The 66,198-nt window shown below is 42.9% G+C and overlaps 1 protein-coding gene and 45 non-coding genes across 46 annotated transcripts; 1 reads left to right on the top strand and 45 right to left on the bottom strand.

The window, feature by feature from the left end:
- Window positions 1-17,742: 17,742 nt before the first annotated feature.
- Window positions 17,743-17,816, bottom strand: trnai-aau (transfer RNA isoleucine (anticodon AAU)). The gene has a single exon. It is a non-coding gene; the product is annotated as a tRNA-Ile (tRNA).
- A 495-nt stretch (window positions 17,817-18,311) lies between these two features.
- trnai-aau (transfer RNA isoleucine (anticodon AAU)) lies at window positions 18,312-18,385 on the bottom strand. Its single transcript has one exon. It is a non-coding gene; the product is annotated as a tRNA-Ile (tRNA).
- Window positions 18,386-18,849: 464 nt separating this feature from the next.
- trnar-ucg (transfer RNA arginine (anticodon UCG)) lies at window positions 18,850-18,922 on the bottom strand. The gene has a single exon. It is a non-coding gene; the product is annotated as a tRNA-Arg (tRNA).
- A 359-nt stretch (window positions 18,923-19,281) lies between these two features.
- Window positions 19,282-19,355, bottom strand: trnai-aau (transfer RNA isoleucine (anticodon AAU)). The gene has a single exon. It is a non-coding gene; the product is annotated as a tRNA-Ile (tRNA).
- Window positions 19,356-19,849: 494 nt separating this feature from the next.
- On the bottom strand, window positions 19,850-19,923 carry trnai-aau (transfer RNA isoleucine (anticodon AAU)). The gene has a single exon. It is a non-coding gene; the product is annotated as a tRNA-Ile (tRNA).
- Window positions 19,924-20,387: 464 nt separating this feature from the next.
- trnar-ucg (transfer RNA arginine (anticodon UCG)) lies at window positions 20,388-20,460 on the bottom strand. Its single transcript has one exon. It is a non-coding gene; the product is annotated as a tRNA-Arg (tRNA).
- Window positions 20,461-20,819: 359 nt separating this feature from the next.
- Window positions 20,820-20,893, bottom strand: trnai-aau (transfer RNA isoleucine (anticodon AAU)). The gene has a single exon. It is a non-coding gene; the product is annotated as a tRNA-Ile (tRNA).
- A 496-nt stretch (window positions 20,894-21,389) lies between these two features.
- Window positions 21,390-21,463, bottom strand: trnai-aau (transfer RNA isoleucine (anticodon AAU)). The gene has a single exon. It is a non-coding gene; the product is annotated as a tRNA-Ile (tRNA).
- A 464-nt stretch (window positions 21,464-21,927) lies between these two features.
- On the bottom strand, window positions 21,928-22,000 carry trnar-ucg (transfer RNA arginine (anticodon UCG)). Its single transcript has one exon. It is a non-coding gene; the product is annotated as a tRNA-Arg (tRNA).
- A 359-nt stretch (window positions 22,001-22,359) lies between these two features.
- On the bottom strand, window positions 22,360-22,433 carry trnai-aau (transfer RNA isoleucine (anticodon AAU)). The gene has a single exon. It is a non-coding gene; the product is annotated as a tRNA-Ile (tRNA).
- A 496-nt stretch (window positions 22,434-22,929) lies between these two features.
- trnai-aau (transfer RNA isoleucine (anticodon AAU)) lies at window positions 22,930-23,003 on the bottom strand. Its single transcript has one exon. It is a non-coding gene; the product is annotated as a tRNA-Ile (tRNA).
- Window positions 23,004-23,467: 464 nt separating this feature from the next.
- Window positions 23,468-23,540, bottom strand: trnar-ucg (transfer RNA arginine (anticodon UCG)). Its single transcript has one exon. It is a non-coding gene; the product is annotated as a tRNA-Arg (tRNA).
- A 359-nt stretch (window positions 23,541-23,899) lies between these two features.
- Window positions 23,900-23,973, bottom strand: trnai-aau (transfer RNA isoleucine (anticodon AAU)). The gene has a single exon. It is a non-coding gene; the product is annotated as a tRNA-Ile (tRNA).
- Window positions 23,974-24,468: 495 nt separating this feature from the next.
- On the bottom strand, window positions 24,469-24,542 carry trnai-aau (transfer RNA isoleucine (anticodon AAU)). Its single transcript has one exon. It is a non-coding gene; the product is annotated as a tRNA-Ile (tRNA).
- A 464-nt stretch (window positions 24,543-25,006) lies between these two features.
- On the bottom strand, window positions 25,007-25,079 carry trnaq-uug (transfer RNA glutamine (anticodon UUG)). Its single transcript has one exon. It is a non-coding gene; the product is annotated as a tRNA-Gln (tRNA).
- A 359-nt stretch (window positions 25,080-25,438) lies between these two features.
- On the bottom strand, window positions 25,439-25,512 carry trnai-aau (transfer RNA isoleucine (anticodon AAU)). The gene has a single exon. It is a non-coding gene; the product is annotated as a tRNA-Ile (tRNA).
- Window positions 25,513-26,008: 496 nt separating this feature from the next.
- trnai-aau (transfer RNA isoleucine (anticodon AAU)) lies at window positions 26,009-26,082 on the bottom strand. Its single transcript has one exon. It is a non-coding gene; the product is annotated as a tRNA-Ile (tRNA).
- Window positions 26,083-26,546: 464 nt separating this feature from the next.
- trnar-ucg (transfer RNA arginine (anticodon UCG)) lies at window positions 26,547-26,619 on the bottom strand. Its single transcript has one exon. It is a non-coding gene; the product is annotated as a tRNA-Arg (tRNA).
- A 359-nt stretch (window positions 26,620-26,978) lies between these two features.
- trnai-aau (transfer RNA isoleucine (anticodon AAU)) lies at window positions 26,979-27,052 on the bottom strand. Its single transcript has one exon. It is a non-coding gene; the product is annotated as a tRNA-Ile (tRNA).
- A 496-nt stretch (window positions 27,053-27,548) lies between these two features.
- On the bottom strand, window positions 27,549-27,622 carry trnai-aau (transfer RNA isoleucine (anticodon AAU)). The gene has a single exon. It is a non-coding gene; the product is annotated as a tRNA-Ile (tRNA).
- Window positions 27,623-28,086: 464 nt separating this feature from the next.
- On the bottom strand, window positions 28,087-28,159 carry trnar-ucg (transfer RNA arginine (anticodon UCG)). The gene has a single exon. It is a non-coding gene; the product is annotated as a tRNA-Arg (tRNA).
- A 359-nt stretch (window positions 28,160-28,518) lies between these two features.
- Window positions 28,519-28,592, bottom strand: trnai-aau (transfer RNA isoleucine (anticodon AAU)). The gene has a single exon. It is a non-coding gene; the product is annotated as a tRNA-Ile (tRNA).
- Window positions 28,593-29,087: 495 nt separating this feature from the next.
- trnai-aau (transfer RNA isoleucine (anticodon AAU)) lies at window positions 29,088-29,161 on the bottom strand. The gene has a single exon. It is a non-coding gene; the product is annotated as a tRNA-Ile (tRNA).
- Window positions 29,162-29,625: 464 nt separating this feature from the next.
- trnar-ucg (transfer RNA arginine (anticodon UCG)) lies at window positions 29,626-29,698 on the bottom strand. Its single transcript has one exon. It is a non-coding gene; the product is annotated as a tRNA-Arg (tRNA).
- Window positions 29,699-30,057: 359 nt separating this feature from the next.
- Window positions 30,058-30,131, bottom strand: trnai-aau (transfer RNA isoleucine (anticodon AAU)). The gene has a single exon. It is a non-coding gene; the product is annotated as a tRNA-Ile (tRNA).
- Window positions 30,132-30,627: 496 nt separating this feature from the next.
- On the bottom strand, window positions 30,628-30,701 carry trnai-aau (transfer RNA isoleucine (anticodon AAU)). The gene has a single exon. It is a non-coding gene; the product is annotated as a tRNA-Ile (tRNA).
- Window positions 30,702-31,165: 464 nt separating this feature from the next.
- On the bottom strand, window positions 31,166-31,238 carry trnar-ucg (transfer RNA arginine (anticodon UCG)). Its single transcript has one exon. It is a non-coding gene; the product is annotated as a tRNA-Arg (tRNA).
- A 359-nt stretch (window positions 31,239-31,597) lies between these two features.
- Window positions 31,598-31,671, bottom strand: trnai-aau (transfer RNA isoleucine (anticodon AAU)). The gene has a single exon. It is a non-coding gene; the product is annotated as a tRNA-Ile (tRNA).
- A 495-nt stretch (window positions 31,672-32,166) lies between these two features.
- Window positions 32,167-32,240, bottom strand: trnai-aau (transfer RNA isoleucine (anticodon AAU)). Its single transcript has one exon. It is a non-coding gene; the product is annotated as a tRNA-Ile (tRNA).
- Window positions 32,241-32,704: 464 nt separating this feature from the next.
- Window positions 32,705-32,777, bottom strand: trnar-ucg (transfer RNA arginine (anticodon UCG)). Its single transcript has one exon. It is a non-coding gene; the product is annotated as a tRNA-Arg (tRNA).
- A 359-nt stretch (window positions 32,778-33,136) lies between these two features.
- On the bottom strand, window positions 33,137-33,210 carry trnai-aau (transfer RNA isoleucine (anticodon AAU)). Its single transcript has one exon. It is a non-coding gene; the product is annotated as a tRNA-Ile (tRNA).
- A 497-nt stretch (window positions 33,211-33,707) lies between these two features.
- trnai-aau (transfer RNA isoleucine (anticodon AAU)) lies at window positions 33,708-33,781 on the bottom strand. Its single transcript has one exon. It is a non-coding gene; the product is annotated as a tRNA-Ile (tRNA).
- A 464-nt stretch (window positions 33,782-34,245) lies between these two features.
- Window positions 34,246-34,318, bottom strand: trnar-ucg (transfer RNA arginine (anticodon UCG)). The gene has a single exon. It is a non-coding gene; the product is annotated as a tRNA-Arg (tRNA).
- Window positions 34,319-34,677: 359 nt separating this feature from the next.
- trnai-aau (transfer RNA isoleucine (anticodon AAU)) lies at window positions 34,678-34,751 on the bottom strand. The gene has a single exon. It is a non-coding gene; the product is annotated as a tRNA-Ile (tRNA).
- A 496-nt stretch (window positions 34,752-35,247) lies between these two features.
- trnai-aau (transfer RNA isoleucine (anticodon AAU)) lies at window positions 35,248-35,321 on the bottom strand. Its single transcript has one exon. It is a non-coding gene; the product is annotated as a tRNA-Ile (tRNA).
- Window positions 35,322-35,785: 464 nt separating this feature from the next.
- trnar-ucg (transfer RNA arginine (anticodon UCG)) lies at window positions 35,786-35,858 on the bottom strand. Its single transcript has one exon. It is a non-coding gene; the product is annotated as a tRNA-Arg (tRNA).
- A 359-nt stretch (window positions 35,859-36,217) lies between these two features.
- On the bottom strand, window positions 36,218-36,291 carry trnai-aau (transfer RNA isoleucine (anticodon AAU)). Its single transcript has one exon. It is a non-coding gene; the product is annotated as a tRNA-Ile (tRNA).
- A 495-nt stretch (window positions 36,292-36,786) lies between these two features.
- On the bottom strand, window positions 36,787-36,860 carry trnai-aau (transfer RNA isoleucine (anticodon AAU)). Its single transcript has one exon. It is a non-coding gene; the product is annotated as a tRNA-Ile (tRNA).
- Window positions 36,861-37,324: 464 nt separating this feature from the next.
- Window positions 37,325-37,397, bottom strand: trnar-ucg (transfer RNA arginine (anticodon UCG)). Its single transcript has one exon. It is a non-coding gene; the product is annotated as a tRNA-Arg (tRNA).
- A 359-nt stretch (window positions 37,398-37,756) lies between these two features.
- trnai-aau (transfer RNA isoleucine (anticodon AAU)) lies at window positions 37,757-37,830 on the bottom strand. The gene has a single exon. It is a non-coding gene; the product is annotated as a tRNA-Ile (tRNA).
- Window positions 37,831-38,326: 496 nt separating this feature from the next.
- Window positions 38,327-38,400, bottom strand: trnai-aau (transfer RNA isoleucine (anticodon AAU)). The gene has a single exon. It is a non-coding gene; the product is annotated as a tRNA-Ile (tRNA).
- A 464-nt stretch (window positions 38,401-38,864) lies between these two features.
- trnar-ucg (transfer RNA arginine (anticodon UCG)) lies at window positions 38,865-38,937 on the bottom strand. Its single transcript has one exon. It is a non-coding gene; the product is annotated as a tRNA-Arg (tRNA).
- A 359-nt stretch (window positions 38,938-39,296) lies between these two features.
- On the bottom strand, window positions 39,297-39,370 carry trnai-aau (transfer RNA isoleucine (anticodon AAU)). Its single transcript has one exon. It is a non-coding gene; the product is annotated as a tRNA-Ile (tRNA).
- A 496-nt stretch (window positions 39,371-39,866) lies between these two features.
- On the bottom strand, window positions 39,867-39,940 carry trnai-aau (transfer RNA isoleucine (anticodon AAU)). Its single transcript has one exon. It is a non-coding gene; the product is annotated as a tRNA-Ile (tRNA).
- Window positions 39,941-40,404: 464 nt separating this feature from the next.
- On the bottom strand, window positions 40,405-40,477 carry trnar-ucg (transfer RNA arginine (anticodon UCG)). Its single transcript has one exon. It is a non-coding gene; the product is annotated as a tRNA-Arg (tRNA).
- A 13,112-nt stretch (window positions 40,478-53,589) lies between these two features.
- On the top strand, window positions 53,590-63,666 carry rpgrb (retinitis pigmentosa GTPase regulator b). Its single transcript, XM_085347635.1, has 14 exons — window positions 53,590-53,667; window positions 55,646-55,771; window positions 56,407-56,499; window positions 57,200-57,262; window positions 57,343-57,501; window positions 58,312-58,461; window positions 58,911-59,069; window positions 59,261-59,416; window positions 59,531-59,655; window positions 60,255-60,446; window positions 60,561-60,747; window positions 61,254-61,348; window positions 61,443-61,502; window positions 61,618-63,666. The coding sequence occupies exons 1-14, from the start codon at window positions 53,637-53,639 to the stop codon at window positions 63,664-63,666; spliced, it is 3,645 nt and encodes a 1,214-aa protein (XP_085203761.1). The 5' UTR covers window positions 53,590-53,636.
- The last annotated feature ends 2,532 nt before the right edge of the window (window positions 63,667-66,198 follow it).

Below are 66,198 nucleotides of genomic sequence, written 5' to 3'. Positions count from 1 at the left end.
TATTGGGCATACTTATCAGGGCTTCCTGGAGTTCACCTGATGTCAGTGGCGAATCCAGTGCCATTACTTGAGTGTCTAATGATTTTGGAAGAGTTATGTTGTCTAAAAACTGATCAATTTCCTTTTTAGACGGGTTTATTTGTGGTGAATACAACCTTTTATAGAAATCCCTGAAAATGTTGTTTATTTGTTTTGGGTCATATACTGTGGTCCTAGATGAATCTTGAACAGCACATATAGTTGTTTTTTCTTTATTTATTTTTAGCTGGTTTGTTAGAAATTGACCGGATTTATTACCATGTTCATAATTTTGTAAGCGTAGTCTTTGTACTAAGAATTTCTTTCTTTCTTTTTTAAAAAAATATCAATTATCTCATTTAATTCTAGTTTTGTTTTGCGTATTTTGTTCAATGTTTCCTGATCTTGGTGGGATGCATAGGCTTCTTCTAGGGATTTGATGATTTTTTCTAATTCCTGAATATTTTTGTTTTCTTCTTTCTTTTTATGTGATGAGAAAGAAATGATTTTACCTCTCATCACAGCTTTCCCTGCTTCCCATAGAACAGAAGCTGATGTTCCGGCAGTGTCATTGAAGTCTAAATATGAAGTCTACTCTTTTTTAAAATATTTAATAAGTAAAGTCGCGAGGTAAAGTCCTCATCTTTAAGAAGTGATGTATTAAATCTCCAGTTTTTACTTGGCGTAGTCTTATTCTTGTGCATTAGTGTTAAAGGTACAGGAGCATGATTGCTGACAGCTATAGGGTGAATCTTAGTGTCTGAAATGTCGCTCAGCAGTGAGCTGCTGACCAAAAAATAATCTAGACAAGACTTACTGTTGGGGTGTAGGGAGTGCCATGCATCGCAAAGACCAAAGTCGCTCATATACTGTTTGATTATATTTGTGGATTGCCAATTACGCTGAGTTCCTGCTGTATTGAGCCTATCCATTTCTTCATTTAGTCCAAGGTTGAGGTCGCCTCCAAGAATAAGTGTGCCATCTAAGTGCTCAGAGAGTGCACTGAAACAAGCGTGAAAGAATGAGGGATCATCAACATTTGGACCATATACACTTGCAATACATAGCTTTTTATCAAGTATAGATAGTTTAATGATTAAGAATCTGCCCTCTGGATCTATAACTGTATGGAGTGCTGTGAAATTAATATTTTTATGTATTAAAATTGCTACTCGCCTTTGTCTAGAATTATAACAAGCTGAGAACACATTAGGAAACTCAGGTGTTTCAAGTTCATTCAAACCTCTAAGAGGTCTGTGGGTCTCTTGTAAAAGGACAACATCTGCCTGTAGTTTTTTGAGTTGGTTACATATTTTTAACCTCTTTTCTCTGGAGCCAGCTCCATTTACATTCCATGTAACAAACCTTAGTGTCTGTGTATAACTAGGGGTGTGCGCTGTGTGTGTCGCTTAGACAGGTGGAGAGAATACATCACTTGTTCGTAAATAAAGAGAAGGAGAGAGAGAAAAAAATGAGATGCTCCCTGAGTTTGACTATGTGTGTGCATATTTACTAATATGAGTACGCTTGGCTTAAGTGTGTGTATCCTATTCGTCTGTGTGCGCTGTCTGACTGATGTAAATGTGCCATTGAGCGCATGATTGTGCACAGTATGTCGAAATAAAGGATGTTGTTTGTGGATGAATGTGGAAGCAGGTGATCGAAGCAGTGAAAGAAAAACAAAAAAGAAAGAAACCAAGGACAAGGGTGAGCAGCATAAAAACAAGAGGGGGAAAAAAATGAGAAGGAAAAAAACCGGAAACATTCCAATCAAACCGTTGACGGAGAGTGACGGTGTTAATTCTGCTATGATGTCACACTTAAGATGCGATTTGATACCGGTAAGTTAAACAGATGTTAATGCAAGTTAGTGTGAGTGGATATGAAAAGGGTGTAGCGGATTCTTATCTGGTGTGAAGTTAATACAGCCACGGAGTGATGTCGGGGTCGCGGTGGAGCTGTCCATCCACGTACAGCCGGTCCACAGCGATGACAGCGCGGGAGCCCTTCTGGATGAAGCCGCATCGGATTGGGAAGAGGACCCTGCGTTGTTCCAGGATCTCTTTGGGGAACTGGTCGTTCGCGGCTTTTCACCTGTTCCTTTTGTTTGAAGTGACCGAATCTGGCCACAATAGGACATGGTCTCCCGGTTGCAGCCCGCATGTGGCCGATGCGATGCACTCTATCAAAGGCGATGTTCTTCACCGTGTCCTCTGGCAGCTTCAGGTGGGTTTTGATGAAGCTTTTCACTGTAGTCTCCGCATCTTCTGGAATACCAGAAAATACAAGATTATCACGCATGCCACGAGCTTGTAGATAAATAACTGTTTCTTTTATTTTTTTATTTTCTCTATTTAGCTGGGTAACATTGTCTGTGAGACATTTCACAGACTCCCTTAGCGTGGCATTTTCAGCAGCGAGTGTTTCCACCTGCTGCTGGCTGAACTCCAGGGATTCTCGCAAGGATTTAAATTCTCGGTGAAGAATCTCCACCAAGGACAGCCTTGCATCAAAACTGGACAATCATTGGTTGATTGACTCCAGTATGTCAACAATATCTTTGCCGGCTGGCGATGTTGTGCCGGGGGAATCTGCCAGGCGAAGTCTTTTCGATGACGGCGTGTCAGATTTGGCCGGGGAAGCTGCATTCTGGGCCTTCTTCATCACAAGATTCTGGAAGCACCGATCAATGTAATCTTGGAGAGCCTCTAAACTCTCCCAGTTGTTCTCCAGGGTGTTGGAGATGACTTAATTCAATTCAATTCAATTTTATTTATATAGCGCCAAATCACAACAAAAGTCGCCTCAAGGCGCTTCATAGATACAGAGAAAAACCCAACAATCATATGACCCCCTATGAGCAAGCACTTTGGCGACAGTGGGAAGGAAAAACTCCCTTTTAACAGGAAGAAACCTCCGGCAGAACCAGGCTCAGGGAGGGGCGGCCATCTGCTGCGACCGGTTGGGGTGAGAGAAGGAAGACAGGATAAAGACATGCTGTGGAAGAGAGACAGAGGTTAATAACAGATATGATTCAATGCAGAGAGGTCTATTAATACATAGTGAGTGAGAAAGGTGACTGGAAAGGAAAAACTCAATGCATCATGGGAATCCCCCGGCAGCCTACATCTATTGCAGCATAACTAAGGGAGGATTCAGGGTCACCTGGTCCAGCCCTAACTATATGCTTTAGCAAAAAGGAAAGTTTTAAGCCTAATCTTGAAAGTAGAGATAGTGTCTGTCTCCCGAATCCAAACTGGAAGCTGGTTCCACAGAAGAGGGGCCTGAAAACTGAAGGCTCTGCCTCCCATTCTACTTTTAAATACTCTAGGAACAACAAGTAGGCCTGCAGAGCGAGAGCAAAGCGCTCTAATAGGGTGATATGGTACTACAAGGTCATTAAGATAAGATGGGGCCTGATTATTTAAGACCTTGTATGTGAGGAGCAGGATTTTGAATTCAATTCTGGATTTAACAGGAAGCCAGTGAAGGGAAGCCAAAACAGGAGAAATCTGCTCTCTCTTTCTAGTCCCTGTCAGGACTCTTGCTGCAGCATTTTGGATTAGTTGAAGGCTTTTCAGTGAGTTTTTTGGACATCCTGATAATAATGAATTACAGCAGTCCAGCCTGGAAGTAATAAAAGCATGAACTAGTTTTTCAGCGTTACTCTGAGACAGGATATTTCTAATTTTAGAGATGTTCCGCAAATGGAAGAAAGCAGTCTTACATATTTGTTTAATATGTGCGTTGAAGGACATGTCCTGGTCAAAAATGACTCCAAGGTTCCTCACCGCGTTACTGGAGGCCAAGGTAATGCCATCCAGAGTAAGAATCTGGTTAGATACCATATTTCTAAGATTTTCAGGGCCGAGTACAATAACCTCAGTTTTATCTGAATTAAGAAGCAGAAAGTTAGCGGCCATCCAGGTCTTTATGTCTTTAAGACATTCCTGCAGTTTAACTAATTGGTGTGTGTCATCTGGCTTCATGGACAGATAGAGCTGGGTGTCATCTGCATAGCAGTGTAAATGTATGCTATGTCTTCTAATGATACTGCCTAAGGGAAGCATGTATAATGTAAACAGAATTGGTCCTAGCACTGAACCCTGTGGAACTCTATAATTAACCTCAGTGTGTGAAGAGGACTCTCCATTTACATGCACAAATTGGAGTCTATTAGATAGATATGATACAAACCACTGCAGTGCAGTACCTGTAATACCTACAGCATGTTCTAATCGCTCTAATAGGATATTATGGTCAACAGTATCCAACGCTGCGCTAAGGTCTAGCAGGACTAGCACAGAGATAAGTCCACTGTCAGAGGCCATAAGAAGATCATTTGTAACCTTCACTAAAGCTGTTTCTGTGCTGTGCTGAGCTCTGAAACCTGACTGAAACTCTTCAAATAAACCATTCCTCTGCAGATGATCTGTTAGCTGTTTGACAACTACTCTTTCAAGGATTTTTGATATGAAAGGAAGGTTGGAGATCGGCCTATAATTAGCTAAGACTGCTGGGTCTAGAGATGCTTTTTGAGTAAAGGTTTAACTACAGCCAGCTTGAAGGCCTGTGGTACATAGCCGATCATTAGAGATAGGTTGATCATATTTAAGATCGAAGAATTAATTAATGGCAGGACTTCTTTGAGCAGTTTTGTAGGAATGGGGTCTAAAAGACAGGTTGATGGTTTGGAGGAAGTAATTATTGAAGTTAACTCAGAAAGATCAATTGGAGAAAAAGAGTCTAACTTAATATCAATGGTACTAAGAGTAGCTGTAGATAATATTACATCTGTGGGATGATTATTGGTAATTTTTTCTCTAATGATAAAAATTTTATTTGTGAAGAAGTTCATGAAGTCATTACTAGTTAACGTTAAAGGGATGGTTGGCTCAAAAGAGCTCTGACTTTTTGTCAGCCTGGCTACAGTGCTGAAGAGAAACCTGGGGTTGTTCTTATTTTCTTCAATCAGTGATGAATAGTAAGATGTTCTGGCTTTGCGGAGAGCTTTCTTATAAAGCAGCAAACTATTTCTCCAGGCTAAATGATGATCCTCTAGATTTGTGACACGCCATTTCCTCTCCAGATTACGAGTCATCTGCTTTAGGGTACGTGTTTGAGAATTATCCAACGGAGTCAGGTACTTCTGATTAGAGACCTTAGTTTTCACAGGAGCTACAGTATCCAGAGTCGTACGTAGTGAGGAGGTGAAATTATTAACAAGATAATCGACCTCTGTTGGGGTAGCGTTCAGATAGCTGCTCTGCTCTGTGTTGGTACAGGACATTGGAGATGAGAACAGTGGGTGGATTATATTCTTAAACTTAGTTACAGCACTTTCAGAAAGACATCTACTTTGAGAAAGTCTACTCTTCACCGCTGTGTAATCAATTATTGTAAAAGTAAATGTTATCAGGAAATGATCAGACAGGAGAGGGTTTTCAGGAAACACTGTTAAATGTTCAGTTTCTATGCCATATGTTAAAACAAGATCTAGAGTGTGATTAAAGTGGTGGGTGGGTTCTTTTACATTTTGAGAGAAACCAATTGAGTCTAATAACAGATTAAATGCCATGTTGAGGGTGTCATTTTTAGCATCTACATGGATGTTAAAATCACCCACAATAATTATTTTATCTGAGCTCAGAACTAAATTAGATATAAAGTCTGAGAAATCAGACAGAAACTCTGTGTAAGGCCCAGGTGGACGATAGATGATAACAAGTAAGACTGGTTTCTGAGTTTTACAGCTGGGGTGGACGAGGCTAAGCATCAGGCTTTCAAATGAATTAAAAGTCTGTCTTGGTCTTTCATTAATTAATAGGCTGGTGTGAAAAATTGCTGCCACACCGCCCCCTCGGCCTGTACTTCGAGATTTCTGGTAGTTAGAATGACTCGGGGGTGTTGATTCATTTAAACTAACATAATCATCCTGCTGCAACCAGGTTTCTGTAAGGCAGAGTAAATCAATTTGTTGATCAATTATTAAGTCATGTACTAACAGAGACTTGGAGGAGAGAGACCTAATATTTAATAATCCACATTTCACTGTTTTACTCTTTGGTTCAGATGTGGATACTGTATTGTTCTTTCTTTGTAATTGTTTATGTTTAAGTTGTTTGTTGCTGGTTTTTAGTTTGTTTTTTGTCTTTTTGGAAGCTGACACAGTCTCTATGGAGATGGGTTTTTGGGGGGGTAGCAGGAGGAGAGAAGCTGCAGAGAGGCGTGTAAGACTGCAACTTTGCTTCCTGGTCCCAACTCTGGATAGTCATATTTTGGGGGGTTTAATAAATTTGTCCATGTTTCTAGAAATGAGAGCTGCTCCATCCAAAGTGGGATGGATGCCGTCTCTCCTAACAAGACCAGGTTTCCTCCAGAAGGTTTGCCAATTATCTATGAAGCCCACATCGTTTCTGGGACATCACTCAGACAGCCAGCAATTTAAGGAGAACATGCGGCTAAACATGTCACTCCTGGTCTGATTGGGGAGGGGACCAGAGAAAACTACAGAGTCCGACATTGTTTTGGCAAAGTTGCACACCGATTCAATATTGACTTTAGTGACCTCCGATTGGCGTAACCGGGTGTCATTACTGCCGACGTGAATTATGATCTTACTGAATTTACGTTTACCCTTAGCCAGCAGTTTTAAATTTACTTCAATGTTGCCTGCTCTGGCCCCTGGAAGACAATTGACTATGGTTGCCGGTGTCTCTAGCTTCACATGTCTGAGAACAGAATCACCAATTACCAGAGTTTGACCCCCGGCGGGTGTGTCGCCGAGTGGGGAAAAACGGTTAGACACATGAACGGGTTGGTGGTGTACCTGGGGCTTCTGTTTAGGACTATGCTTCCTCCTCACCGTGACCCAGCCGCCCTCTTTCCCCAGCTGCTTGGGATCTGCCGGGGAACAGCTAGCGGGGCCTACGCTATCTTCGGCTGCACCAGCTACAGGGGCCTGGCTAGCTACGGGTGAATGAAGGGTGCGAAGCCGAGTCTCCAATTCAGTAATCCTGGCCTCCAGCGCTGCAAATATGCTACATTTGTTACAGATATCATTACTGCTAAAGGAGGCCGAGGAGTAACTAAACATCTGACACAATGAGCAAGAAACAGTGTGCGCACCGCGGATGACGTCAGTGCGCACACTGTGTCTGAGGAGGATGTGCGGAAGTGCTTCAGGAAGGTGAACGCACGCAAAGCTACTGGTCCGGACGGGATTCCCGGCCGCGTCCTCAGGTCATGCGCGGCTCAGCTGGCTGGAGTGTTCACGCACATCTTCAACCTTTCCCTCTCTCTGTCTGTAGTCCCAGCCTGCTTCAAAATGGCCACCGTCGTCCCTGTACCCAAATCCTCCACCATCTCCTCATTGAACGACTGGCGACCTGTAGCCCTGACCCCCATCGTAAGCAAATGCTTCGAGAAGCTGGTCAGGGACTTCATCTGCTCTGCACTACCCGACTCACTGGACCCTCTACAGTTCGCATACCGCCACAACAGGTCCACTGATGATGCCATAGCCCTGACACTACACACTGCCCTGTCACACCTGGAGAAGAGAGACACGTATGTGAGGATGCTGTTTGTAGATTACAGCTCAGCATTCAATACCATCGTTCCCTCGAAGCTGGACAGGAAACTGCAGGATCTAGGACTGAGCAGCTCCCTCTGCAGCTGGATCCTTAGCTTCCTGTCTGACAGACGCCAGGTGGTCAGACTGGGCAGCATCACCTCATCCCCCATCACACTGAACACTGGTGCTCCACAGGGGTGTGTACTGAGCCCTCTCCTGTACTCACTCTACACCTACGACTGCACAGCCACTAACAACTCCAACATCATTGTGAAGTTTGCGGACGACACTACAGTGGTGGGTCTTATCACCAACGGTGATGAGACAGCTTACAGGGAGGAGGTCAGCGCCCTGACCCACTGGTGTCAAGACAACCATCTCACCCTCAACGTCGCAAAGACAAAGGAGTTGATAGTGGACTTCCGGAGGTGCAGAGAAGTACACACCCCCATCACCATCAACGGCGCTGCTGTGGAGAGAGTGAGCAGCTTCCGGTTCCTTGGAGTACATCTGGCTGAGGATCTTACGTGGTCAGTACACACAAACAAAACAGTGAAGAAGGCGCAGCAGCGCCTCTTCTTTCTCAGGAGACTGAAAAGATTCGGCATGAGCCCCCGCATCCTCAGGACCTTCTATCACTGTGCCATTGAGAGCATCCTCACTGGATGCATCACCACCTGGTATGGCAACAGCACCGCCTACAACTGCAAAGCTCTCCAGCGAGTAGTGCGGTGATCTGAACGGATAATTGGAGGTGAGCTTCCCTCCCTCCAAGACATCTACAGGAAGCGCTGCCTGAGGAAAGCGGGGAGGATCATCAAGGACTCCAGTCACCCCAGCCATAAACTGTTCAGACTACTTCCATCAGGAAGGAGGTTCTGCAGCATCCGGTCCCGTACCAGCAGACTGAGAGACAGCTTTTTCCATCAGGCCATCAGACTGCTGAACACGTCATAGACACCTCAGCTTCACTACTGGAACTTCAACATTATGCACTCCACACTGTATATAAATGCCACTTGTTTTGCACATATTCAACTCTGTATATTTTATATATTTTATTATTATTATTATTATTATTATTATTATTATTATTATTTATTTATTTTTTTTTACTATTTAATTTGTAAAAATGTGTATACACACACACACACACACACACACACACACACACACACACGTAGGAAAATATTTAGTATACACATCCAGAAATGCATACACTATTATATATTGTACATATATTTATTAGTTTCAGGTTGGCCATTCTTGTATTTTGCTCGTTTATGTTGTTGTGTTTGCACATCTCTGTTGCTTGTGGGGCTCGCACACAAGAATTTCACTCGCATGTGCTGTGCCAGTGTGCCTGCACATGTGATGTGACAATAAAAAGTGATTTGATTTGATTTGAAGAAAGTGCAGGAGGGAGAGGTGAAGTAGCCATGGTGCTAATGAGTCGGCTACGAGCTAAGCTAAGCTAGCGAGACAGTACAGAGACAGTGAGTGAATACTTTGGCTATAAATTAGGTAGTGAGTACACAGAAAGTGTGCTTCGGATGAAGCACGTGAAGATTATACTATGAAAGAAGAATGTATTTAAAAGTTGTTAATTAAATTGCTAAGCAAATAAGCTACTCAGAAACACCACTGTGTTTGAGCAGGAACAGGAAGTGATACTCTACCACAGAGCGAGCGAACACCAAGTGACAGCGCCACCAAGAGCTTAGACAAATGTTGTTAGTTATAAGACAATTGATAAGTGTATTTTGTAATACTGAAGCTTAAAGGAATTTGTTCAATTCTAAACTACCATTCGCTTTAATTTTCTGCCAAAATCTCCTCTCTTTTGGCGCGAAGTGGGCAATAAGCAAACAAGAGAGGCGGGCCTTTTCTCAATTCTAAGTACGCAAGTAATTTCGAGACCGTTGAAAACGATGTGCCGGGGGTCCGCTGTTCTCGCTGGCTCTAATGATCCTCGACCTCGCTGTCTGCTATGTAGCTGGCGGGTCACAGACGTCTCCGAAAACGTCGGAGCGCCTTTGGAAATATATGATATCTTAATAAATCGAGCAGATATTTGAAGTTTACACAGCTACATTCTCGCTTGAAAATAACTTAAAAGTTTATTTTGTGACCCAGAAAGAGTAATATTTAAAAGTTTTTAGCCCCGCTCGTCTGCCATTGCCGCGTTTGAGTTTTGGACGAAATGCATTCTGGGATATTTAGCTGTACCAAGTCCACACAAGTCACCACTGATGCATGCTCGATAAAACGGGTGGAGCGAGAACACATCCGGAACTTTTTCGCGTTCTCGACTTGATGCGTACTTAGAATTGGAACAGTACTTTGACTGATGAAGTATCACAAGTACACGAGAACGCAAGTACGCACAAGTACGCATATTGAGAAAGGGTCACGAACTCGCGACAGAAAAGCCGATCAACTCCTCTTTTTTCTCTGTGGTGTGATAAATAAATATGCAGTGTATATACAGTAGATTTTTCAAATGAGCCTCTTTCGCAACAAAAAACAAAATAAAAAATCAAATCAAATAAAAAACAAAATAAAAGTGGTATCCAGTTTTTGCCACACACACAGAGTAATATACATTGTAAGTTACAATATGAAATATTAAGACATCTGATCTCATCAAGTTTAATAAAGGTTGGACAGCTGTGGATTATCAGCTGTCCTACTCTGACTTCAGCTCTCAGTCCCAAGCATCCCATCTGAAATAACTGGAGTAATTGGGTAACAACAACCTGCAGGATTCAAATGTGGAGCAGCTGTCTCTTATGAAGAGTCAACACTGTGGACTAAAGATTCTGAGTCAAGTAAAGAGTTGGAGTCACTCTTGCGACTTTCAGCAGTATTGTGCAAAAGATAGGTGGTATAAAAGCAAAAACCCACTGTTTCCTGTAAACCTACAGAGACGGCTCAATGGCTCTTTTCCTCAGTATAGTTGTGAATGGAGAATGATGACAATTAACCAACCAATCACATCAGCTAGAAGCTTATTGTGATCATGTGTTTGAGTTGGCGTGAAGATGACTGTCATCACTGTGTTCATTAGTGATGGGCAGATGAAGCTTCATGAAGCACTGAAGCTTTTCATTCAATTGGTTCACCCCTGCGCAATGCGTCTTGAAGCTTCATTTGCTCTAGTAGGACATCTACTGGACGTAAAAATATTAGTTGGCATGAATTTGAAGAGTGTGGCATTTTGCACACAGCCTGTAAATGTCAACAACAAAAGGAGTGTGCAAAACATGTATATTGTAGTGATGGCAGTATACTGTGTATATTTATACTGGCAGTATGGAAAATCATTAGTTGGAAATGCTTAAAATGGAAATGATCATTTACTGTGAGGTGAGGTGTGGTTGGGGTGTGGACAGTGGTTGTGCTTTTGTAACGTTGAGGTATGGACACCCTGTTCACATTTTATTCTGTAAAAACGCATTTTCACTGCTTTTATGGCCTTTTTAGTGAGGAGAACATAGCTAGGATTTAATGATTTAACAAATCCTTTGTCCTCCACAATGCTAAATGGCTGGGAGTCCTCAATCACCATGCTAACCAGGTCTTCATCTATTTGAGATTGTTCTCCTGAGGAAAGACAATAAAGACAAAGCACAAATATAAATATCACACACGTAACTTATTACAGTTGTATAATATTGTTATATCATTTAGTAACATTACTGCATGCTATATTATCATTGCATTTGATGGCTCACCTGGTCTTGCTCCACAATCGGTGTTCCCCTTATTCTCATGCAAAGCTCTGTAGTGCCTAAGCATGGATGAGGTGTTGTTGTTATATCCCAGCTCACTGGCACATAGCAAACACTTCACCTTGTGCAAAAGTAAAGACAGCTTAACATAAATTGTATTGCACCACCACTATTATGAAAATACATCTTCTGTAGAAATTTACATATCTTGTTGGGAGGAATAAGATCAAAATGTTACCACACAGGGGAGGACATCCTCCTCTTCTTACCTGGCTCCATTCTCTCCTGACTTTCTCTCCTCACTCTCCTAAACCTCCAAACTGTCTCCAAACTCTCACTAACCGCAACTCTCTCCATCAAACACCCACATTTTGAATGAAGTCTGAGGGGTTTATATCGCTGCCATAGCTCGCGGCAAAGTTCGAACCACTTCCTGAACCAGTCACGTCGTACAGCCGGGCGGCGAGGCTTTGGACGTCATCATTTTCAGCTCCTCCCATAAATGAAGCAAGCTTCGTTACGCGCATCGCGGAAATGCCCCCTCCATTACTCGACACAAGCTTTGAAGCCTCGATAAAGAATGTCACATCACTAGTGTTCATGCCTACAGGAGATAAAGCTGAATTCCAGCTGACAGCCTTACAAGACGTACAGAGACAGTGGTTCTCATAGATCAAACTGCAGGAGCATCACATTTGAAATCACACTAATAAATGTCATCTTTGTTAAAACTCTGAGATCAGGGTGACTAAAACCTACAAACAGCTTGCTCTTATTGCAGAGAACAATCATCATATTTCTAGTACAGGGAGTGCAGAATTATTAGGCAAGTTGTATTTTTGAGGAATAATTTTATTATTGAACAACAACCATGTTCTCAATGAACCCAAAAAACTCATTAATATCAAAGCTGAATGTTTTTGGAAGTAGTTTTTAGTTTGTTTTTAGTTTTAGCTATTTTAGGGGGATATCTGTGTGTGCAGGTGACTATTACTGTGCATAATTATTAGGCAACTGAACAAAAAACAAATATATACCCATTTCAATTATTTATTTTTACCAGTGAAACCAATATAACATCTCCACATTCACAAATATACATTTCTGACATTCAAAAACAAAACAAAAACAAATCAGTGACCAATATAGCCACCTTTCTTTGCAAGGACACTCAAAAGCCTGCCATCCATGGATTCTGTCAGTGTTTTGATCTGTTCACCATCAACATTGCGTGCAGCAGCAACCACAGCCTCCCAGACACTGTTCAGAGAGGTGTACTGTTTTCCCTCCTTGTAAATCTCACATTTGATGATGGACCACAGGTTCTCAATGGGGTTCAGATCAGGTGAACAAGGTGGCCATGTCATGAGTTTTTCTTCTTTTATACCCTTTCTTGCCAGCCACGCTGTGGAGTACTTGGACGCGTGTGATGGAGCATTGTCCTGCATGAAAATCATGTTTTTCTTGAAGGATGCAGACTTCTTCCTGTACCACTGCTTGAAGAAGGTGTCTTCCAGAAACTGGCAGTAGGACTGGGAGTTGAGCTTGACTCCATCCTCAACCCGAAAATGCCCCACAAGCTCATCTTTGATGATACCAGCCCAAACCAGTACTCCACCTCCACCTTGCTGGCGTCTGAGTCGGACTGGAGCTCTCTGCCCTTTACCAATCCAGCCACGGGCCCATCCATCTGGCCCATCAAGACTCACTCTCATTTCATCAGTCCATAAAACCTTAGAAAAACCAGTCTTGAGATATTTCTTGGCCCAGTCTTGACGTTTCAGCTTGTTTGTCTTGTTCAGTGGTGGTCGTCTTTCAGCCTTTCTTACCTTGGCCATGTCTCTGAGTATTGCACACCTTTTTTTTTTTACTTTTCTGAGCCTGTCAAGTCCTTCTTTTGACCCATTTTGCCAAAAGAAAGGAAGTTGCCTAATAATTATACACACCTGATATAGGGTGTTGATGTCATTAGACAACACCCCTTCTCATTACAGAGATGCATATCACCTAATATGCTTAATTGGTAGTAGGCTTTCGAGCCTATACAACTTGGAGTAAGACAACATGCATGAAGAGGATGATGTGGACAAAATACTCATTTGCCTAATAATTCTGCACTCCCTGTATGTTTACTTAAGTGTTCGTACAGCAATGGGGATTTCTGGATGCTCAGTAGTTTATTTCCTCTTTGCATTTGAGTGAAAGCTAAAAATTTCTGCAGGTATATGAGCTTCGAGCTCAATTTGTTCACTCCAACATGTTAACATGCTAAAGCTGGCTGTCCCACACAGCTGCTCTGAACAAGTCCTCACTGCTCTTTATACTACATGTGCTTAATACTGACTGCCAGAAAGGACTTTCTGTGAACGCTAAGTTATCACCTCAGTTCTTTCTTTGTCTCTCTAAAAGTTAGCCCTTCCCTGTGAAACAGTCAGAGTGAACAGCAGGGTGCGTGTGTGGAGCAAGAGGATAAATTGTGTCCTAATGATTCAGAGAAGTTGAAGCAGCAGCACTGTGTGTAGAGACACTCTGACTGAGCCATGTAACTGCGAGGTGGAGTGGAAAGCAGAGCTAGCTTGCCTGTGCCTGATAGAGGAATGAAAAGAAGTACAGATGACTATTGTTGGAACTTCTCTTCTCCTCACCTCCACCACAGACTCTTCTCTCAGCTGACCTGCATGGTTCCTGCATCGACGACCCCATCAAACCTTTGAGCTTTGTGGGTTTACTGATGTTCTAGTTTAATATAGTTTCATCCTTTGTTATTTTCCATCATTTCCGAGTTTTGTTTCTAGATCAGTTCCTTGGTTGATGTTAGCCGCAATGTACTTGCGTTACATTGTAAAATAATTAAACTCGCTGAATATCATTATTTAATTTCAATAATTTATCTTCTAAACGTAGAAGTAAACTCTTTCGCTTTAACATCGTTGTAGTGCAGGTGCACGTCATTTTGCGCCAGGTTGCTGCATAGTCGTATTGTAAAGCGGAAGTTGTCGGACTCGGCTGAAGCGAGTGGCTGTTTTATGAAATGGAAATATTCCCGTATTTTCACTTTTCTGAAACAAGCAGACAAGAACATTACAGTAATATGTAAAAACTATCGGACGCTGTTAATAGCATGAGTAATCTACCGAAGCGCCTGACACGAGCGCATAGACGAACACTTCTGCGTGATCCTTGTTCATCATCCATGGATAACACCGCGGCAACTCCTGCTAAGCAGGCAAAACGTGATTTTACTTCAGCAGCACAGAAAGCGTCTGAAGGTGAGCTTAAAAAATAGTTGCAGGCTACATTGTGGAAGAGATGCTACCGCTGTGTACTGTAGAGTCTCCATCTTTAAAAAATGTATTTATTATTTAAAGAGTTTAATTTCTATTGTTTGTCCACTCAAGGTTTATAGGGATTTTAAGAAGCATTTAGTTAAATTACTTATTGAGTAATTAAGTTACTTTTCAGACACAGTAATTAGATAAGTATTTTAAATACAATATTGATTAAGTAATTAGTAATTAGTGATTAATTACTTTTTTAAAGTAACTTACCCAACACTGCTAACACTTTGGCTAATGCGTCACCCAGCTTGCGACAAACCACTCACGGAGCATCGGGGACTCAGTAAGTCTACCTCGGACATAATGACTGATACAACTGCCAAGTGGATTGCAACAAACTGCAGACCTGTTAACATCATTGAGAACACACGCTTTACATAGCTTTGGTTCCTTGTTTCAACGACTTGAAGTGCCTCCCCAAGATTGACAGAGAGAGTAGATAAATGTTTACAGAGTTTTTTGTTAACATGAATGTTCAAGATGTTCAATAAACATGTTAAGTGCGGATATTTTCCCTTTTTTCGAGTCTGTTCGCTCATGCAAAATGAAATGCAATTAATAAAGAATAAAAATGAATGACATTTAATCGTGATTAATCAAAATTAAGCCACTGTAACCATGTGATGAATCTGATTAAACATTTTAATTGTTTGAGAACACTAATTTTTTTTTGTGATCAACATTTTATTGATTTAAAACGGGGTTGGGGGGGTGGGGGGTACAGACATATACAGCACAACTGTAAACTGCAGTAGCAAAGCAAACATTAGCAAACAAGGCATAGGGACAGCAAAGAAAAGACACAAAAACACAAAGTTAAAACCAATTATTGCCTCTTCCAGGAGATAACTCTGGATGAGAAGATTTTCCAAGCGTCAACAGTTGTGGGTCGAGCTTTATTTAATTTTGCTGTGGTATGTTCAAAACCAATAACACGGATAAGACATCGTCTCCAGAATGATTCCATACAAATGTCAGGACAGAACCATTGCTTTGTAATAGTCTTCTTTGCGGATGTAAATCCAGCGAACAACATTTTGCATTGCATTTGTTTTAAGGAGATTTCAGAGGTATCATTAAGGAGACAAAGACCAGGATTGCGAGAACACTAATTTATATTATATATTAGTATATAGGTTTTTTAAAAAGTTGTATTTCACAAGAGAGAAACTGTGCTAAAAGATCGAAGAAAAGTATTCAAATTCCCTTTGAATTTAAGCATACATCCTTTGTGTTCATTCTGCATTTACTTCATTATACTGCATAAATGTCAGTTACAAGCTTAAATATAAAGTTGAAAAAATGTAATTCCAACCAGGCAATTGCGATTAATCGCGATTAATTACAGAAAATTGCAAGATTAATTAGTTAATGTTTTTAAACTATTGACAGCACTAATTTTAATATATTTATATATTATATTATATAAATATACAATAATATAAAAATATTAAATATTAAAATGCAATTCTTTGTACACTTGCTGTATGCTGAAAAAAAATAAAAGTCTGTCTGTCTGTCTGTAACACTGAATGAACTGCTCTGAGAAAAGACCCCACTATCAGAGCAGTTCACTATCAGTTCTGTGACTGACACATCTGGACTGCTCTGCTGCTGCTCTATCGTACACAGTAGTTCCAGGCACACTGAGACTCCTCCACTCCTTCTGCTCTACACTCACACACCTGCTCCACCTGAGCTTTATGTCAAACCATTTATTCTTTTAGATATTCTGAAGCCAGAATGACTAGATTATTTGTAAATTACTGGTTGCTACAACCACAAAGTCACTGTAAATGGTAAATGGCCTGTATTTATATAGCGCTTTACTAGTCCCTAAGGACCCCAAAGCGCTTTACATATCCAGTCATCCACCCATTCACACACACATTCAAACACTCACACATAAAGAACAACTGTGCTGTTTTGTGTTGCAGTGCCACACTGTGGAATGATAGCGTTAATGTTCAATTTATACCTCAAGCTGATGTCATACTGCAGCAGGCATGTGCAGATTATATTCCTGTTTACTTTATATTTAAGTTGCAATCAATACTTTTAAGACCTTCTGCTTGCAAGACTTTCAAACGATGTGGCCATCTTCAACTAGATCCCCCAAGACATCCTAGATAATCCCACAAGTACAGTCATTGTGATCATGGTTCAGTGTGGTACAGACCAAGATATTGGTTAGTTTAACTTTACAAAAGAGTTTTATGTTGATCATGTTGTTCATTGTAAAACCTACTTGTAATGTTTTATACACTGATAGAACAGAAAGATGTTTGCAAGATAGGTTAGACTTGTAAGCCCAGCTGCACTTCAGGCCTTAGAAATTGAACACATACCTCTTCTATAGAAACAGACATGTCACAGATTGGGTCACGAACCAAGGAAAAAACACAGAGGACACAGATGTTTAATTTCTTTTAAAAAGTGGGTGTTTATTACCCCAAAATATGAAAAATAATGAAGAAATCCAAAGCAGACCAATAAAAGAGGTCAACTCAATAAACTAAATTCAAAATAATGATTTTTGTATCGGAAAAAATATCGAACCGTGACACCAAAATATTGAACCGAAACTTCAATTTTGTGTATCGTTACACCCCTATTATATATATGTGTGTATATGACTCACTACAACCCACAAAGGGACTTGAACCCTCAATCTTCTGATCCGAAGTCAGACGCCTTGTCCGTTAGGCCACGTGGTCTGGCAGAAGCTCCCTCTTTTCACGAACGTTCGTTGGAGTCTGGTTGAATCAACTGCTGGTGTTGGGTTGCTCACGTGGCTGGTGGATATTGCTTGATTGTTGCTTGAAATAATTGATTGTTGCTTGAAATAAGTGCATGCCACAGCATTTCTCCCATGTATCACGCTCTTAAAAATGTAGTCCTACCTGCCACATGCACAGTGGATCCACCCACTAAGCCAGAGTATTATCTGCCAATGAAGGTCATAAAGCTTACGTGGCCCGATCTGTCACCTGGAAGTTGGCAGAGGTTTTTTGTTGGATCCCACCCAATAAAATCCACAGTCTATCATGAGACAGTACGTTGGATGGCTGTTGAATGGCCAGTATGGGGATTGAACCCATGACCTTGGCGTTATTAGCACCACGCTCTGACCAGCTGAGCTAACCGGCCTACAAAATGTGTGTGAACCCATCCTTTTGTTGACTAATATGCCAAAAAAGAGAGGGTGGAAGAACTGTTAAGAACACAAGAGAAATGTGTGTTTACACGAAATTACTTCAACATAGTGGGAAAAAAAGAAGTCTTCTGTTGACTTACAAAAAATGCTTTAAGAAGAAATTTGCCACAAAACAATACATGGTGTGCGTCTTCTAAAGTTAGGGTCGTTAGGTGAGGATATAAAGCAGCAGTTTTTGATGCAGTATGCTGTGTCAGACTTTGGAAATGAGTGATTTATCCAGAAAGTAGCTGGAAAAGTGATTTGGAGATTGTAGCTAAGCATGTAATGTATTCATTAGCGTGTCATGTGTCAGTGAATTTTGTGGTTTGCTGTCATTTGTAGTTGCGTACATCACTCACCTGGAAGTTGGCAGAGGTTTTTTCTTGGATCCCACCCAAAAAAATCCACAGTCTATCATGAGACAGTACGTTGGATGGCTGTTGGAATGGCCAGTATGGGGATTGAACCCATGACCTTGGCGTTATTAGCACCACGCTCTGACCAGCTGAGCTAACCGGCCTACAAAATCATTCTGTTGACTAATATACCAAAAAAGAGGGTGGAAGAACTGTTAACAACACAAGAGAAATGTGTGTTTACAAGAAATTACTTCAAGCAGTACCAATGAAAGCCAACTCTTGGAAGCTCCTACTGATCAGAAGCCACCTATGCAGGTGTAGTTCCACCAACAGCCTGCTTCCAAGTCGTGATTTTTTCACCCATGTCGCTTGAGGTCATGGCATGTTATTGACTTTCTATGGTTGCTTCTAAGCCAAGACCACTGGGGCCTGGCACTGATAAGGCCAAGTTCATGGTTTCAGTCCGCAACCTGGCCATTCGAGCCTCGTTTGAGAACTCGTAGAGTCTCTGTTGAAGGACATGAAATTGACAAAAGTGTAGCAATTTTGGATGACATAAAGGATCCGAGGTTGGCCTGCTGCAATCCAACTGGGAACGCATGCCTGCTCCTCAAGGACTCACAACAAACCACGAAGGGACTTGAACCCTCAATCTTCTGATCCGAAGTCAGACGCCTTGTCCGTTAGGCCACGTGGTCTGGCAGAAGTTACCTCTTTTCACGAACGTTCGTTGGAGTCTGGTTGAATCAACTGCTGGTGTTGGGTTGCTCACGTGGCTGGTGGATATTGCTTGATTGTTGCTTGAAATAATTGATTGTTGCTTGAAATAAGTGCATGCCACAGCATTTCTCCCATGTATCACGCTCTTAAAAATGTAGTCCTACCTGCCACATGCACAGTGGATCCACCCACTAAGCCAGAGTATTATCTGCCAATGAAGGTCATAAAGCTTACGTGGCCCGATCTGTCACCTGGAAGTTGGCAGAGGTTTTTTGTTGGATCCCACCCAATAAAATCCACAGTCTATCATGAGACAGCACGTTGGATGGCTGTTGAATGGCCAGTATGGGGATTGAACCCATGACCTTGGCGTTATTAGCACCACGCTCTGACCAGCTGAGCTAACCGGCCTACAAAATGTGTGTGAACCCATCCTTTTGTTGACTAATATACCAAAAAAGAGAGGGTGGAAGAACTGTTAAGAACACAAGAGAAATGTGTGTTTACAAGAAATTACTTCAACATAGTGGGAAAAAAAAGTCTTCTGTTGACTTACAAAAAATGGTTTAAGAAGAAATTTGCCACAAAACAATACATGGTGTGCGTCTTCTAAAGTTAGGGTCGTTAGGTGAGGATATAAAGCAGCAGTTTTTGATGCAGTATGCTGTGTCAGACTTTGGAAATGAGTGATTTATCCAGAAAGTCGCTGGAAAAGTGATTTGGAGATTGTAGCTAAGCATGTAATGTATTCATTAGCGTGTCATGTGTCAGTGAATTTTGTGGTTTGCTGTCATTTGTAGTTGCGTACATCACTCACCTGGAAGTTGGCAGAGGTTTTTTCTTGGATCCCACCCAAAAAAAATCCACAGTCTATCATGAGACAGTACGTTGGATGGCTGTTGGAATGGCCAGTATGGGGATTGAACCCATGACCTTGGCGTTATTAGCACCACGCTCTGACCAGCTGAGCTAACCGGCCTACAAAATCATTCTGTTGACTGATATACCAAAAAAGAGGGTGGAAGAACTGTTAACAACACAAGAGAAATGTGTGTTTACAAGAAATTACTTCAAGCAGTACCAATGAAAGCCAACTCTTGGAAGCTCCTACTGATCAGAAGCCACCTATGCAGGTGTAGTTCCACCAACAGCCTGCTTCCAAGTCGTGATTTTTTCACCCATGTCGCTTGAGGTCATGGCATGTTATTGACTTTCTATGGTTGCTTCTAAGCCAAGACCACTGGGGCCTGGCACTGATAAGGCCAAGTTCATGGCTTCAGTCCGCAACCTGGCCATTCGAGCCTCGTTTGAGAACTCGTAGAGTCTCTGTTGAAGGACATGAAATTGACAAAAGTGTAGCAATTTTGGATGACATAAAGGATCCGAGGTTGGCCTGCTGCAATCTAACTGGGAACGCATGCCTGCTCCTCAAGGACTCACAACAAACCACGAAGGGACTTGAACCCTCAATCTTCTGATCCGAAGTCAGACGCCTTGTCCGTTAGGCCACGTGGTCTGGCAGAAGCTCCCTCTTTTCACGAACGTTCGTTGGAGTCTGGTTGAATCAACTGCTGGTGTTGGGTTGCTCACGTGGCTGGTGGATATTGCTTGATTGTTGCTTGAAATAATTGATTGTTGCTTGAAATAAGTGCATGCCACAGCATTTCTCCCATGTATCACGCTCTTAAAAATGTAGTCCTACCTGCCACATGCACAGTGGATCCACCCACTAAGCCAGAGTATTATCTGCCAATGAAGGTCATAAAGCTTACGTGGCCCGATCTGTCACCTGGAAGTTGGCAGAGGTTTTTTGTTGGATCCCACCCAATAAAATCCACAGTCTATCATGAGACAGCACGTTGGATGGCTGTTGAATGGCCAGTATGGGGATTGAACCCATGACCTTGGCGTTATTAGCACCACGCTCTGACCAGCTGAGCTAACCGGCCTACAAAATGTGTGTGAACCCATCCTTTTGTTGACTAATATGCCAAAAAAGAGAGGGTGGAAGAACTGTTAAGAACACAAGAGAAATGTGTGTTTACACGAAATTACTTCAACATAGTGGGAAAAAAAGAAGTCTTCTGTTGACTTACAAAAAATGCTTTAAGAAGAAATTTGCCACAAAACAATACATGGTGTGCGTCTTCTAAAGTTAGGGTCGTTAGGTGAGGATATAAAGCAGCAGTTTTTGATGCAGTATGCTGTGTCAGACTTTGGAAATGAGTGATTTATCCAGAAAGTAGCTGGAAAAGTGATTTGGAGATTGTAGCTAAGCATGTAATGTATTCATTAGCGTGTCATGTGTCAGTGAATTTTGTGGTTTGCTGTCATTTGTAGTTGCGTACATCACTCACCTGGAAGTTGGCAGAGGTTTTTTCTTGGATCCCACCCAAAAAAAATCCACAGTCTATCATGAGACAGCACGTTGGATGGCTGTTGGAATGGCCAGTATGGGGATTGAACCCATGACCTTGGCGTTATTAGCACCACGCTCTGACCAGCTGAGCTAACCGGCCTACAAAATCATTCTGTTGACTGATATACCAAAAAAGAGGGTGGAAGAACTGTTAACAACACAAGAGAAATGTGTGTTTACAAGAAATTACTTCAAGCAGTACCAATGAAAGCCAACTCTTGGAAGCTCCTACTGATCAGAAGCCACCTATGCAGGTGTAGTTCCACCAACAGCCTGCTTCCAAGTCGTGATTTTTTCACCCATGTCGCTTGAGGTCATGGCATGTTATTGACTTTCTATGGTTGCTTCTAAGCCAAGACCACTGGGGCCTGGCACTGATAAGGCCAAGTTCATGGCTTCAGTCCGCAACCTGGCCATTCGAGCCTCGTTTGAGAACTCGTAGAGTCTCTGTTGAAGGACATGAAATTGACAAAAGTGTAGCAATTTTGGATGACATAAAGGATCCGAGGTTGGCCTGCTGCAATCTAACTGGGAACGCATGCCTGCTCCTCAAGGACTCACAACAAACCACGAAGGGACTTGAACCCTCAATCTTCTGATCCGAAGTCAGACGCCTTGTCCGTTAGGCCACGTGGTCTGGCAGAAGCTCCCTCTTTTCACGAACGTTCGTTGGAGTCTGGTTGAATCAACTGCTGGTGTTGGGTTGCTCACGTGGCTGGTGGATATTGCTTGATTGTTGCTTGAAATAATTGATTGTTGCTTGAAATAAGTGCATGCCACAGCATTTCTCCCATGTATCACGCTCTTAAAAATGTAGTCCTACCTGCCACATGCACAGTGGATCCACCCACTAAGCCAGAGTATTATCTGCCAATGAAGGTCATAAAGCTTACGTGGCCCGATCTGTCACCTGGAAGTTGGCAGAGGTTTTTTGTTGGATCCCACCCAATAAAATCCACAGTCTATCATGAGACAGCACGTTGGATGGCTGTTGAATGGCCAGTATGGGGATTGAACCCATGACCTTGGCGTTATTAGCACCACGCTCTGACCAGCTGAGCTAACCGGCCTACAAAATGTGTGTGAACCCATCCTTTTGTTGACTAATATGCCAAAAAAGAGAGGGTGGAAGAACTGTTAAGAACACAAGAGAAATGTGTGTTTACACGAAATTACTTCAACATAGTGGGAAAAAAAGAAGTCTTCTGTTGACTTACAAAAAATGCTTTAAGAAGAAATTTGCCACAAAACAATACATGGTGTGCGTCTTCTAAAGTTAGGGTCGTTAGGTGAGGATATAAAGCAGCAGTTTTTGATGCAGTATGCTGTGTCAGACTTTGGAAATGAGTGATTTATCCAGAAAGTAGCTGGAAAAGTGATTTGGAGATTGTAGCTAAGCATGTAATGTATTCATTAGCGTGTCATGTGTCAGTGAATTTTGTGGTTTGCTGTCATTTGTAGTTGCGTACATCACTCACCTGGAAGTTGGCAGAGGTTTTTTCTTGGATCCCACCCAAAAAAAATCCACAGTCTATCATGAGACAGCACGTTGGATGGCTGTTGGAATGGCCAGTATGGGGATTGAACCCATGACCTTGGCGTTATTAGCACCACGCTCTGACCAGCTGAGCTAACCGGCCTACAAAATCATTCTGTTGACTGATATACCAAAAAAGAGGGTGGAAGAACTGTTAACAACACAAGAGAAATGTGTGTTTACAAGAAATTACTTCAAGCAGTACCAATAAAAGCCAACTCTTGGAAGCTCCTACTGATCAGAAGCCACCTATGCAGGTGTAGTTCCACCAACAGCCTGCTTCCAAGTCGTGATTTTTTCACCCATGTCGCTTGAGGTCATGGCATGTTATTGACTTTCTATGGTTGCTTCTAAGCCAAGACCACTGGGGCCTGGCACTGATAAGGCCAAGTTCATGGCTTCAGTCCGCAACCTGGCCATTCGAGCCTCGTTTGAGAACTCGTAGAGTCTCTGTTGAAGGACATGAAATTGACAAAAGTGTAGCAATTTTGGATGACATAAAGGATCCGAGGTTGGCCTGCTGCAATCTAACTGGGAACGCATGCCTGCTCCTCAAGGACTCACAACAAACCACGAAGGGACTTGAACCCTCAATCTTCTGATCCGAAGTCAGACGCCTTGTCCGTTAGGCCACGTGGTCTGGCAGAAGCTCCCTCTTTTCACGAACGTTCGTTGGAGTCTGGTTGAATCAACTGCTGGTGTTGGGTTGCTCACGTGGCTGGTGGATATTGCTTGATTGTTGCTTGAAATAATTGATTGTTGCTTGAAATAAGTGCATGCCACAGCATTTCTCCCATGTATCACGCTCTTAAAAATGTAGTCCTACCTGCCACATGCACAGTGGATCCACCCACTAAGCCAGAGTATTATCTGCCAATGAAGGTCATAAAGCTTACGTGGCCCGATCTGTCACCTGGAAGTTGGCAGAGGTTTTTTGTTGGATCCCACCCAATAAAATCCACAGTCTATCATGAGACAGCACGTTGGATGGCTGTTGAATGGCCAGTATGGGGATTGAACCCATGACCTTGGCGTTATTAGCACCACGCTCTGACCAGCTGAGCTAACCGGCCTACAAAATGTGTGTGAACCCATCCTTTTGTTGACTAATATGCCAAAAAAGAGAGGGTGGAAGAACTGTTAAGAACACAAGAGAAATGTGTGTTTACACGAAATTACTTCAACATAGTGGGAAAAAAAGAAGTCTTCTGTTGACTTACAAAAAATGCTTTAAGAAGAAATTTGCCACAAAACAATACATGGTGTGCGTCTTCTAAAGTTAGGGTCGTTAGGTGAGGATATAAAGCAGCAGTTTTTGATGCAGTATGCTGTGTCAGACTTTGGAAATGAGTGATTTATCCAGAAAGTAGCTGGAAAAGTGATTTGGAGATTGTAGCTAAGCATGTAATGTATTCATTAGCGTGTCATGTGTCAGTGAATTTTGTGGTTTGCTGTCATTTGTAGTTGCGTACATCACTCACCTGGAAGTTGGCAGAGGTTTTTTCTTGGATCCCACCCAAAAAAATCCACAGTCTATCATGAGACAGTACGTTGGATGGCTGTTGGAATGGCCAGTATGGGGATTGAACCCATGACCTTGGCGTTATTAGCACCACGCTCTGACCAGCTGAGCTAACCGGCCTACAAAATCATTCTGTTGACTGATATACCAAAAAAGAGGGTGGAAGAACTGTTAACAACACAAGAGAAATGTGTGTTTACAAGAAATTACTTCAAGCAGTACCAATGAAAGCCAACTCTTGGAAGCTCCTACTGATCAGAAGCCACCTATGCAGGTGTAGTTCCACCAACAGCCTGCTTCCAAGTCGTGATTTTTTCACCCATGTCGCTTGAGGTCATGGCATGTTATTGACTTTCTATGGTTGCTTCTAAGCCAAGACCACTGGGGCCTGGCACTGATAAGGCCAAGTTCATGGCTTCAGTCCGCAACCTGGCCATTCGAGCCTCGTTTGAGAACTCGTAGAGTCTCTGTTGAAGGACATGAAATTGACAAAAGTGTAGCAATTTTGGATGACATAAAGGATCCGAGGTTGGCCTGCTGCAATCTAACTGGGAACGCATGCCTGCTCCTCAAGGACTCACAACAAACCACGAAGGGACTTGAACCCTCAATCTTCTGATCCAAAGTCAGACGCCTTGTCCGTTAGGCCACGTGGTCTGGCAGAAGCTCCCTCTTTTCACGAACGTTCGTTGGAGTCTGGTTGAATCAACTGCTGGTGTTGGGTTGCTCACGTGGCTGGTGGATATTGCTTGATTGTTGCTTGAAATAATTGATTGTTGCTTGAAATAAGTGCATGCCACAGCATTTCTCCCATGTATCACGCTCTTAAAAATGTAGTCCTACCTGCCACATGCACAGTGGATCCACCCACTAAGCCAGAGTATTATCTGCCAATGAAGGTCATAAAGCTTACGTGGCCCGATCTGTCACCTGGAAGTTGGCAGAGGTTTTTTGTTGGATCCCACCCAATAAAATCCACAGTCTATCATGAGACAGCACGTTGGATGGCTGTTGAATGGCCAGTATGGGGATTGAACCCATGACCTTGGCGTTATTAGCACCACGCTCTGACCAGCTGAGCTAACCGGCCTACAAAATGTGTGTGAACCCATCCTTTTGTTGACTAATATGCCAAAAAAGAGAGGGTGGAAGAACTGTTAAGAACACAAGAGAAATGTGTGTTTACACGAAATTACTTCAACATAGTGGGAAAAAAAGAAGTCTTCTGTTGACTTACAAAAAATGCTTTAAGAAGAAATTTGCCACAAAACAATACATGGTGTGCGTCTTCTAAAGTTAGGGTCGTTAGGTGAGGATATAAAGCAGCAGTTTTTGATGCAGTATGCTGTGTCAGACTTTGGAAATGAGTGATTTATCCAGAAAGTAGCTGGAAAAGTGATTTGGAGATTGTAGCTAAGCATGTAATGTATTCATTAGCGTGTCATGTGTCAGTGAATTTTGTGGTTTGCTGTCATTTGTAGTTGCGTACATCACTCACCTGGAAGTTGGCAGAGGTTTTTTCTTGGATCCCACCCAAAAAAAATCCACAGTCTATCATGAGACAGCACGTTGGATGGCTGTTGGAATGGCCAGTATGGGGATTGAACCCATGACCTTGGCGTTATTAGCACCACGCTCTGACCAGCTGAGCTAACCGGCCTACAAAAGCATTCTGTTGACTGATATACCAAAAAAGAGGGTGGAAGAACTGTTAACAACACAAGAGAAATGTGTGTTTACAAGAAATTACTTCAAGCAGTACCAATGAAAGCCAACTCTTGGAAGCTCCTACTGATCAGAAGCCACCTATGCAGGTGTAGTTCCACCAACAGCCTGCTTCCAAGTCGTGATTTTTTCACCCATGTCGCTTGAGGTCATGGCATGTTATTGACTTTCTATGGTTGCTTCTAAGCCAAGACCACTGGGGCCTGGCACTGATAAGGCCAAGTTCATGGCTTCAGTCCGCAACCTGGCCATTCGAGCCTCGTTTGAGAACTCGTAGAGTCTCTGTTGAAGGACATGAAATTGACAAAAGTGTAGCAATTTTGGATGACATAAAGGATCCGAGGTTGGCCTGCTGCAATCTAACTGGGAACGCATGCCTGCTCCTCAAGGACTCACAACAAACCACGAAGGGACTTGAACCCTCAATCTTCTGATCCGAAGTCAGACGCCTTGTCCGTTAGGCCACGTGGTCTGGCAGAAGCTCCCTCTTTTCACGAACGTTCGTTGGAGTCTGGTTGAATCAACTGCTGGTGTTGGGTTGCTCACGTGGCTGGTGGATATTGCTTGATTGTTGCTTGAAATAATTGATTGTTGCTTGAAATAAGTGCATGCCACAGCATTTCTCCCATGTATCACGCTCTTAAAAATGTAGTCCTACCTGCCACATGCACAGTGGATCCACCCACTAAGCCAGAGTATTATCTGCCAATGAAGGTCATAAAGCTTACGTGGCCCGATCTGTCACCTGGAAGTTGGCAGAGGTTTTTTGTTGGATCCCACCCAATAAAATCCACAGTCTATCATGAGACAGCACGTTGGATGGCTGTTGAATGGCCAGTATGGGGATTGAACCCATGACCTTGGCGTTATTAGCACCACGCTCTGACCAGCTGAGCTAACCGGCCTACAAAATGTGTGTGAACCCATCCTTTTGTTGACTAATATGCCAAAAAAGAGAGGGTGGAAGAACTGTTAAGAACACAAGAGAAATGTGTGTTTACACGAAATTACTTCAACATAGTGGGAAAAAAAGAAGTCTTCTGTTGACTTACAAAAAATGCTTTAAGAAGAAATTTGCCACAAAACAATACATGGTGTGCGTCTTCTAAAGTTAGGGTCGTTAGGTGAGGATATAAAGCAGCAGTTTTTGATGCAGTATGCTGTGTCAGACTTTGGAAATGAGTGATTTATCCAGAAAGTAGCTGGAAAAGTGATTTGGAGATTGTAGCTAAGCATGTAATGTATTCATTAGCGTGTCATGTGTCAGTGAATTTTGTGGTTTGCTGTCATTTGTAGTTGCGTACATCACTCACCTGGAAGTTGGCAGAGGTTTTTTCTTGGATCCCACCCAAAAAAAATCCACAGTCTATCATGAGACAGCACGTTGGATGGCTGTTGGAATGGCCAGTATGGGGATTGAACCCATGACCTTGGCGTTATTAGCACCACGCTCTGACCAGCTGAGCTAACCGGCCTACAAAATCATTCTGTTGACTGATATACCAAAAAAGAGGGTGGAAGAACTGTTAACAACACAAGAGAAATGTGTGTTTACAAGAAATTACTTCAAGCAGTACCAATAAAAGCCAACTCTTGGAAGCTCCTACTGATCAGAAGCCACCTATGCAGGTGTAGTTCCACCAACAGCCTGCTTCCAAGTCGTGATTTTTTCACCCATGTCGCTTGAGGTCATGGCATGTTATTGACTTTCTATGGTTGCTTCTAAGCCAAGACCACTGGGGCCTGGCACTGATAAGGCCAAGTTCATGGCTTCAGTCCGCAACCTGGCCATTCGAGCCTCGTTTGAGAACTCGTAGAGTCTCTGTTGAAGGACATGAAATTGACAAAAGTGTAGCAATTTTGGATGACATAAAGGATCCGAGGTTGGCCTGCTGCAATCTAACTGGGAACGCATGCCTGCTCCTCAAGGACTCACAACAAACCACGAAGGGACTTGAACCCTCAATCTTCTGATCCGAAGTCAGACGCCTTGTCCGTTAGGCCACGTGGTCTGGCAGAAGCTCCCTCTTTTCACGAACGTTCGTTGGAGTCTGGTTGAATCAACTGCTGGTGTTGGGTTGCTCACGTGGCTGGTGGATATTGCTTGATTGTTGCTTGAAATAATTGATTGTTGCTTGAAATAAGTGCATGCCACAGCATTTCTCCCATGTATCACGCTCTTAAAAATGTAGTCCTACCTGCCACATGCACAGTGGATCCACCCACTAAGCCAGAGTATTATCTGCCAATGAAGGTCATAAAGCTTACGTGGCCCGATCTGTCACCTGGAAGTTGGCAGAGGTTTTTTGTTGGATCCCACCCAATAAAATCCACAGTCTATCATGAGACAGCACGTTGGATGGCTGTTGAATGGCCAGTATGGGGATTGAACCCATGACCTTGGCGTTATTAGCACCACGCTCTGACCAGCTGAGCTAACCGGCCTACAAAATGTGTGTGAACCCATCCTTTTGTTGACTAATATGCCAAAAAAGAGAGGGTGGAAGAACTGTTAAGAACACAAGAGAAATGTGTGTTTACACGAAATTACTTCAACATAGTGGGAAAAAAAGAAGTCTTCTGTTGACTTACAAAAAATGCTTTAAGAAGAAATTTGCCACAAAACAATACATGGTGTGCGTCTTCTAAAGTTAGGGTCGTTAGGTGAGGATATAAAGCAGCAGTTTTTGATGCAGTATGCTGTGTCAGACTTTGGAAATGAGTGATTTATCCAGAAAGTAGCTGGAAAAGTGATTTGGAGATTGTAGCTAAGCATGTAATGTATTCATTAGCGTGTCATGTGTCAGTGAATTTTGTGGTTTGCTGTCATTTGTAGTTGCGTACATCACTCACCTGGAAGTTGGCAGAGGTTTTTTCTTGGATCCCACCCAAAAAAATCCACAGTCTATCATGAGACAGTACGTTGGATGGCTGTTGGAATGGCCAGTATGGGGATTGAACCCATGACCTTGGCGTTATTAGCACCACGCTCTGACCAGCTGAGCTAACCGGCCTACAAAATCATTCTGTTGACTGATATACCAAAAAAGAGGGTGGAAGAACTGTTAACAACACAAGAGAAATGTGTGTTTACAAGAAATTACTTCAAGCAGTACCAATGAAAGCCAACTCTTGGAAGCTCCTACTGATCAGAAGCCACCTATGCAGGTGTAGTTCCACCAACAGCCTGCTTCCAAGTCGTGATTTTTTCACCCATGTCGCTTGAGGTCATGGCATGTTATTGACTTTCTATGGTTGCTTCTAAGCCAAGACCACTGGGGCCTGGCACTGATAAGGCCAAGTTCATGGCTTCAGTCCGCAACCTGGCCATTCGAGCCTCGTTTGAGAACTCGTAGAGTCTCTGTTGAAGGACATGAAATTGACAAAAGTGTAGCAATTTTGGATGACATAAAGGATCCGAGGTTGGCCTGCTGCAATCTAACTGGGAACGCATGCCTGCTCCTCAAGGACTCACAACAAACCACGAAGGGACTTGAACCCTCAATCTTCTGATCCGAAGTCAGACGCCTTGTCCGTTAGGCCACGTGGTCTGGCAGAAGCTCCCTCTTTTCACGAACGTTCGTTGGAGTCTGGTTGAATCAACTGCTGGTGTTGGGTTGCTCACGTGGCTGGTGGATATTGCTTGATTGTTGCTTGAAATAATTGATTGTTGCTTGAAATAAGTGCATGCCACAGCATTTCTCCCATGTATCACGCTCTTAAAAATGTAGTCCTACCTGCCACATGCACAGTGGATCCACCCACTAAGCCAGAGTATTATCTGCCAATGAAGGTCATAAAGCTTACGTGGCCCGATCTGTCACCTGGAAGTTGGCAGAGGTTTTTTGTTGGATCCCACCCAATAAAATCCACAGTCTATCATGAGACAGCACGTTGGATGGCTGTTGAATGGCCAGTATGGGGATTGAACCCATGACCTTGGCGTTATTAGCACCACGCTCTGACCAGCTGAGCTAACCGGCCTACAAAATGTGTGTGAACCCATCCTTTTGTTGACTAATATGCCAAAAAAGAGAGGGTGGAAGAACTGTTAAGAACACAAGAGAAATGTGTGTTTACACGAAATTACTTCAACATAGTGGGAAAAAAAGAAGTCTTCTGTTGACTTACAAAAAATGCTTTAAGAAGAAATTTGCCACAAAACAATACATGGTGTGCGTCTTCTAAAGTTAGGGTCGTTAGGTGAGGATATAAAGCAGCAGTTTTTGATGCAGTATGCTGTGTCAGACTTTGGAAATGAGTGATTTATCCAGAAAGTAGCTGGAAAAGTGATTTGGAGATTGTAGCTAAGCATGTAATGTATTCATTAGCGTGTCATGTGTCAGTGAATTTTGTGGTTTGCTGTCATTTGTAGTTGCGTACATCACTCACCTGGAAGTTGGCAGAGGTTTTTTCTTGGATCCCACCCAAAAAAAATCCACAGTCTATCATGAGACAGCACGTTGGATGGCTGTTGGAATGGCCAGTATGGGGATTGAACCCATGACCTTGGCGTTATTAGCACCACGCTCTGACCAGCTGAGCTAACCGGCCTACAAAATCATTCTGTTGACTGATATACCAAAAAAGAGGGTGGAAGAACTGTTAACAACACAAGAGAAATGTGTGTTTACAAGAAATTACTTCAAGCAGTACCAATGAAAGCCAACTCTTGGAAGCTCCTACTGATCAGAAGCCACCTATGCAGGTGTAGTTCCACCAACAGCCTGCTTCCAAGTCGTGATTTTTTCACCCATGTCGCTTGAGGTCATGGCATGTTATTGACTTTCTATGGTTGCTTCTAAGCCAAGACCACTGGGGCCTGGCACTGATAAGGCCAAGTTCATGGCTTCAGTCCGCAACCTGGCCATTCGAGCCTCGTTTGAGAACTCGTAGAGTCTCTGTTGAAGGACATGAAATTGACAAAAGTGTAGCAATTTTGGATGACATAAAGGATCCGAGGTTGGCCTGCTGCAATCTAACTGGGAACGCATGCCTGCTCCTCAAGGACTCACAACAAACCACGAAGGGACTTGAACCCTCAATCTTCTGATCCGAAGTCAGACGCCTTGTCCGTTAGGCCACGTGGTCTGGCAGAAGCTCCCTCTTTTCACGAACGTTCGTTGGAGTCTGGTTGAATCAACTGCTGGTGTTGGGTTGCTCACGTGGCTGGTGGATATTGCTTGATTGTTGCTTGAAATAATTGATTGTTGCTTGAAATAAGTGCATGCCACAGCATTTCTCCCATGTATCACGCTCTTAAAAATGTAGTCCTACCTGCCACATGCACAGTGGATCCACCCACTAAGCCAGAGTATTATCTGCCAATGAAGGTCATAAAGCTTACGTGGCCCGATCTGTCACCTGGAAGTTGGCAGAGGTTTTTTGTTGGATCCCACCCAATAAAATCCACAGTCTATCATGAGACAGCACGTTGGATGGCTGTTGAATGGCCAGTATGGGGATTGAACCCATGACCTTGGCGTTATTAGCACCACGCTCTGACCAGCTGAGCTAACCGGCCTACAAAATGTGTGTGAACCCATCCTTTTGTTGACTAATATGCCAAAAAAGAGAGGGTGGAAGAACTGTTAAGAACACAAGAGAAATGTGTGTTTACACGAAATTACTTCAACATAGTGGGAAAAAAAGAAGTCTTCTGTTGACTTACAAAAAATGCTTTAAGAAGAAATTTGCCACAAAACAATACATGGTGTGCGTCTTCTAAAGTTAGGGTCGTTAGGTGAGGATATAAAGCAGCAGTTTTTGATGCAGTATGCTGTGTCAGACTTTGGAAATGAGTGATTTATCCAGAAAGTAGCTGGAAAAGTGATTTGGAGATTGTAGCTAAGCATGTAATGTATTCATTAGCGTGTCATGTGTCAGTGAATTTTGTGGTTTGCTGTCATTTGTAGTTGCGTACATCACTCACCTGGAAGTTGGCAGAGGTTTTTTCTTGGATCCCACCCAAAAAAATCCACAGTCTATCATGAGACAGTACGTTGGATGGCTGTTGGAATGGCCAGTATGGGGATTGAACCCATGACCTTGGCGTTATTAGCACCACGCTCTGACCAGCTGAGCTAACCGGCCTACAAAATCATTCTGTTGACTGATATACCAAAAAAGAGGGTGGAAGAACTGTTAACAACACAAGAGAAATGTGTGTTTACAAGAAATTACTTCAAGCAGTACCAATGAAAGCCAACTCTTGGAAGCTCCTACTGATCAGAAGCCACCTATGCAGGTGTAGTTCCACCAACAGCCTGCTTCCAAGTCGTGATTTTTTCACCCATGTCGCTTGAGGTCATGGCATGTTATTGACTTTCTATGGTTGCTTCTAAGCCAAGACCACTGGGGCCTGGCACTGATAAGGCCAAGTTCATGGCTTCAGTCCGCAACCTGGCCATTCGAGCCTCGTTTGAGAACTCGTAGAGTCTCTGTTGAAGGACATGAAATTGACAAAAGTGTAGCAATTTTGGATGACATAAAGGATCCGAGGTTGGCCTGCTGCAATCTAACTGGGAACGCATGCCTGCTCCTCAAGGACTCACAACAAACCACGAAGGGACTTGAACCCTCAATCTTCTGATCCGAAGTCAGACGCCTTGTCCGTTAGGCCACGTGGTCTGGCAGAAGCTCCCTCTTTTCACGAACGTTCGTTGGAGTCTGGTTGAATCAACTGCTGGTGTTGGGTTGCTCACGTGGCTGGTGGATATTGCTTGATTGTTGCTTGAAATAATTGATTGTTGCTTGAAATAAGTGCATGCCACAGCATTTCTCCCATGTATCACGCTCTTAAAAATGTAGTCCTACCTGCCACATGCACAGTGGATCCACCCACTAAGCCAGAGTATTATCTGCCAATGAAGGTCATAAAGCTTACGTGGCCCGATCTGTCACCTGGAAGTTGGCAGAGGTTTTTTGTTGGATCCCACCCAATAAAATCCACAGTCTATCATGAGACAGCACGTTGGATGGCTGTTGAATGGCCAGTATGGGGATTGAACCCATGACCTTGGCGTTATTAGCACCACGCTCTGACCAGCTGAGCTAACCGGCCTACAAAATGTGTGTGAACCCATCCTTTTGTTGACTAATATGCCAAAAAAGAGAGGGTGGAAGAACTGTTAAGAACACAAGAGAAATGTGTGTTTACACGAAATTACTTCAACATAGTGGGAAAAAAAGAAGTCTTCTGTTGACTTACAAAAAATGCTTTAAGAAGAAATTTGCCACAAAACAATACATGGTGTGCGTCTTCTAAAGTTAGGGTCGTTAGGTGAGGATATAAAGCAGCAGTTTTTGATGCAGTATGCTGTGTCAGACTTTGGAAATGAGTGATTTATCCAGAAAGTAGCTGGAAAAGTGATTTGGAGATTGTAGCTAAGCATGTAATGTATTCATTAGCGTGTCATGTGTCAGTGAATTTTGTGGTTTGCTGTCATTTGTAGTTGCGTACATCACTCACCTGGAAGTTGGCAGAGGTTTTTTCTTGGATCCCACCCAAAAAAAAATCCACAGTCTATCATGAGACAGCACGTTGGATGGCTGTTGGAATGGCCAGTATGGGGATTGAACCCATGACCTTGGCGTTATTAGCACCACGCTCTGACCAGCTGAGCTAACCGGCCTACAAAATCATTCTGTTGACTGATATACCAAAAAAGAGGGTGGAAGAACTGTTAACAACACAAGAGAAATGTGTGTTTACAAGAAATTACTTCAAGCAGTACCAATGAAAGCCAACTCTTGGAAGCTCCTACTGATCAGAAGCCACCTATGCAGGTGTAGTTCCACCAACAGCCTGCTTCCAAGTCGTGATTTTTTCACCCATGTCGCTTGAGGTCATGGCATGTTATTGACTTTCTATGGTTGCTTCTAAGCCAAGACCACTGGGGCCTGGCACTGATAAGGCCAAGTTCATGGCTTCAGTCCGCAACCTGGCCATTCGAGCCTCGTTTGAGAACTCGTAGAGTCTCTGTTGAAGGACATGAAATTGACAAAAGTGTAGCAATTTTGGATGACATAAAGGATCCGAGGTTGGCCTGCTGCAATCTAACTGGGAACGCATGCCTGCTCCTCAAGGACTCACAACAAACCACGAAGGGACTTGAACCCTCAATCTTCTGATCCGAAGTCAGACGCCTTGTCCGTTAGGCCACGTGGTCTGGCAGAAGCTCCCTCTTTTCACGAACGTTCGTTGGAGTCTGGTTGAATCAACTGCTGGTGTTGGGTTGCTCACGTGGCTGGTGGATATTGCTTGATTGTTGCTTGAAATAATTGATTGTTGCTTGAAATAAGTGCATGCCACAGCATTTCTCCCATGTATCACGCTCTTAAAAATGTAGTCCTACCTGCCACATGCACAGTGGATCCACCCACTAAGCCAGAGTATTATCTGCCAATGAAGGTCATAAAGCTTACGTGGCCCGATCTGTCACCTGGAAGTTGGCAGAGGTTTTTTGTTGGATCCCACCCAATAAAATCCACAGTCTATCATGAGACAGCACGTTGGATGGCTGTTGAATGGCCAGTATGGGGATTGAACCCATGACCTTGGCGTTATTAGCACCACGCTCTGACCAGCTGAGCTAACCGGCCTACAAAATGTGTGTGAACCCATCCTTTTGTTGACTAATATGCCAAAAAAGAGAGGGTGGAAGAACTGTTAAGAACACAAGAGAAATGTGTGTTTACACGAAATTACTTCAACATAGTGGGAAAAAAAGAAGTCTTCTGTTGACTTACAAAAAATGCTTTAAGAAGAAATTTGCCACAAAACAATACATGGTGTGCGTCTTCTAAAGTTAGGGTCGTTAGGTGAGGATATAAAGCAGCAGTTTTTGATGCAGTATGCTGTGTCAGACTTTGGAAATGAGTGATTTATCCAGAAAGTAGCTGGAAAAGTGATTTGGAGATTGTAGCTAAGCATGTAATGTATTCATTAGCGTGTCATGTGTCAGTGAATTTTGTGGTTTGCTGTCATTTGTAGTTGCGTACATCACTCACCTGGAAGTTGGCAGAGGTTTTTTCTTGGATCCCACCCAAAAAAAATCCACAGTCTATCATGAGACAGCACGTTGGATGGCTGTTGGAATGGCCAGTATGGGGATTGAACCCATGACCTTGGCGTTATTAGCACCACGCTCTGACCAGCTGAGCTAACCGGCCTACAAAATCATTCTGTTGACTGATATACCAAAAAAGAGGGTGGAAGAACTGTTAACAACACAAGAGAAATGTGTGTTTACAAGAAATTACTTCAAGCAGTACCAATGAAAGCCAACTCTTGGAAGCTCCTACTGATCAGAAGCCACCTATGCAGGTGTAGTTCCACCAACAGCCTGCTTCCAAGTCGTGATTTTTTCACCCATGTCGCTTGAGGTCATGGCATGTTATTGACTTTCTATGGTTGCTTCTAAGCCAAGACCACTGGGGCCTGGCACTGATAAGGCCAAGTTCATGGCTTCAGTCCGCAACCTGGCCATTCGAGCCTCGTTTGAGAACTCGTAGAGTCTCTGTTGAAGGACATGAAATTGACAAAAGTGTAGCAATTTTGGATGACATAAAGGATCCGAGGTTGGCCTGCTGCAATCTAACTGGGAACGCATGCCTGCTCCTCAAGGACTCACAACAAACCACGAAGGGACTTGAACCCTCAATCTTCTGATCCGAAGTCAGACGCCTTGTCCGTTAGGCCACGTGGTCTGGCAGAAGCTCCCTCTTTTCACGAACGTTCGTTGGAGTCTGGTTGAATCAACTGCTGGTGTTGGGTTGCTCACGTGGCTGGTGGATATTGCTTGATTGTTGCTTGAAATAATTGATTGTTGCTTGAAATAAGTGCATGCCACAGCATTTCTCCCATGTATCACGCTCTTAAAAATGTAGTCCTACCTGCCACATGCACAGTGGATCCACCCACTAAGCCAGAGTATTATCTGCCAATGAAGGTCATAAAGCTTACGTGGCCCGATCTGTCACCTGGAAGTTGGCAGAGGTTTTTTGTTGGATCCCACCCAATAAAATCCACAGTCTATCATGAGACAGCACGTTGGATGGCTGTTGAATGGCCAGTATGGGGATTGAACCCATGACCTTGGCGTTATTAGCACCACGCTCTGACCAGCTGAGCTAACCGGCCTACAAAATGTGTGTGAACCCATCCTTTTGTTGACTAATATGCCAAAAAAGAGAGGGTGGAAGAACTGTTAAGAACACAAGAGAAATGTGTGTTTACACGAAATTACTTCAACATAGTGGGAAAAAAAGAAGTCTTCTGTTGACTTACAAAAAATGCTTTAAGAAGAAATTTGCCACAAAACAATACATGGTGTGCGTCTTCTAAAGTTAGGGTCGTTAGGTGAGGATATAAAGCAGCAGTTTTTGATGCAGTATGCTGTGTCAGACTTTGGAAATGAGTGATTTATCCAGAAAGTAGCTGGAAAAGTGATTTGGAGATTGTAGCTAAGCATGTAATGTATTCATTAGCGTGTCATGTGTCAGTGAATTTTGTGGTTTGCTGTCATTTGTAGTTGCGTACATCACTCACCTGGAAGTTGGCAGAGGTTTTTTCTTGGATCCCACCCAAAAAAATCCACAGTCTATCATGAGACAGTACGTTGGATGGCTGTTGGAATGGCCAGTATGGGGATTGAACCCATGACCTTGGCGTTATTAGCACCACGCTCTGACCAGCTGAGCTAACCGGCCTACAAAATCATTCTGTTGACTGATATACCAAAAAAGAGGGTGGAAGAACTGTTAACAACACAAGAGAAATGTGTGTTTACAAGAAATTACTTCAAGCAGTACCAATGAAAGCCAACTCTTGGAAGCTCCTACTGATCAGAAGCCACCTATGCAGGTGTAGTTCCACCAACAGCCTGCTTCCAAGTCGTGATTTTTTCACCCATGTCGCTTGAGGTCATGGCATGTTATTGACTTTCTATGGTTGCTTCTAAGCCAAGACCACTGGGGCCTGGCACTGATAAGGCCAAGTTCATGGCTTCAGTCCGCAACCTGGCCATTCGAGCCTCGTTTGAGAACTCGTAGAGTCTCTGTTGAAGGACATGAAATTGACAAAAGTGTAGCAATTTTGGATGACATAAAGGATCCGAGGTTGGCCTGCTGCAATCTAACTGGGAACGCATGCCTGCTCCTCAAGGACTCACAACAAACCACGAAGGGACTTGAACCCTCAATCTTCTGATCCGAAGTCAGACGCCTTGTCCGTTAGGCCACGTGGTCTGGCAGAAGCGCCCTCTTTTCACGAACGTTCGTTGGAGTCTGGTTGAATCAACTGCTGGTGTTGGGTTGCTCACGTGGCTGGTGGATATTGCTTGATTGTTGCTTGAAATAATTGATTGTTGCTTGAAATAAGTGCATGCCACAGCATTTCTCCCATGTATCACGCTCTTAAAAATGTAGTCCTACCTGCCACATGCACAGTGGATCCACCCACTAAGCCAGAGTATTATCTGCCAATGAAGGTCATAAAGCTTACGTGGCCCGATCTGTCACCTGGAAGTTGGCAGAGGTTTTTTGTTGGATCCCACCCAATAAAATCCACAGTCTATCATGAGACAGCACGTTGGATGGCTGTTGAATGGCCAGTATGGGGATTGAACCCATGACCTTGGCGTTATTAGCACCACGCTCTGACCAGCTGAGCTAACCGGCCTACAAAATGTGTGTGAACCCATCCTTTTGTTGACTAATATGCCAAAAAAGAGAGGGTGGAAGAACTGTTAAGAACACAAGAGAAATGTGTGTTTACACGAAATTACTTCAACATAGTGGGAAAAAAAGAAGTCTTCTGTTGACTTACAAAAAATGCTTTAAGAAGAAATTTGCCACAAAACAATACATGGTGTGCGTCTTCTAAAGTTAGGGTCGTTAGGTGAGGATATAAAGCAGCAGTTTTTGATGCAGTATGCTGTGTCAGACTTTGGAAATGAGTGATTTATCCAGAAAGTAGCTGGAAAAGTGATTTGGAGATTGTAGCTAAGCATGTAATGTATTCATTAGCGTGTCATGTGTCAGTGAATTTTGTGGTTTGCTGTCATTTGTAGTTGCGTACATCACTCACCTGGAAGTTGGCAGAGGTTTTTTCTTGGATCCCACCCAAAAAAAATCCACAGTCTATCATGAGACAGTACGTTGGATGGCTGTTGGAATGGCCAGTATGGGGATTGAACCCATGACCTTGGCGTTATTAGCACCACGCTCTGACCAGCTGAGCTAACCGGCCTACAAAATCATTCTGTTGACTGATATACCAAAAAAGAGGGTGGAAGAACTGTTAACAACACAAGAGAAATGTGTGTTTACAAGAAATTACTTCAAGCAGTACCAATGAAAGCCAACTCTTGGAAGCTCCTACTGATCAGAAGCCACCTATGCAGGTGTAGTTCCACCAACAGCCTGCTTCCAAGTCGTGATTTTTTCACCCATGTCGCTTGAGGTCATGGCATGTTATTGACTTTCTATGGTTGCTTCTAAGCCAAGACCACTGGGGCCTGGCACTGATAAGGCCAAGTTCATGGCTTCAGTCCGCAACCTGGCCATTCGAGCCTCGTTTGAGAACTCGTAGAGTCTCTGTTGAAGGACATGAAATTGACAAAAGTGTAGCAATTTTGGATGACATAAAGGATCCGAGGTTGGCCTGCTGCAATCTAACTGGGAACGCATGCCTGCTCCTCAAGGACTCACAACAAACCACGAAGGGACTTGAACCCTCAATCTTCTGATCCGAAGTCAGACGCCTTGTCCGTTAGGCCACGTGGTCTGGCAGAAGCTCCCTCTTTTCACGAACGTTCGTTGGAGTCTGGTTGAATCAACTGCTGGTGTTGGGTTGCTCACGTGGCTGGTGGATATTGCTTGATTGTTGCTTGAAATAATTGATTGTTGCTTGAAATAAGTGCATGCCACAGCATTTCTCCCATGTATCACGCTCTTAAAAATGTAGTCCTACCTGCCACATGCACAGTGGATCCACCCACTAAGCCAGAGTATTATCTGCCAATGAAGGTCATAAAGCTTACGTGGCCCGATCTGTCACCTGGAAGTTGGCAGAGGTTTTTTGTTGGATCCCACCCAATAAAATCCACAGTCTATCATGAGACAGCACGTTGGATGGCTGTTGAATGGCCAGTATGGGGATTGAACCCATGACCTTGGCGTTATTAGCACCACGCTCTGACCAGCTGAGCTAACCGGCCTACAAAATGTGTGTGAACCCATCCTTTTGTTGACTAATATGCCAAAAAAGAGAGGGTGGAAGAACTGTTAAGAACACAAGAGAAATGTGTGTTTACACGAAATTACTTCAACATAGTGGGAAAAAAAGAAGTCTTCTGTTGACTTACAAAAAATGCTTTAAGAAGAAATTTGCCACAAAACAATACATGGTGTGCGTCTTCTAAAGTTAGGGTCGTTAGGTGAGGATATAAAGCAGCAGTTTTTGATGCAGTATGCTGTGTCAGACTTTGGAAATGAGTGATTTATCCAGAAAGTAGCTGGAAAAGTGATTTGGAGATTGTAGCTAAGCATGTAATGTATTCATTAGCGTGTCATGTGTCAGTGAATTTTGTGGTTTGCTGTCATTTGTAGTTGCGTACATCACTCACCTGGAAGTTGGCAGAGGTTTTTTCTTGGATCCCACCCAAAAAAAATCCACAGTCTATCATGAGACAGCACGTTGGATGGCTGTTGGAATGGCCAGTATGGGGATTGAACCCATGACCTTGGCGTTATTAGCACCACGCTCTGACCAGCTGAGCTAACCGGCCTACAAAATCATTCTGTTGACTGATATACCAAAAAAGAGGGTGGAAGAACTGTTAACAACACAAGAGAAATGTGTGTTTACAAGAAATTACTTCAAGCAGTACCAATGAAAGCCAACTCTTGGAAGCTCCTACTGATCAGAAGCCACCTATGCAGGTGTAGTTCCACCAACAGCCTGCTTCCAAGTCGTGATTTTTTCACCCATGTCGCTTGAGGTCATGGCATGTTATTGACTTTCTATGGTTGCTTCTAAGCCAAGACCACTGGGGCCTGGCACTGATAAGGCCAAGTTCATGGCTTCAGTCCACAACCTGGCCATTCGAGCCTCGTTTGAGAACTCGTAGAGTCTCTGTTGAAGGACATGAAATTGACAAAAGTGTAGCAATTTTGGATGACATAAAGGATCCGAGGTTGGCCTGCTGCAATCTAACTGGGAACGCATGCCTGCTCCTCAAGGACTCACAACAAACCACGAAGGGACTTGAACCCTCAATCTTCTGATCCGAAGTCAGACGCCTTGTCCGTTAGGCCACGTGGTCTGGCAGAAGCTCCCTCTTTTCACGAACGTTCGTTGGAGTCTGGTTGAATCAACTGCTGGTGTTGGGTTGCTCACGTGGCTGGTGGATATTGCTTGATTGTTGCTTGAAATAATTGATTGTTGCTTGAAATAAGTGCATGCCACAGCATTTCTCCCATGTATCACGCTCTTAAAAACGTAGTCCTACCTGCCACATGCACAGTGGATCCACCTATTGAGCCAGAGCATCATCTGCCAATGACGGTCATAAAGCTTACGTGGCCCGATCTCTCACTGATAAGGCCAAATTCATGGCTTCCCTAACCTGGCCTTTCGAGCCTCGTTTGAGAACTCGTAGAGTCTCTTTTGAAGGACACACCCAGGGTCTGCAGTCTTAAAGGCTGCATTTCAAGACCGATTACTTCACAGCGACGCGATGAAGGCTGTCCCAATTCAAAGGCTGCTCTAAATGCGGCCCTCAAATGCGTCTTTCATTTCCCTGAATTTCAAGGATGGGTCGGTGTAGCCTTCATGGTCCAACATATCTCAGACTTCATAGTGCGGCGGTTGTTGGGATAATTTTTCCCAAAAAAATGGCGAAAGCCGAGCGGCCGGAGAGTAAACTTTCATAAGTAAGTACTGAATATTATGTCACTTTTTCATGCGCAAATGTTTAATAATGAAGAACATTAAAACATTACTGTTGGCCACATGTCGGCAAAGTTATGTGACATTAGCGATGTTTGTACATTTTTAAAGTAAAGGTTTTAAAGCCTTTACTTCAAAATATACGCCGTTCAATAGTCGGTCTTAATCTTACAAAGAATGTGCTGATTTTATGGATAATTAAAGGCTGTATCCCAATTCAGGGACTGCAGCCTTAAAGGTTGCATTTTAAGGCCGATTACGTCACAGTGGCGCGCCGAAGGCTGTCCCAATTCAAAGGCTGCTCGAAATGTGGCCCTCAAATGCGTCCTTCATTTCCCTGAATTTTATGGCTGTGGCAGTGTAGACTTCGTGGTCCCATATATCCCACAATTCATAGCGTGGATAATTCTGCCGCAGACGGCAGAAGCAGAGCGGCCGAAGAGTAAATTAAGTACTGAATATTATGTCACTCATTTATGTGCAAATGTTTAATAATGAGGAACATTATAACATTACTGTTGGCCACATGTCGGCAAAGTTATTTGCCATTAGTGATGTTTGTACGTTCAGCTTTTACTTGCTTTTAAAACCTTAATCTTACAGAGAATGTGATGATTTCGTGGATAATTAAAGTCAGTCATATATCCACAAACACAACAAGCTGTAAGTCAGTGATGCTGCTCGGTTTGCAGTCCTGAATATCACGGCACAAGCAGGATTCACTGCACTGTTAATGTTAGCTATGTTTTATTGCTGCCTCTGTTCGGTGGTGTCGAGCAAAACGGACTTTAACATGTGTTTGAACGAGTTGACAGTTCACTCATTAAGCTGAATGAAAGATGCTTTAATCACAGCAGTCACACATGTGTCCACTGTACCATCTGGGAACTCTTCTTGTTTAGCACTCGTAATAACACAAACACTAAATCCTCCTTCTCTTGTGCTGTTTTGTAGCAGTGTAAACACCTGAGACTGTCACCTGTCTGTCTGTCCTGCACTCTTTCTCTCTCTTTTTCTTTCTCTCTGATTGTGTAACAAAAGTATGAACATGTATTTATAAGTTACACTTGTGTTTGAATCCTGCAGCTTATCACACATTTGATTTCCATGTGTGACAACTGCAAGTGTGCAGAGTGAGGACAGACTGAGGGACCCACTGCTGCACATCATCTGTGAGGCTTTGCACCCCTGATGATCCACCAGGACAAACTCAGCAGTGTGTGAGGAAGAGGAGGAGGAAGAGCCAGCAGCAGCTGACAGATGGAGAGAATAGACGGACTGTTCCCTGTTTGTGAAGGACTGCTAGAAAAGTTTCACATAACTAATTGTCTGTCCTGAATCAGTCTTATTAGGTAATGTTCAAACAATTTTATCATTCCATCATTCCGGTGTTTTCAGTGTGGGAGAAAGTACTCAGGGCCTTCAAGTTACACACTATGAAAGGCAGCAACAAGTTTAACATTCAGAAACCTAAAGTATGTATCAGCAGCAGAATGGACCTAAAAATTTGTATTTGTATGTTTTAGCAGAAGTCAGCCAGTTTAAGGCTCTGATATCTATTCTGTATGACTTAAAGCAGTTATGACATAGTATGATTTTCTCACCCAATAAAGGAATATTTAATATATCGGTCTATTATTCATTCTATCAGAAACAGTTTTTACAGCTCGTACATTTTCTTTTTATACATATATGTAAGCAATGAGCCAAATTTAGTTATGCCAACATACTGAAGGAACAACATTTGTCTCTTATATATGATACACCTATATATTAGGGGTGCAACGATACACAAAATTCACGGTTCGGTTCGATACTTTGGTGTCACGGTTCAATATTTTTTTGATACAAAAAAAATGTTCATGCCTTTTTAATTTGTCATTTATTAAAATGATAAATATATATTTTAACTCAAAAGTACAGTTTTTAAATTTAACCTTAACCCTTGTGCGCATTTTTTATTTTGACAGCGAATGCGCACCTGCGGACCACTTATGTGCAGCCCTGGTTATTTAGCTCGTCATATTGCAGCCACAGAAATGATTTTGTCCATGAAACCATAAAGCTGCACTTTCTTTTTGCCTTATAGTCTGATTTGTCATAACTTCTCCGTTTTGTGGTAAGCTTTTCTTTGGCTGTCACTTCTTCACCCTGACCTGTCTTATTTGGCTCAGCAGAACTGAAATATATATCCTGCTGCTTTTACACACGCACTCACATAAGCTCAGCGATTCTCTGCGCGATCAACCTCTCACATGTTTAAGCTTGCTGCGGGAGATTTCACTTGTCATGTTTGCATAGTAAGCTAACGATTAATAAGACGATGTCAGAGGAATTGGTGCACAAATTATCATCACTCACAGATCAGTGCTGTCGCTCTCTATACACAGTTCGCACGATTGCAAAGTGAAAGCAAAAAAACAAGCGCAAATTCAAACACGATTTCAATATGTCACATATTGACAGTGGCTCACCGATGCCAATGACATAATTACCCAGCTACATTTCCGAAAGAATGCAAAAGCATTGACATATATTTTTCCTTCCTACAATAGCCCGACGGGCAGGGAAGAGATAGATTTTGGTAGCCCGACTGAAAAAATCGCTAGCCCCAGGACGTCGGGCTAGCGATATTGCAAGCCCTGTATCTGATTGAGGAATCACTCATCTTTGGAAAAGAGAGTTTATTACAGAGAAATGTCTCTTTCCAAAATAAAAGCTATACTATCCGCTTCTTCTGGGCTATATTCTCAGCAGCATAAGGAGAATCATGTGCTAACAGCTGTCTAAATGACTCGGCTAAAGTTAGTAGCATGCTTGTTGTTTTTGTCTTTGCACTAGGATGATGTCGGCATAAATGTGCAGTCATATTCGTTGTGTTCCCACTAGTGCTTTCAGGTTAATCTCGTTGAACTGACGTTAACGCTACAACACGGCAAATCTCCGTTAACGAGCTACCGCCGATCGCTCCGTGCATGGGGCTAGACGGCCAACACGTTAACGAGCTAACTGCGCTAACACACTAGTTCCCACCCATGTAATTGAGCATTGCATGGCACATCCAACATACTGTTTTACTTTAGTCCATGACTCGCTTACCTTCAGGGTCATACGTCACATGAAAACCAAAATAATTCCAAACGCCAGATCTGAATGAGGTTCAATTTGCCTGTTGCAAGGAGAGCTTAACTTCTGTCTCGCTAGCTTGCCCTGCGCTCTTCCTTCTGACGATGCTGTCTGTGTTGAGCGCTCAGTGGATCTGCGCTCGACAGTGCAGCCTAGGCAGAGTAGTTGAACGCAGATTCACTGAGCGCTCAACACAGACAGCATCGTCAGAAGGAAAGTTGATAAAATAAATTACAAATGTTGTATTGTTCGATACATATGCGTACCGAACCGAAAGCACTGTATCGAACGGTTCAATATCGATACGAATATCGTTGCACCCCTACTATATATGCACTGTCAAAGATACTTGTCTTTGAGTGAAGATTTAAGGTGATAAGACATATAAATAACTGCGACTTGAATCTGTACTGAAGCTCAGTATTTGACACAGTTCATGTTCACTGCTGTAATAGCTAATAATGATTAATATAAATCAAATCAAATCAAATCACTTTTATTGTCACATCACATGTGCAGGTACATTGGTACAGTACATGTGAGTGAAATTCTTGTGTGCGAGCTTCACAAGCAACAGAGTTGTGCAAAATACAATAATGTAAACAAGCAAAATACATGAATGGCCACATCTTAAACTAATAAATATATTGTAACGTTCACAAGAACCAGACGGTTGGGGTCTCAGTTTGTCCGTTTATTCGGCACATAAGCCAGCGGGTTGTTAACTCAGGGGGAAGCGCTCTCGAACTACACCTCTCTTCAGCCTGGCACACACACAGAACAACCAGGTCCCCCCACCCCTTCCTGTACACCACCCTCACTACTTCCTGCAGCCCAACCAAACATGAATCTTAAAGGAACAACAACAGTGTGCAGAGAAAACCAACATGTCACTGTCCAGTAACACTTAACCATCGTTACACTGCCCCCCCAGCAATAAGTTCCTCGTCCCCGAGGGAACGACACAGTCTCTGAGGCGGGGCGGTAGCCTACGTTCCCTCCTTGACCTCCTGAGCCCCTGAGGAGGACGCGGAGCTTCGGGGCTTTGGGGTGAAGAGTCCGAGGGGGGGGAACGCAGCCCCGGTCGGGGGCCCCCCCCATGGACGCTCTGTACACGTCCCTCTGGAAAGGAGGGGAGGGACTGTCCTCTGTAGGGGGCCATCCGGTCTCTGTGCAGCGCTACTATCCTCCCCCTAGGAGGCAACTGCACCCTGTAAACAACCTCCCCCACTCGCTCTAGGACGCTGCAAGGCCCCACCCAGCTGCTATCCAGTTTAGGACACCGTCCCTTCTTCCTCTTTGGGCTGTAGACCCACACCAGCTCCCCAGCACGGAAGTGCCTCCCTTTAGTGGTGATGTCGTAATTCCTCTTTTGGCGCAGGCCTGCCTTCGCCAGCTGCTCTCGGGCGTAGGAATGTGCAGAATCCAGCCGGTCCTGCAGCTTCCTTGCGTAGTCCCGGCCCGGTGGTGCCTCTGGCGCGTCCGGGGGTTTCCCAAAAGCCAACTCTGCAGGAGTTCTCAGCTCTCTCCCTAACATGAGCAGGGCAGGCGTACATTGGGTGGAGTCCTGCACTGCCGACCTGTAGGCCATGAGGGTAAGGGGAAGATGGTAATCCCAGTCCCGTTGGTGTTCTGAGGTAAGGATGGCTAGCTGCTGGGCCAGCGTCCTGTTAAACCTTTCCACCAGCCCATCGCTTTGGGGGTGAAGTGGGGTGGTGCGGGTCTTCTTAATCCCAAGGCGTTCACACATGGCAGCAAATACCTTGGACTCAAAGTTACGCCCCTGGTCACTGTGGAGGGTCTCTGCTGTCCCAAAGCGGCTGAACATCCCCTCCACTAATACATCAGCGACAGTCTCAGCCTCCTGATCTGGGATGGCGTATGCTTCCGGCCACTTGGTAAAATAGTCCATGGCCACAAGAACATAGCGGTTTCCTCTGTCTGTGCGAGGAAATGGGCCCATGACGTCCACAGCTACTCGCTCCATTGGAGCTCCTGCTGGTTGCTGCTGAAGCTGAGCCCGGGACTGGTCTTGTGGCCCTTTGTGTGAGGAACATGCATCACAGCTGCGGCAAAAGTCCTCCACATCCCTCCGCTGTTGACCCCAGTAATAGCCCTGGCGGAGGCGGCGAAGAGTCTTGGAGACCCCAAAGTGGCCAGAGCCAGTGCTCCCATGGCAGGCTCCCAGCACAGCTGACCTCAGCGACCTTGGCACCACAACCTGCCACCTCTCCTCCCCCGTGGCAGGATCCTTCCAGGCACGCTCCAACACCCCCTCCTTCAGCCTGAGAGCTGCAAACTTGGCCCACAGCCCCCTGGTACAGATGGAAAACCCAGTGACCTCATCCCAAAGGGGTTGCTCCCCCTTCTCCAGCCACTGCAGGACCGGCAGCAGGTCTGTGTCTTGTTCCTGCCGTGCCCTCCACTCCGCTGCATCCACCACCAGAAGAACCCTGCAGGCGAGCTGTGCTGCTCCGTCTATTGTCGTGAGTTCCCGCTCTATTTCCTCTCGCTTCTCACAGTAACGGCAGCCAGCTGCAGCACATGGGCGGCGAGAGAGGGCGTCTGCGTTAGAATGGTGCGTCCCTGCTCTGTGCTCCACGGTGAAATTGAAGGCTTGGAGCTCCTCCAGCCAGCGAGCCACCTGTCCCTCTGGCTCCCTGAAAGACATCAGCCACTGAAGGGCAGCATGATCAGTTCTGACAACAAATGCTGTGCCGCACAGGTAGTATTTAAAGTGTCTCACCCCCGCCACCACAGCCAACAGCTCTCGTCGTGTGACACAGTAGCGCCGCTCGCTCCTGTTCAGGACCCGGCTGAAGTACGCCACCACCTTCTCCCCTTCCGGTCCAACCTGCGACAACACCGCTCCCAGCCCCACATTACTTGCGTCAGTGTCCAGGACAAAAGGCAGGGCGGGGTCAGGGGGGGCAAGGACTGGGGACTCTGTCAGCGATCTGCGGAGGGTGTCGAACGCCTGCTGACAGTCCTGGGTCCAGATGAAGTCACGGTCCTTCTGCAGCAGGTGGAAGAGTGGTGCGGCTATGGAGGAAAAGCCCTTCACAAACCTCCTGTAATAAGACGCCAGTCCTAGGAAGCTTTTGAGCTGTTTCTGGTCTGCTGGTGTGGGCCACTCGGTAATGGTGTGAATTTTTTCCTCCAAAGTGCTGATGCCCTCACAACCCAGCTTGTGGCCCAGAAACTCCACCTCCCTCCTCATGAAGTGGCACTTGTCGGGATGCAGCTTCAGGCCTGCAGCCGCCACCCTCTCCAACACTTGTCTCAGGGCATCCAGGGCAGCATCAAAGGAGCTCCCGTGCACTAGAAGATCATCCAGGTAAACCAGACACCGTTGCCGTGGGACGCCAGCCAGCACACTGTCCACGAGCCTCTCGAAGGTCGCAGGAGCGTTGCAAAGGCCAAAACTCAGGACTTTGAACTGCCATAGTCCCCTGTTAGTGCAGAAGGCTGTCTTCGGTCTGGATTCCGGGGACAGTGGCACCTGCCAGTAGCCACTCCGCAGGTCCAGGGTGGAAAACCAGGAGGACCCGGCTACTAAGTCGAGGGACTCATCAATCCTGGGAAGGGGGTAAGAGTCTTTCTTCGTCACTTTGTTGAGTGGTCTGTAGTCCACACAGAAACGCATCCTAGGACTTTTTTTCTTAGGCACCATCACCACCGCGGAGGCCCACGGGCTATCAGATGGTTCTATGATGCCCGCCTTCATCATTTCACACAGCTCCCTGTCTGCAGCCTCCTGATGAGCCAGGGGCAGGCGGCGGGGGCGCACTTTAATAGGCTGGGCATCCCCGGTCTCAATGACGTGCTCTACCAAGTGTGTCAAGCCAACATCACTTTCTTTCAGGGCAAAAATGTCACTAAACTCTTTTAGTACCTGCCATAGACTCTCTTGCTGCTGTGGAGTCAGCCCCTCACAGTTCTTTGACCAGATACTCCTCACTGCTGAGAGCCTCTCCTCCTCCTCCTCCTCCGCTCGCTGTTCTGCTGGCGGGTCTGCAGGGGTCTCTGCGGTGGAGGTGGACGCTGCGGCAGATGCTGTGCAGACCGGGGGAGGAATAAGCGGCACCTTCTTCCCATCAGGGAGTACGAGGAGGCCTTTGCCTAAGTCCAGTACACCACCAATGGCTCGTAAAAAATCCAGCCCAAGGATGCAGGCGTCCTGCACGTCAGCCACCCAGGCAGCATAAGACACACCGAGGTCCCCCACCTTGAACTGGAACACTCCCTTCCCTCTCATTGGGGCCAGATCACCGGTCACAGTCTTAAGTTGCACGTTAGTCGGTTGTACAGCAGCTCCGGTTGGGACAATATCGGGTCGGACCAGCGTTGCATTGGATCCCGTGTCCAGCAGGGCCGTACAGGACACCCCCGCAATCGTCACTGGAACATGGCAAAAGCCGCCAACCTGGGTCCAGCCCACAGTGATGGCCGCACCGGGTGGAGGTGGCGGTGGTGTGGGGATGTCGTTCTCCCAGGCCCGTGTACTCCCGCCTACACGGGCCCGTGGGCGTTTCCCTGAACCGCTGCAAGCTTGGGGCACTGCCTGATGAGGTGTCCGACTTGTCCACATCCCCAGCAGCTCTGAAGTGCTCCGACCAGAGCATTATAATCTCCCCTCTGCTCCTCGGTCAGCAGCAGCAGGCATGCAGCTGCATCCTCACACAGGCACAAAGCCAATTGGAGAGCTTTATGTTCCTCAGACCAGCCAGCTGCAACAGCTAACAGCTCGAACTGTGCGATAAACACTTCCCATGGCGTCTTGCCGCTGAACTTAGGCGTTTTTATATTCGCTGCAGCTTGCTGGGCGCCGCCATGTTTGTTTGAATCACGTGACGGCGCGCCAAGCGAGGTCGACTCCTTCCCGCCGGAATCGCGGCCGCTGTGCGAACAGTTCCCGAGCCTAGTCAAACCTGGAGAAAATCCAGCCTCGGCAGACAGCCGCAGCGCCGTTTCCCTCACTCCATGGGCGGGCGAGCGCGGACGAACCTCCCTCTCCTCCGTCTCCTTCTTAATCCTGCCCGGCAACATCCTCGTCACGTAACGGCAAGCGTCGCCGGCAACAGGGTCTCGGGCGTTCTGGGGTTCTTTTTTCTTTCTTCACTTCTGACACCAATGTAACGTTCACAAGAACCAGACGGTTGGGGTCTCAGTTTGTCCGTTTATTCGGCACATAAGCCAGCGGGTTGTTAACTCAGGGGGAAGCGCTCTCGAACTACACCTCTCTTCAGCCTGGCACACACACAGAACAACCAGGTCCCCCCACCCCTTCCTGTACACCACCCTCACTACTTCCTGCAGCCCAACCAAACATGAATCTTAAAGGAACAACAACAGTGTGCAGAGAAAACCAACATGTCACTGTCCAGTAACACTTAACCATCGTTACAATATGTACAATATATAATAGTATATGCATTTCTGAATGTGTATACTAAATATTTTTCTACGTGTGTGTGTGTGTGTGTGTGTACACATATTTTACAAATTAAATAGAGTAAACAATAAATAAATATATAAAAATATACAGAGTTGAGACATGTGCAAAACAGTGGCATTACTGTACAGTATGGAGTGCATAATGTTGAAGTTCCAGTAGTGAAGGTGAGGTGTCTATGACGTGTTCAGCAGTCTGATGGCCTGGTGGAAGAAGCTGTCTCTCAGTCTGCTGGTACGGGACCGGATGCTGCAGAACCTCCTTCCTGATGGAAGTAGTCTGAACAGTTTATGGCTGGGGTGACTGGAGTCCTTGATGATCCTCCCCGCTTTCCTCAGGCACCGCTTCCTGTAGATGTCTTGGAGGGAGGGAAGCTCACCTCCAATTATCCGTTCAGAGCACCGCACTACTCGCTGGAGAGCTTTGCAGTTTTAGGCAGTTGTAACTATAATATTGGCCATATTATATTTACATTACCAAAATGATATTACCTTAGTCTCATGAACAAAATTAGCTAATTGTTATTTACTAGCTAATCTTAAAATGACCGTTCAGTACAGAAATGAAGGCCAAAAATCATGTTTTACAGTCCTGTGGTCTCAGCCTCAGATACTTATCAAATCAAGAAACAAACAAACAAATGAACAAAATATCTTCTCCTTCATTTCTGTCAAACAAAGTTGCATGACACGTTTCCAGCGGTTAGTATCAATGGTTACTAGGCAACCTGGGCAGCACGACGGAACCTAGACCGTCCCATACAGCCCATGAGTTTGCAACAAACTTGCCGTTTATTTTGCAAATCGAGCTCAATACTGCCCCTAGCGTCCTGGAGCACTTCCGTTGTGTTTTGGTTTTTGCATATGTTTTGAATTTTGTAAGTGTTATAGAGTTTGTAAGTGTTTTGGAGTTTGTACATGCTTTGTCTATAGGGGCCACCGTAGTTTTTTACTACTTGCTACTTGCTTTACTACTTGCTCATGTAAGTTTGAGACTAGGGTTGCCAACCGTCCCTTAAAATACGGAATCGTCCCGTATTTCGAAACAAAAGTACACGTCCCGTATTGAGCTAATAAGGGACGCACTTTGTCCCGTAATACAGTGAGAACCAAAAGTAGTCTATAAATGTTTATGGAATTAACGCCTTGTTTGAAAACATAATTCCCAGCCCCTCTCCTGCTTTGTGACCAATGAGCTGACAGCACACTTATGACAATTCGAGTATGACAATTCAGATTACCGCTCATCTCATTGGTCGAGGAAAGGTCGCTTTCGGAGAAAATACCGGAAGACAACAGGTGACCACAACAAGAAGCATGGCCAACAGGGAAACAAACGCCGACACTGCGGTGCAAGTCTCGGACGACAGTACACCTAAAGCTGGGCAGACACTGTGTGATTTTTTCAGTCACGTTATTCAGCTCCTGCTCAAACTGCACGATTGACTCACAGGGGTTAGAAGTTCATAGGTCACGATGTACTCTCACACTGTACCGCCCGATGCTCTGATGCGACCTGAGTGCTCACACTGTGCCGCTGTTGTGCCAAAGTAGTTACCCCCGCCATAAAATGAAGGTTATAACAGAAAATCTGTCGCTCTCTCTCTCTGTCTTTCACTCACACAGACACACCACCACCATCAACTTTGCTAAATTGCTAATGAAAAACATTGATCAGGCAGCTGTGATTAAGCAGCAGTGTAAATCCAACTATTTTCACGGTTGTTGTGGTCGTGATAATTTTGTGAGGCCACATCGAAAAGGCTCGGATGAGCTTTCCAAAGTTCTACAAGTTGTGCCTCCATCGCTTGTGTCCAGATCACACGCTGCACTGCCGTGCTGCTCCGTCTTTTTCACCGACGTTTACGTGTTTGCGCGCGAGCAGCTGCGGTGACACCCTCACGAGCGATTGATGATCGGGAACTGGTCGTGAGGTGTTAATCACTTCTCGTTACCCAACGTATACTACATGACGCACGATGAAGGCCAAAATCGGTCCGATCACTCAAAAATCGGCTCAAAATGGGCCTAAAACCGCACAGTGTAAGCCCAGCATTAGAGCAGCAATGTTTGTTTCCCTCAGAGAAAGGGAAGAATGGGAAAAGGAAAACACCTGGCTGGAAAAAGTTAATATGGGCATGTGCAGTGAATATCAGCGCTATGTGGCCAGAAGTGTGATAATATAATTTATTTTGTGTAATAAACAACTGCAAGGATAGATGATTACAATAAATAGATGACTAATACATAAAAGTAATACATAGGTGAATAATGATGATGAGTTATGATGCGTAATCATGGGAACAAGTGGGTTTACAAACAGGAGCAGCTGATTAGCATTAGAAAAGCTGAAATAATACCTCAACTGAAGCCAATTGTACTAAATGCACTAAATAGAATAGAATAGAATTCAACTTTATTGTCATTGCACATGCACAGGTACAGGGCAACGAAATGCAGTTTGCATCCATCCAGAAGTGCTTTAGTGATATAGATATATTACAATATATATTAGCAATAATATAGATATGTGAGTATATTACAGAAATGGGTCTATTATGGTATGTTATAATGTACACGGTATGAAGTATGTTGTGAATATTCTATAACTATAAGTATGTACAGGCTATGAACAGGATATAAATATGAAAAACTATACAGAATATGAAATAAATAACTTTACAGAAATCTGAGATATACAGCTATACAGAAATGGGAACTATGCAAGTTGTAAACAGTTGTAGGATTAAAGATTATCGAATGTACAGAATGATTATTTACACAGAGCTATACAGTAGTGCAGTTAAGATAAGTGAGGGTGTAGATAGTTTCTACAGAGGCTATATAAAGTGCTAGTGGTTGTGAGTGGTGGTTCACTCCATGTTATTATTGTGTTTGAGGGTACAGTTGTCCATTGTGGGTGTGTGTATGTTTGGTCCATGAGTTTAACGTGGGTCAGATGTCAGGAGGCAGAGTTCAGGAGTCTGACAGCTGTGGGGAAGAAGCTGTTCCGGTACCTGGTGGTCTTAGTCCGGAGGCTCCTGTGGCGCCTCCCAGAGGGCAGGAGGGTGAAGAGTCCATGTGATGGGTGACTGGGGTCTTTGATGATTTTCCCAGCCCTTTTCAGACACCGCTTCCTGTAGATGTCTTTTATGGCAGGAAGTGGTGCTCCGGCGATGCGCTGGGCAGTTTTCACGACCCTCTGCAACGCCTTCCGGTCCGAGGCAGAGCAGTTCCCGTACCAGACTGTTATACAGTTGGTCAGGATGCTCTCGATGGTGCAGCGATAGAAGTTCACCAGGATGTCTGAGGACAGGTGGTTCTTCCTCAGAGTCCTCAAGAAGAAGAGGCGCTGGTGAGCCTTCTTGACCAGCTTGGCACTGTTACAAGAATATTTTTCTTTCTATTGTTTTCTATTATTTTAAGTTAAGCAGGACAGAGTTCTTTTAAAGAAAGATTTACTTATATTCTCAAAAGTTAAGCATGACAGGCTTCTGTTTAAGAAAGAGACCTGTTTTACTGTGTTAATGTTGTCATTTTGAGCTAAAAATAAATAGCTAAATGATCATTTGTTTCACATGTGTTGATATCACAAAGAATAGAATATGCATCTACTTAAATCAACTTCAAGTCAAATGGTTAAAAAAATAATTTCACACACAAAAAAAGAGCTAGAAAATTCACCACACTGGGAAGGGTGAAGACAACTGGGTCGCCCGGTCCTGGCCACGAGGTGTCCCTTATTTATTTTTCAGGGAGTTGGCAACCCTATTTGAGACCCCTGCTATAAATAATGAGACACATGAAATGGCTCTGTTTCTTTAAGAGTCACGTGTGTTCCTTCGTAGCCTAGGAGAAGTTTTGTTTACTTCCGGGTTGTTCGAGTCGAAAATAACAGAAGGGTACCAACACGCCCACAGGCGCGGATCAAAGCGGATTAAAGTACCGCAGAGATGGCAGGCGAAGCTGAAGATGACATTCCGGGTAAATATCAGTCATTGTCGCCTCTTCTGGCTCTCAGAGAACCGTTTGTATTGTAAAATATTCTTTAACTGTAATGTTCACCTTCGGCTAGCTTCAGGCTAACGGAAAGTTAACCTCATGATATTGCATTTCTCCTCCCGTTATTCTGTTTTACTCTACACGAGTGCTTTAGCTATTAAGGTCAAATAGTTTTTATGAATTTTTTCCTCATCATTCCTCACTTTGAATCACTTTGATAGTGATTAATTATCAAGTATCTTTTTTCCCCTGTCCTGATATTTTCATATTTTATTGTCGATGCCAATGTTCAACTCTACCACATGTCAAAGGTGTTTTTTTTTTGTAGTCAGTTGCATTTACGCTCAAACAGTAAAAGGAGAGGTAAAAATAAAAACGGTCTTACTATGGTAAATGGTAAATGGCCTGCATTTGTATAGCGCTTTTCTAGTCCCTAAGGACCCCAAAGCGCTTCACACTACATTCAGTCATTCACCCATTCACACACACATTCACACACTGGCGATGGCAAGCTACATTGTAGCCACAGCTGCCCTGGGGCGCACTGACATAGATTGTTTTAATTTCATGAAAGTGCTTCTTATGCATATCCGTGTCTATAATAACACTAAAGCAATAAAGCAATAGCAAACAATGCATAATTTTTTATATTTTGATACAAAATACATTTTGTTTTCTCCCCCCTTTTTGTATTATTGTGTTTCTTTTACTCTGTTTTCTTTGATGAAGGAATAAAGTAAGTAAGTAATAAATGACCCCATCCAAAGAACATTTTTACAAAATCTGTAACCCTTTAAAAACGTTTATGTCATTTTTTTTCAGTAACAAATAATGCCAAGTATTCAGATCTGCAGCACTCAAATTTGAACGTTTTCCTCCTCTTCTTTTTTATGCAGACTAGATCTTTTCCAAGTGGAAAAATATGTTATTCCTGAATACATATTTTGGCGTAGACTTCTTGTTTGAGAAGACAAGACATTTGAAGACTTCACATTGGGTTAACTTGACTCTTTGGCTAATTTTTAATTAATGTGAAAAAAATGTAACCAAAATGATGCTAGTTAAATGGTAAAAACTACTAAATAAACATTTTGAGTTAGTTTAGTGTCTTAGTTTTGGTTTATTTGTTGGGATTATGCAAAACTTTAAAATATCCAAGATGCAAGCAACAAGTATGCACATAGCCATAAACCACGTAAACAAAAATATATACTGTAAGTTACTATGAGAAGAGAACTGAAATGAGAAGATTGTCTCAAAATGTTAGCTTAATAACTTGAAATTTCGAGTCAGGTATGAAAAACACAATTTTGAGTCATTAATTAAAAATTTTCAAATACTAACCTCAAAATTTGAATTATGCATAGCAAAAGCAGTTTCTGTTTTTTAGTGGAGGACACAAGCCTCTATAGACTGTCCACACGTGGACACGTGTGGACATGTTCAGGATCTGAAAATTGAAGTCAAGACGTAGAGTGCATCAAACCTCCTTTCTTTTTAATGGCCATCTAGGCGGTAATGCTTGTAGTTATAAATCAAAGCTTCCTTATAAAGGAGTCTATGAGAAAATGAACCTGCTCCTCCCTTGATTTCTTACCTCAGTAAACACTTTTCTGATGAATTCTCTGAGCTCCAATGCTTACTTAATTTGGTAAATTATGGTCATTATCAGAATCAGAAAGGAGGATGAAGCAAGTTAGGACCTTAATTTTGACTGACAAGTTGAAATCATATGAGCACGCTGTGTCCTTTGGTGTCACAGTCAGATCGTTCCACAGCAAATTACGTCTGGATGGGAAAAAAAAATTACTCAGCTTGAGGTTTCACTAACACTAGACTGACATCAAGGTGGCTCCATCCATCCATCTTTTATATAAAGGGCTGAAACATCACATTTGGTGTGGTTAAACTTGAAAATTAATCCAAGTTGGTGATTGGTTTTTTTGGTCTCTTCTTACAGAATCGGGGGCAGTTTTCACTTTTGGAAAGAGCAAGTTCGCTGACAACATTCCAAGTAAATTTTGGCTTAAAAATGACATCCCACTCAGAATAGCGTGCGGCGATGAGCACACCGCCTTAATAACAGGTGAGAGCCCCTCCTATGTTCCAGGTAATACTCATTTACGTGTTTGTACACTGCTGACAAACGTGAAAGCTGGAAATACTGTTTTGATTTAGTTTCACTTGCGCTGTCCTCTTAAAATATGTCTGCTCTAACATATCAGAACTGATATGTTTTCTCGGTTTTGTTTAGATGTACAAAAATTAGATTTATTAAAAAAAAAAAAAAGATAAATACATTAACCTCCATTTTAAGATTTGGATTATTTTTTAATGTTGTGCTTTACAATATTAACCTACTGTCATTTTTAAAATACAAAATTATTTTTACTCTTTACTTTTGTTTGTATCTACATGTTTACAAAAAATATATATTGTATCAGTCAAGTAAGTCAAAATTTCAATACATTTCTTCAATTTAAATTTTAGTTTAATTTCATGGTTATCTTTTGGAGGGGATTTTTACAATTACGTACAATTACTTAATTTGAGGAAAAGCTTTCTTTATTATCCAAATTAGATTTTCAGCTTTTTTCTCTTATCTTTTTTTATTATTTTGTTTTGTGACTGTAACTGAATCCAGCCCCGTGTCACTTTAAAATGAATCCTGCTGAAACATCACAGAGTCCCTTTCAGGAGATTTTCTCTGTGTCTTCACAGAAAATGGGAAGCTCTTCCTGTTTGGTAGCAACAACTGGGGCCAGCTCGGCCTTGGCTCCAAAGTGACTGTCAACAAACCCACCTGTGTCAAAGGTTGGTCTTTATGGCACCTTCTCACTGTTTCAGTTCTAAAAAAAAAGTTATAGAGGATGAGTAGTGCCACTGAAAGCTGCTTTCAGCCAGTTTAAACAGGCAGTGAGGAGGGAGTCCCTGAAGAGGAGGAGACAAAGCCTTCAAATAAAGTGTGACTTTGTTGTAAATATAATCTCAGTCTAGAGGGCTAATAATCTGCTTAAATCTGGAGGGACATTAGCTGAGAAACAGTAAGTGCCACTCCTCAGATACAGAGAAAAGGATGTGTCCTGTATGAGGTTTGTTTAAGTGTGAATTTAATCTGAAAATTACTTTAAAAAGAAAGGATCATTCTTACTGGAAATAGTTGTTCAATACAGAAAATCTAAATGTAATAAATAATCCTAGAAATTAAACTCAAGTCTGATTAATTCTATTTTCTGGTGATTTTAGTTTTTTGGTCATTAGTAGATGGAGGGAGCTGGGCCTCAAAATTTATGCAATGTCTATGTTGGAAAAGTTCTATATAATATTAAAAATGACCACAAGTCTTTAATAAATTTTATAACAGTTTGGAATTATTGTATTTTGCATTGAATTGTACTGAGAACACTTTGTTTTTCTTCATGAATCTTTTCTAAATTTATCAAAAGATGATGAGGTAAGCTGCGCTCTCCAGATTACCGTTCCCATAGTTTTAAATTTCTTTGTGATGTTTCAGCCCTGAAGTCTGAGAAAGTTCAACTGGTGGCTTGCGGGAGAAACCACACGCTTATCTGCACAGGTCAGTGTTTAGTGTTCACAGCTGTTTTCTTTCAAGTGCTGATGAATATTAAACACGCTTGTGTTGATGTGTGTCTGTAGCCCAAGGGAAGGTGTATGCCTCAGGTGGGAACAGCGAGGGTCAGCTGGGGCTTGGAGACTGTGATGAGAGGACTTCCTTCAAGAGACTTGATTTTTTTGATTCACAAGGACCAATCAAGATGCTTGCTGCGGGTTCGAACACCTCAGCAGCTCTCACCGGTAAGATCCACACAACACTGTAATTCAGCTGTTAGCTCTGATCACAGCTAATCAGAGCTTAACTGCCAGTAAACATTAAGGGAAGTCATATAATAAATGCAAATTAAATGTTAGTTAATTTTCATTTTAAGGTTTTTGATCATTTTTGATGTATATTTCATAATTGTGCCTACATCTACACTAAGATATGCAGTTTTTGTATTGTTTTATTCATTGTATATGTATTTTATCTTACTTTATTTAATTGTAAATTATATTTTTGCTATTTTTTGTTAGTGTAATGAGATTAAAAACATTAAAATTTTTAATGTATGTTTTTTTTACCTTGGAATTTAATTATATAAATATATATTGAAGATTAAATGAAATTAAAATTAAATATATACATATATCATACATATTGTACTACTGGATGTTCGATTTTATTTTTTAGACTTTGCTCATAAATTAGATTTAAAGTAAAAAAATATCTAAAAACATTATTGATTTAAAATTATTTTTTTAAACATTCATGTTTTTATATTTTTTGTATTTTGTTTAAATTTGTATTTCATCTGTATATTCTGTATTTTCGGCAGCATCTAAAAAAAAAAAAAAAAGATAATTTCATGAAATTCATTTGTAATTAAATGATAGTTATTCTGTTATCAAATGAAAAATTTGGTTAACAAAATTGAAGTAAAAAGATTCCTTATGTTTTAGAAAATGTTGCAAGTTTAAAACTGAAGTGTAGAAGAGAGAACAAAGTGTCGTTAACAGATAAATGTGTTCCCAAAATAAACGTAATCTCTTTATTTATTTCTTTTCCAGCGAGTGGTAAACTCTTTATGTGGGGTGATAACACAGAGGGTCAGATTGGTTTGGGTAAGGAGAGTCAGGTGTCATCACCCCAGGAAGTCAGTGTAGGCCGACCAATCAGCTGGGTCTCCTGCGGGTACTACCATTCAGCTTTAGTGACAGGTGAGTAGAGATAGGTCCCAAATAACCATTCATCACTTTGCAGTGAGCCTGCAAATCGCACATGGTTACAGATAGCATAAGGAACATGGGTGACAGTGGCTAAAATATAAAAGAATAATTCTCACACGTGTGTATTTATACTAATGTAAAAATCAGAACAATAAAAGTTTTTTTTAATGCAAGTTAATTGGCAAAAGTATCTTATTTCCATAGATTTTCATTCACCATATTATTTTATAATTTAAAAAATCAAAACTCCATTGTTCATTTAAATTTAGGTGTTTTGATTTTTGCATATAAATATTATTATAGAATTTAACATATTTTAAAATCAAGTGACACTTTTTTAAAAAGTTTTTTTAAGTTTAACCAGAATTTTGTTTCCCCTATTCGTTCTGGACCTAAAACCAGTGGATAGCTCTGAGTATTTCCTATTTTTGTTTTCCAAGTGGATGGCGCTCTGTACACATTTGGCGAGCGGGACAGTGGAAAACTGGGTTTGGGCACCCACCAGCTTCCAGGGCACCGAGTGCCTCAGCTGGTGAAGAGCATCAAGGAGCCAGTGACGCAGGTGGCCTGTGGGGGTGGACATACAGTGGCACTCGCAGGTAAATGTCTGATGACAGCAAATAAGACATGTTATTTATTTATTTCCTTTAAATAACTAACTGAGAATAATATTCTCAGTTGGTTTCCCCCTTCCTTCAATCTTACTAAAAAGTTACAGAATGCTCTCAAACAGGGGAATAAAATACTGCAGCATGCTGCAAACGCCTCTGATTGTGTTGGTTTCTTTCAGAGGGAAGTGTGTACACGTTCGGCCTCGGTCAGTTCGGACAGCTCGGCCATGGGACATTCATCTTTGAGTCCCGGGTGCCGCGTTTGGTTGAGCACTTCAAGAAGGGACGAGCCTGTCAGGTGGCCTGTGGAGAAAACCACACCGCTGTCATTACAGGTAAATCTCAGCTCGGTTCATTAATGCCGAGCTTCTCATTGACAACAGAGTTGAACAGAAGAGGTTCTTCACGGATCTGATGTCAGAAATTTTAATCTTTTTTTTTTTTTTTAGAAGACGGGTTGCTATACACGTTTGGAGATGGCAGACATGGAAAACTTGGTCTGGGGGAAGAAAACTTCACTAACCAGTTTAAACCAACGCTGTGCCTGCGATTCCTGAAGTATAATGTTCAGGGAGTAAGTGTTTCATACAGACAGGTTTACATTTGTTCATGCAGTAGAACTTAAAATAATGTATAGGAATTATTTAATTAGGCTTGGAGATACTTCATAAGTTTAAAGACAATGTAATTTTATTGTCGCATTTCTTATATCTTTTTAATTTTTTGTCTTCACTTTTTACATTAAAAAAAAATTATGTTCGTTTTTCAATTTTTATTCATAATTGCATATATAACATAAAATATAGAAAATTTTAAATGAGTTTTACCTTTTAAAATTTTTTTATTTTTTTGTAAAGCACTTTGAGTGCTCAGAGTAGAAAGTGCAATATAATAACCATTCCATTTGTCTTTTTTTTTTTACCTTTTATACTCTTTAAATACATAATTTAAAAAATTATGTATATTTGTGTCAGTTTTGTGTCAATTTTTAAAATGTGTTATTATTTTTTTAATTACAAAAATCCTAAATACATACATATATAAAAATATAAAATTCATTTTATATTTTAAAAACATTTATTTATTTATAATCATATATATTTTCTATTTTTGTGCATTTCTGGGTGACTTTCATGCATGCAAATACTTTAATTTGGTTGCTGACGTGTCCAGGCGATGTGCGGCGGATGTCACATGGTGGTGCTGGCTCGGCCGAGGGCCCGGGGAACCGGTGAGGTCACGCTGGAGGATGACGATGTGACGGAAAATTTCCTGGAGAAACCATACGTGGAACTGCTGGGTAACACAGTTGACTCATCTACGCTGCAGAGGAGCCTCTCAGCCCGGGTTCGCAGGAGGGAGAGGGTGGGTATGAGGACAATGAACGTGACACTTTTTATAGTTTATCTGCAGATAACAGTTCGTTTCTAAAGAAGTTCATGGGTTAATATCGCTCATTGGCTAAACCCTCTGATTCAGGAGCGATCTCCAGACCAGTTTGGCACCATGTTCCGCACGCTGCCTGCCATGACACCAGGTAACCTCCTCCCGCCACTGACAGCCTCCAGCCAGACCATACCACCACGACTGGCTCCGCCTGAGGTGATCCACGGAAAGGTGCTCAATGGCACTTACCAGCACAGGAACGAGGAGTCGACCCACCAGGGTACCTACTTCATCTGCACCGCCATTGCCTCATCCTCTTTCTGTTACATCAAAGTTTTGGACAATATTATTTGCATTTTTGTTAGACTTTGGGGAGGTTGTTGTCTTTTTTTTTTGTCTCCTTGAGTCACATCTCTGATAAATCCTATCCCTTTGGCTTCCTCAAGATCCCTTATTCATTTTTATGAAAACAGACACCTGTACGGTATATGTTTCTAAGACCTAGAAGCACTAAGATGAAGTTGGGAAAAATGAGAATGTGAGCTCTGTATTTTTGACATTTGACAATTGGTGTTCATGTCGTTCATGCCCTTTCCCTGAAAGTTAAATGAGTTTCTCTTGATCTCAGGGTTTTCTGCAGATTTGAAATCTGTAAATAAAGAGGTCAGATTCTCAAAATCTTGATTTTTTTTAAAAACATCTTACGTATTTGTTCATCTTTGTCACTATGTGATATTACCTGTATCTGGAAAGCTGCTGCTGAAGATAATGCTGTCCTGTTTTCAGAGCTGGCAGGTGGGGAGACAGACAGTGTTGTGGAAAGTCTGACAGACACTGACAGCGTGAGAGGTCTTGGAGAAACCAGAGACTTCCTCAACATGGTAAGAGATCAATGACATCATCTTAAATGTTGCTCAGAAAAAAAGACAAATATAACATTTTGCTGCTGATTTCATCTCTGCTCCTTCCTGACAGACTCATGTGATGAAGATAGACCCCAGTGATAAAACCCTCACACTGTCTCCAGTTCAAAAGGTAACTCAAACTCTTACTTTGTGTGCTATGTCCTTTGATGTTTCTGCATGTCTCTTCCTCTCTAATGCATGCCTCTTTTTTCCATCCTTTTCTTGCTTTCTTGCACCGAGGATAGAGGAAGGGTAAGAATGGTAAGGCTATAAAAGAACAGAGTCAAAGAAAGCAGAGAAAGCTCTCAAAGCAGAGCAGTTTCTCTTCCACTTCGCTGTCTTGTAAGAGTGAGGCTGCCTCTCCCCTCCGGGCGTTACCCACTGAACTCCTGAGGAGTCGTAGCACTCGTACTCAGGGCCCGCAGAGCCCCCAGAGACATCAGAAAAGCAACCAGAACAAGGTGAATCTGATCTTGGCTGTAGAGGAGTTGCAGGAGAGGCCCAGTAAAAACAAACCTACAAGCATCAGGGACATAAATAAGGCAGCATCCAAAGAGCAACAAATGCAAGTTCACAGTAAAAGCCAGGTGATAGGGGTTCACAGGAAGCTGGCAGCAGACTCAAAACAAAGTCCAGAAACTATGAAGAAAAGTTTAGATTTCAACTCTAAATCTGCTAAAGTTGAGAAAGTGAAGTCTAAGCCTGTGAGGGTTAAAAGCAAACCCACAGGAATCAGTTCACCAGGTAAACTCAGTCATACAGACTCAGCAAGCTTTCACCTGAGTGACACTTTGGATGAAGAGAGCATAGTGGGCTCTCAGCAGGTTTCTGAGGTGAAAAAAATCCCCAAATCTAAAGAGAAGAAAACAGATTTGTCTAAGAAAAACAAGAATGAAAAAAACATGAAAGAAGCTCAAATCAAAAAAGGGTCAGAGGTTCAGGAAAAGTCAACAGATCTCAGCCTGCTTGTTGGAGCTGCTTCGCTCGCTGCAGGAGCAGCTTTGATCCAAGCTGGAAGACGATTAAGCTCCACATCCCTTTCTGAGAACAGTTGTGCTGTACTTAAAGAGGGTGTGACTAAATCACTGAGTGAGGAATCTGAATCTTACGCTGCCAATTTTAGCCACAGATCTGCTGTCAGCATCAACATCATACCCGCACCTGAAAGTCCTGAAATGAGGACAATCTCAGATCAAAGTGAACAGCAGATGGACTCTGCCGCAATCAAAGAGGAAGAGGAGGATAATGACGAAGAGGGTGAAGAGGAAGAAGGGCAGACAGATGCAAAAGTAAGCGAGGAAGAGGAGGATGTTAGTCACATTATTAAGAAAGTGGCAGAGAACACTGAGGATGAAAAAGAGAGTGACACTCTTCACTCTGGAGAGAAGTCAGACAGCGATGTAGATGAGGAGGAGGATGAGAGCAATGTTGTGGTAGAAGATGAAGAAGAGGAGGAGGAAAAGAGTGGAGTAACAGAAAGTGAAAGCAAAACAGAGACTGAAGAGAAAGACAGAAACGGAGGTGATGTAGAAGAAGAGGAGTCGGAGGAAGAGGAAAGTGAGGAAGGGTCAAGTCACGAAACAGAGAGCAAACGTGGAGATACTGAAAGTGACTTGGAAGAAGGGGACGAGGAAGAAGAAGGGAGTTTGGAGAGTGAGGGTGAAGAAGATGAGGTTGAAAGTGAGTCTGTGAGGTCTTCAGAGAGAGAAGAAAGTGAGGAAGAGAGGGAGACCGAAGAAGGAGAAGATGAAAAAGAGGAGGAAGAAAAAAGTAGTGCTGAAGAAGTAGAAGAGAGTAGTGAAGAGGAAAACAGTGAAATTGAGGAAGAAGAGGAGGCGGAGGAACAAAGTGAGGAAAAGGAGGAAGAGACAGAGGATGAGGAGGAGGAAGAAGAAAAAGAAGAGGATGAACAAAGTGAGGAGAAGGAGGAAGAGACAGAGGATGAAGAGGAGGCAGAAGAAAAAAAAGAAGAAGAAAGTGAGGAAAAGGAGGAAGAGACAGAGGATGAGGAGGAGGAAGAAGAAGGAGAAGAGGAGGAAGAAAGTGAGGAAAAGGAGGCTGAAGCGGAAGATGAGGAGGACCAGAGTGAGGAAGAAGAAGACGAGGAAGAGAAGGAAGATGAAGAAGAAGAAGAGGAGAAGGTTGTCAAAAAGAAAAGGTCTGCTGAAGTGAAAAGACAAAGTGCTAAATCAGCAACTAGAAGCAAACTAAGGTTAGGGGTCAAAGGTCAGGCGGCAGGTGAGTCAGAGGAGTTCTGGGATGATGTTTTACCTCAATACCTCAATCTGAAATAATAAGGGCCCTTATATCAATATTATTGATTTATTGATTTATTGAATAACAGGAAATGGACACGATCAAAGTCTGAAAAGTAAAAAAAATAAATAAATATTGTTATAAAAATGGCCATACTAGAAAAGCTTGATACAGGTCACATTACTTTTTCTGTATAAATAGTTAAAACTACATTGTATTCAGTTTTGTATGAGATTACTCAGTTAATTAATTAACATAACCAAAACAATGTCAGGAGAATAAATTGTATATTTTTATATAAAGTTTTGTCATCTGCAAAGAAAATCACTAAAATACATTTATGTAAGAGAAGGGAAGACAAAGTGGATTAGCCAGACAGTTAAGCCAGTTATATTTTTAAAATGTCCAGTAATAGATCTTTGTAGATGTATGAAACATTAGACATTTAAAGTCAATATCACATAGTTTACATTAGTGAATTAGCATGTAATATTGACCCTTTCGAAATGCACGACAAGCAGTGTGGATGTGACTGAACAATAGAAGGCAGGTAGCTTAAAAGATCAAGTATCCATGCTAATGCTGGTGAAATAAGGATTCAATGTCTTGGTTAAAATTGCCTTGCAGGCAGTACTTAAATGCAAAAGCACAACAGATGTGGATTTCACATAATTATTTTTGTTTTTCAGTATTTAATTTTTTATTGACCTTATTTTTTCCTAGTAAGATATTATTCTTTCTCTTTTTGCACCTGGAGACTATCTGAGCTTTCATGTTCTACACAAATTTCCATGTGTTTATCATCTATCTTTTGTGTTTGCCAAAACTACTTAAGTAGAATTTTCAGGTATCTGTACTTGAATCAAGTTGTTGTTGTTTTTTCAGATAACTTTTTATCTTTACTCCCTACATTTTTAAACAAATATCTGTACTTTCTATTCCTTACATTTTCAGAACGTCACTGTGCGCCTTCAAACATCAAACCGATTTGAGGCTAAACAATAACACATGAGAGGAAATCCAATTTGTAATCACCAGAGCATGCGTCATAGTGAGGGGTTTAAGTTCGGGCCTGTGGTTTATTTGGAGCAACACCAGGACGAGTGCAGGTGTCCATGAGTTGTGGTTGCATTATTTCTGCATCTAGGTAGTGCTATAAAGGAGGGGTAATTTCAAATGCAGCATTTCTACCAGTAAACATCAGCAAACACAAACTGTTTGTGTCTACAGTTTGTCACAGTGTGTTGTTAGCCAAAGGTCCAGACACTGTATTTCACAGGGAGAGAAAAGAAAGAGCTAACTTCACTAAATGATGGAAATAGATAAGGAAGACAGGAGGTTATATTTATAAGTACGGACTGCTCAGTGGTATTTGATAATTTTTTTTCATATTGTGAAGCATGCTGCAAAGCAAACTAAGCTAGATTATCTGTGTTAGTTAAAGGTTGCATTAAAATAATCTAGTGCAGGATAAGCTGGTTAGCGTTCAGTAAGGTGATGTTATGAATTTGAAGTTAAGTTGATGAAGTTTAGATTCATTCACTGAATTCCACCTCTATATTGTTTAGTATAGAGACAGCATAAACAGTGCTGACAGCAGAGAACAGCAGGGCAACTCATAAAATATCTTCTTACATTTGTTGAATTCAGTTCTCCACAGAGAGCAGTAAACCTCAGAGCAGTAGCCCAGATCAGTTGATCACAGCCTGTACACTCAGAAAATATACTGGAGCCCACAATAGAAATTGTGATTCTTTTCCCCACACTGAGCCAATTAGGGCTGCTCGATTATGGCAAAAATGATAATCACGATTATTTTCACTGAAATTAAGATCTCGATTATTTGACGATATTTATTTAACAATAACAATGTATTGAATAATGACTTTAAAGATTGTCAAAAAATAATATAAAATAGTGTGCAAATACTGATAACAGTGCAAATGTTTGCAATATAAAAAATAAATGAAAAATGAGTTCTGACTCCGCGAACCCATAATGTTTCCACACCACTGAAGTTTTTTTTACCTCTCTTTTCAACCAACGGCAGTCACTCTCCTCTCCAAATAACTTCTGCTTAGCTTTCCGAGCTTCCCTCGGGTCCTCTTAATCAGCGGTCCCCAACCCCCGGGCCTCGGACCGGTACCGGTCCGTGAGTCGTTTGGTATGAGAGAGTTGAGGCTCAGGTGTGAAATGTATAGTTTTCAGGGTTTTTATCGGTTTTCAGCGTTATTTTGTTATTGTTTTTATCGTTTACTCGGTTTTCCTTGGTCTTTTCACATGTGTTATGAATAAATCTTCTTTTTTTTGGTACCGGTACTAGTTTTATTTTGTTGTATTTATCCGCTACACCTTAAAGGCCGGTCTGTGAAAATATTGCTGGGCATAAACCGGCCCGTGGCGCAAAAAAGGTTGGGGACCGCTGCTCTTAATTGTTGTGACACGTGTTCGAAATGCAGAGACGTGCGCTCGATTTGCCACACGGAGCAGCGCGAGAGTAAAGCACGAGGGAGGGGCTAATAATCGGCTCAGTCATTTTTAATGATCGTTGAAAGCCCAGATCGTAATCG

Source organism: Diplotaxodon limnothrissa, linkage group LG23 (genome assembly GCF_057381915.1).
Source record: "Diplotaxodon limnothrissa isolate DT_005_m linkage group LG23, D_limnothrissa_male_GT1.1, whole genome shotgun sequence".
Lineage (NCBI taxonomy): Eukaryota > Metazoa > Chordata > Actinopteri > Cichliformes > Cichlidae > Diplotaxodon > Diplotaxodon limnothrissa.
This window is presented reverse-complemented; position numbering and strand designations above follow the sequence as displayed.

Excerpts from the sequence above, each read along its gene's own strand:
- rpgrb (XM_085347635.1), top strand. The coding sequence starts at position 53,637 with ATGGCAGGCGAAGCTGAAGATGACATTCCGG. Across the intron at positions 57,263-57,342 it reads CCACACGCTTATCTGCACAG|CCCAAGGGAAGGTGTATGCC; the intron begins GTCAGTGTTTAG and ends GTGTGTCTGTAG. Across the intron at positions 59,656-60,254 it reads TGAAGTATAATGTTCAGGGA|GCGATGTGCGGCGGATGTCA; the intron begins GTAAGTGTTTCA and ends TGACGTGTCCAG.